The sequence below is a fragment of the Alnus glutinosa genome, chromosome 2 (assembly GCF_958979055.1).
Source record: "Alnus glutinosa chromosome 2, dhAlnGlut1.1, whole genome shotgun sequence".
NCBI lineage: Eukaryota > Viridiplantae > Streptophyta > Magnoliopsida > Fagales > Betulaceae > Alnus > Alnus glutinosa.
The window spans coordinates 18041953-18108315 of record NC_084887.1 but is presented as its reverse complement, the minus strand read 5'-3'; the positions used below and the strand labels follow the sequence as shown (position 1 = coordinate 18108315).

Here is a 66363-nt window from a genome sequence, read left to right as displayed (position 1 = left end):
GCGTCCGAATGGTGAACTGTGCATCAGCCTTTCCATAACGCACTTCACGCTTTCCTTATTAAGGTCTCATTTGGAAGGTGGTGCCCTAGAGTCCGGACGGTTGCAAATTGTCTACATGTAATTTTCTTATCAAGGACTGCGTTTGGACGGTGTTGCCTTATCGTCCAGACAGATGCAAGCTGTCTTCCCAATCCGTGTTCGCAAAGGAAAACTAGAATCTTCTTGAACTCTGAAGAGTGTCCGGACGTGTTGCCCTGACGTCCGGACGGATGCAACACTGAGGTTGTCAGAATCTTCTAGACACTGGAGGGCGCTTGGATGCATGATTGGGCCGTTCGGACAGAAACAAGGGATTTGACTTTTTTTGAGTTGTCAACTGCACAGAATCTTCCTCGAACTTTTGAAATTGCCTTCTTGATGCTTGTAACACTGAACTTGTCAAAATAAGGCTCTTTCCATCTTTAGATAAATAAACTCTAATAAACTGGAGATTCTGAATAATACGGTAACCCTGATTTCGACAGCAACATTACAAGATAGTGATTTTGTCAACAGAATGCAGCCAATCAAACTATCAATTTGTCCTTATTTGCCACCATTGTGGCAGAATTGGTCACAAAAGACCACATTGTTTCTTGTTAAAGACTATGGAGCTCATGGCAAAGAACGCCTACTCTAGAAATGATCAAGAAGGGTTTATTAACATGATGAGGATAGCATTGTCTAGATTAGACAAGTTGGAAGGTCATACAAGCATGCTCCTAGAGGTAGAATGACCAAGACTTAAAAAAAAGGGGGGGACATCACTCACCCATTGAGGGAGAGTGGTAAGAGACCTACCTAGATTAGGTGGTCATATAGCTTGCCTAGGTTTGTGTTTCATGCATGCTCATGCATCCTAGGACAAGCACCTTATTATTTTTGTTTGCATATCTTTTCTTTTCTTTTTTTTATCTTTTTTTTTTTTAAAATGAAAAAAATGGAGAGGTCTCTATTGTCCAAATGCACTTTTGAAATTGCTTCAATTATCATTTGTACTCATGGGCTTGAATCACTTCCTAAGTTCATGGTGTGTGGCTTATCCATGAGAATTGTTGCTTTGATGGATTTTGTGGTTAACTAAGTGTGCACAAGTAGAATGAACTGCTTGAACAATGACTTACCTATTTGAGCACTTTTTTGAGGTTCATGAGCTTGAGTTTGACCACTTGTGTGAGCTCTTGGTGGGCAACCATGTGTGATAATTATGCAGTCCTTTGAATCAAATTGACCAACTGCTAATTGAACATAGGACTTCAATCGTGTACACTACATGTGCATGATAGTTAAAAACTGGTATTCATAAGCAAGGGCAAAAGGTGAACACTACACCATTAGAAATTGAAACCAATGTTATATAGAAAAAGTCAATGTTTAATCATTGCAGAAAAAAGCAAACTACTAAATGGACAATGATGCAATTACTACTAAGTTTAAGGGAGAGTGTGTGTATTAGTGTTTCTAGGCTCTAAACATAAGGTTTGGCTATTGATTTGAGAGACCTATCTAATTCACATGAGAGGTTTCATATCAAAGCGTGAACCCCCTCACAATTTTTAGGTCTTAAGCTTGCTTGTGGAATTCATCACACATAACAGGCAGTTCATGGTTTAAATGGTACATGTTTTACGTGTATTTTGTGTGTTTTTAAATCCATCTAAATTGATGAACTAGTGCATAGGGGTATACATGCAAATGGATATTAATCGTTCATATCTGTTATCCACAATTATTCGCTATCTGTACCTACATATGCAGATGCAGTTAGCAAAAATTACTATTCACATATGCGAGTATAATAGCCGCATCCGCACACTCTTTATATATATATATATTATTTAATAATTTCACCAATATGATGTTGTTTTGGTGTTTAATACCAAAATGATGTCGTTTTGGATTAGGTATAGGTTATGTTACATTAGTTTGATTAGTTTTGTTGCTTTCTCAAGTAACACTTTGGCAAAAAAGCAAAAGTAATGTGAAATAAATATATTTTCAAAAGATTAGGGCTTAAATAAAAATTAAAACAAGCCCAAAACACTAAAAATTGGCCTAAATTATTTTCAAATTCGCTTAAAATAGGCTCTAATAAAGACCCAAAGAATGCCCAAAAGATTAAAATAGGCCCAAATGCCCATTATCTAATATGCGGATAGTGAAAAATAACCACATTTAATACCCGCAATAACAGCGTGAATGCGGTTAGTAATAACATTATGCGGATGCGAATGCAGACATCTAAAAGTGATATCCACATTTTGCAAATGCAGCTGCATCCATATGTACACTCCTACTTGTGCATTCTAATGAAGTCAAAAGTTGTTTTCTTTTTTTTTTTTCTTTTTTTTTTTTCTTTTTTTTTTAAGGTGTCATTTGGTTATGGGGAGAAAAAATTTGTGTTAATTTTATTTTTGGTTAAAAAAAAAAAAAAAAATTGGTGTCAGGACAGGTGTTGGGTCGCATCCTGACGGGTACCACTAGTTGTACCCTTTATACCAATTATTGTCAGGACGAATCAAATAACTTGTCTTGACGAGAACTAAAGAGAATCACCCTTTTGATTTTAAACGATCAAAATAACTGGGGGTTTCATATGTTGAACTCACTCTCTCTCTCCTACCCAAATCGTCCATTCTCCACCAAAAAGATTAGATTTTCTTGCAATTTTAATTCTTTTCGAGTTTCTTTTCTTCTTCTTTTTTTTTTTTTTTCTTTTTTTTTCTTATTGAATTTCTCATATAATTTCATATTCATTTTGTCTTTCTCTTACGTTTTTTTGACACCATTCATGTTTTTATAAATTTAGGTTTTACATATGGGGATTATTGTTGGGTCATTTAATTTCACAAATTTTATTGTGTTTTGGTTTGAGTTTGTACACTTAGGTATACCCATTGGGTTTTTAGATTCACATTGAGTATTCATTATTCCATTTCATAGGTACACCTATAATGCCCCACCTTTCAAAACAAGGTGTAAGTAAAAATATCTAATTTCACACGTGACATCACTACTAAAACAATGCAATAGAAATATAGTAATAAATTTTTGCTTCTAAAAGACTTCTAAAAGCTTTGAGTACACGTCAGCAAAGGGTAAAGTCTGATAAAGGCTATGTGCCCAGGAAATAAGGAGGAATTATAAGAAATGAAAATATCCCCTATACCGAGGCTATGTGCAGCCTCATGTTATGCTATGACAAGTATTAGGCCCAATATTTGTCATGTAGTTGGATTAGTAAATAGGTTTCAATACAATCTAGATAAAGAACATTGGTGGGCAATGAAGTGAGTACTGAGATATTTGCAAGACTCCAAGGGTATGAAATTGTGTTTTAGGCTAAGGGATCTTGACATGATTGGTTATAGTTATGCAGATTTTGCAAGTAATGTAGATGGTAAAAAATATACAAGTGGATATATATTCATATTTGGTGGAACAGTTGTTTCTTGGCTGAGTAAAAAACAAATTTGTGTTGCAAAGTTTACTATGGAAGTTGAGTACATTGCATGCAACATAATGGCAAGTATGTAGTTTGGATTATATGCTTTGTTGATAGTTTGAAATTAGGTATACCTAGCAGACAGGTTAATGTGTTTTGTAATAATAAGTTTGTTAGCTCGTTATAAAAACTGGAGCACAAATCTCAAAAGGCAAACACATTGATATATATATATATATATATAGTGGAGATGGGTGAAATTAAAGTTGACTTCCCTTGACCTAGCTAGTGTTCGATCCTATGATAAAGGGATTGTCTTTGGATAAATTCAGAGAGCATGTAGATGCAATGGGATTGAGGAACATATAGGTGAGATAGCTAAATGGTTGAAGGGCATGATTCAGAATTATCCAAGGATGCCTGAATGAACGAGATTATGCGATCATACTTGGGAGACATAATTGGTAAATTATTGGTAGGAGGCATTAACGAGATTCGAATATTACAGCTCATATGGATATAAAGTCAACATATATGCACCATAATGAAACTAGGCAATATATATGTATGCTTGTGTAGTGTAAAATCACTGACAAGGTGCATCAAGGAAAACCTCATGAACAAGGGCCTTAGAGTAAGTACTTGATCGAATATTCAGCACACGTCAACTAATGGGTTTTGTGTTTGGTTGAAGTCACCCCTACTTTGATGTCGGTGGGAGAGCATATAGGGGTGTTTCGCGAACTTGGTCTCCTATAGAGTAGGGATGGATCTCGCCTTCGTTTCTAACAGGATGTGTGGCGCAGAGAAGTGACTCTTGAGCCCCTATTACTATAACTTTATTCTATAGCTCGGGATAAAGAGGCCTTTGTTTTGAATTACAAGGACTCTTCCAGCACTTATGTCCATTAATTGGAACCCGACTTTTCTTAGGGTGGTCCAGGATTGGGAGCTTGAGTCCCTGTTGCATTCCTCAATTTATTATACTCTTCGAAAACACACCCAAGAGAGACAGATAAAATGTTGTGCTCCCCAGCTTGTAACCACTGATTTAAAGTGAAGAGCTATTACTATATTTTATAGTATGGAGAGTCTTCCCTTTTTCCTTGGAAGAGCATTTGGAAGGTGAAGGCTCCAGCTCATATTGCTTTCTTCACTTGAACGATGGCTTTGGGTAAAATTCTTACGATTGATAACCTTCAAAGGTGGAGTCTTACCCTTGTCAATTGGTGTTGTCTTTGCAAGAAGAGCGAATAGATTGTACCACCTTCTCATTCGTTGTGAGTTTACTAGCGAGATATGCATGGCACGTGGTTCTTATCTTATTTGGAGTCTCATGGATCATGCCTATCAACATTCTAGAGCAACTTCATTGTTGGAAGACGCAAGGGAGGAGTCAATCCAAAGAAGCCATATGGAAAGTTGTCCCTACTTTACTAATGTGGAGCATTTGGAGAGAAAGAAACCGTCTTCTTTTCGAAGACCGTGAGTCTAATGTGTTACAACTAAAATCCTCTTTCTTGAGTTTTCTTTTAGATTGAGCATTCTCTTTTGTTCCTAATTTCTCTTCCTTTTCTCTTGTAGATTTTGTCAACTTTTTAAATTTTCGATCCCATGAGGGTGGTTGCTTCTCTTGTATACTTTTCGTATATGCGAACTTTTTTTCTTCATCAACAAAATATTATTTCTTAAAAAAAAAATAAAGTGACAAAAGCGTGTGCACGTAGGGCCATGTCACGATCAGACGACACTATGTGAAAATTACAAACTAGAGTTGGCATGGGACAAAATTTTGGTAACAAGGGAAATTATGTCCAACTAAAAATCCTACCGACTACTATTATAGTGTGCTCAAATGAGAGATGGAGGTTTTTATTGAGTTTATCACACCATATTAGCGTGCGCCTCCACATATTCAATTGTCTCCTATGGCCTATGGGTGATAGGTTTTTTAAAGGAGATGTCCTGTTTTATAAGGGATAATGACAACCCTTCCAATGATGCATCAAAGGAGTTGCATCTCTTGGAAAAGGGCACCACTACATCTACAAAAGGAGGCAGCGGCCCTCAACAGATTCTCACGTGTGATCAATACGCTCATTATCACCCGTCTTTGTTTCAAATTTCTTCAATATATATATATATATATATATATATATATATATATATATATATATAATTTGCAGAGTGGATATAATTTGCACCAATCAAAGATTAGAAATATCGTTATAGTAGTTTAAGGTAATTTTATAATTATCAAAGTCATTTATGATGAATAGTTGGCTTCAAATAAAACTATAATATAAGTACTGCATATAGTTGAAGTGTGTGCTGTAATGCAACTTCCAATCCAAAAAAAAAAATCAGTTATTCTCTTCTAGTAGTTTGCATAAAAAAAATTGAATAATTGAATAATACACTTACCAAGAAATACAATTGAATAATGCACTTTATCAAAATCTTATCACACGCCATCCATGCTCAATTGGCTCCATCCCTCGACACTCTTGGACCACATTGTTAGATTGTACACCAAATAAATTTAACATAAATATTGGAGCAAATTCATTGTTCTAACAAAACTATTGCTCAATTGCCAATGACTACGACAACAATCTTGGGCAAAAATTTTCTACAAATCAATCTCTAAGAATGACGTGTCTTTAAATTATAGGTAGACCCCTCTCAAGCAGCCTTTACACGGAAGATAATCCCGCTATCATAGGAAAACAATCTCAAAATTTTCTCCACATGAAAACTGTACACCTACATGGCCATTAATAGTTAATAACATCCACATGGTAAATCACTCTACAAGGAAAATCACACCTTATTGGTATCAAGACTACCATATTAGACTGGAGCATCTCCCATAAAAAAAGGGATACAGCTCCAAGTAGTGATTATGTTCATTCTCTCCTCTCCCATGTCCACTATTCAATTTTCTCAAAGAGCCTTTACTAACTTAAGCAAAAGAGCGTCTTGGTCTTATGGGGACCGATGGACTTCTAGTAACTATTTTCTCCATTTTGCAGGTAACCCGTTGCCGGTCCGGCGGTCCAAAGATCTGCATCAACAATCAATTATATCTATCAATGCCCCTACCTCTGGAAAAGGGCTGGACGACATTTACTATCATGAAATTGTCGCCCAAGTTGCCATGTTGAAGAGCCTTCTGTAGACATCATGCTCAGGCCACAAGAGGAGATGCTTGGTCATAGTGATAAGTTTTTCTTTTTTCCAATTGAGATGCAAAGCATGCTCAAATAGGTATATACACTAACAAACAGAAATTTTTGGATGAATGCAGTAGGCAGAGCCAAAGAAGGCGCACTCAACTACATCTGCATTTGATTATGATATAAACAAGCCTTCAATAAGATCCAGTAGGGGCCAGACTGTATTGATTTTTTATTTTTTATTTTTGCGGGTCATCGTTAATCTTTTAAACAAATTTTAGTATTAAATAGTTAATATATCGAGCCTTTTATACTTGTAACATGAAAAAAATTACCACTTCGAAAAGCTGCAGACGAGATTATGAGGTTTATCAAAGAAATAAAAGCTGAATATTAAATATTGGTTAGAAATTACTCAGACTATCATCACGAAGTGACCTCTACTTAATTATATTATATTTAGGATACTAAAAAAAAAAAAGAAGAAAAAAAACTTATAGCTATAAGATGGTGTAGCTTAGTGACATTCCTTGTTTAGCTGATGAGAACATAACCTGCACCACCAGGGAGTGTACCTGCAGCAGTTGGAGGCATATTGGTTCGAGGAACAGTAATTCGAACTTGTGCATGGGATTCTGCTTCTTGCTGAAACATCCTAACCAGCTCTTGGAGCTCTAATTTTCTTACTTGAACATCCTCTTCCATAATAGGTTTTCTTAACCCAAGGTAGATCAACCCAACTGCAATTAACACGATTCCTAGCAAGACGAGGATTGCAGAAAACATAAGAAATGCTAATGGTGACCCTTCAGCTCCAGGAATGCCATCCACATTGATCCCAAAAAGTCCGGTGACAATGGAAAGAACAAGGCCACATCCGCCAAAAACTCCCAAGTTATGTGTTACTGTGAGGCTTTTGTCCTAGAATTAGAATTAGTGACATACTGTGAGGAAACAATAATAAAAAAAATTTGATATTGTTAAAACTAAGCCATAATTAAAGAATGCCACAGACTTTTAGGTGCTTGTGTGCATGGACATACTACGTACAAACACGTGGATGCGTTCATGCTTGAACATGGTTATCTCCTTCAGCTTTAATTGTTAAGGTCTACACATTATTCCATTGCCACCAGATGTTTCTCTCAAACTCTTCAAATAGTTAAGGAAAATAATAAATGTTTTAGGGAGATAATAAATGAAAATTCTCTGACAACAGGGATCTTAAATTTGTTTTTGTTGACAAGCAATGTGAATATTTTATTGGAAAAAGACTAGTCCAAACCCAAGTATACAGGAATTGTATACAGGGTTTAAAAATTTTATGAAACACAAATCTGCAGCTCCACCTGATTGGATTAAAAAAAATCAATGATGTAAGACTAATCTTGTCAACAAAACCAATAAGAATAATTTCTAGTTTAAATATTGTCCAAATTGCTCCCAATATCTTTCATTTTAAAATGTCTTAGTAGTCATATTTGTTTTCTCTCTCTTTTAAGTAAAGGCTTATACCAGTGAACTATCAAACTTCCCAAGTAATATATTGTTTACTAAACTCAATGCTACAGATAAAAGTCTAAAAGTACAAATTCACTGGTACTTTAGTACAGTGTTGTTGTAAAATGAAAAATACAGAAACTATTCATATATCCCCAAGGGAGGTTTATATGGCATATCCTTAAACAAGTATGAAGAAAGGTCATGGTAAGGACTTTTAAAGCAACCCAACATGGGCTATATACAAGATATAGCCAGACAATGTTGATCACTTGAACTTTGGAGTAAATGTGACACGGTCAAGAATATATTTCTTAACAAAAGCAACATAGAATCAGCATAACTGCCAGATTCATGTACAAACAACATTTTGCAACTACTAAGATAGGCAGACTGAAGAAGAATATATATCAAATGGATGTTAACAGAACTCAGACAATAGAATTTGTAAACCTGCAACCATGCGCGAACTGTGCTCTGCATGACATCTTGAATTGTGAATAATCGACCACGAACTGCTTCTTGCTCTTGAATCATATCCCTAGTACTCTTTCTTATTCCTTCTAGTAAGTCCCTTGTCGTATTCCCACTCAAATGTTGAAGAAGCTCAAATACAATTTCCTCTCTTGCATGGAGTGACCATTTCACTCTGATAACCTGCAGAGAAAAACCATAAGAAAGAAAGTAATTTCTATCACAAGTGACCTGAACAGTATACGTATCGTGCAACAATAGAAAGAGAATTTGTATACCGTTGCAAGACTAAAAAGTTATTGTGTAATCTTCTCAGTAGTATTTTCTAAACAAGAGCAGAAAAAGTTTGAGGAAGTAACAAAAAAAGCAGAAGGCACAGTACATATTGCAATTAACAGATATTCCTTAACCATAAATAAAGAAAGAAAGAAAGAAAGAAACAGAAGATAAACATAAAAGGCCCACAAGGTATTGAAACAACACTAGGATCGTGTTCAACCCCCAAATCAACTCCTCAATATCAATAATCAACACAAAACAAGATTATTGAAATATAAGCCACAACAACAACATCACAAATAGAATTATTGCACAATAAATTACATAAACAACGAACAAAAAAACTTTAACTACTACAAGAGATAAATCAAGCACACATCAACAACACAAGATTTTGTTAACGAAGTGAAAACCCTTTGAGCACCTTAAAGGTAAAACCACTCTGGAGTAGCCAAACCCAAGAAATCACTATCACAAGAAAATCCAAATTACAGACACAAGGAACACTTGCAACCCTTTGCAAGAACTAGAATTTGTAAAACCAACAAGCTCCCCGCTTACCTCCTAGATCGACAATCTTCTTGCAGTGCATTTCCTTACCAACGCACTGGTAGACTTCTTTCGGTTGAAAGATGTGTATGGATGTAGTTTGACCAATAACAAAAACACAACTTCAAGAGAGGGATAGCTCAAGGCTTTTACAAATCCTCTCTTGGAACAACAATGGTAAAGCAAGGAAGCCTTCAGAAACATCAAGAGGGCGAAAGCTTTGATGGCTCTCAACCAAAAGCCTCTTGGCTCACAAAGGAGAATCAAGAGCTCTTCTCTAGAATCTCTCAATGTAAATTTCGTGGTTGGCTTCTCTGAAAATCCAAATGAACATCGATCTCTACTTAAATAATGAGAAAAGGTAAAGCCGGAATTCTGTCAAAAGGAAACAAACCAGTCAGGTTATCTTGGCCATAACTTTTGATCTGAGCTCCGATTGATTCAAACTCAGTGGCGCTGGAAAGCTCATTCCCAAATCTACAACTTTGTAGTTCACAAAAGTTTTCCAATTTGGAGGTTTGCTATGTCAAAAGCCACTTGCAAGTTTCTGCAGATGTGCAGATTTTGTCATGACGAAAATCCAGCCGTCATCATGAAATTTCACATAAACTTTCTGCCTGATTTCGTCATGAACTCGTCATGACGCCTATCTGACATCTAGAAACAATAAAGTGACGTTAGAACTCCTTCATGACGTCCAGATGATGCCCAAAACTGTCCTAGATGATGTCATGACTTCCAAATGACCCTGAGGTGATGTCCAGATGCTGGATCTCTCTGGAACACAAAAAATATTCAAACAAGGGGCATCAGAATGTCCACATCCATCATGATGGCCTTCTAACAAAAGTATCTCGAGACATTTTAAACCAACATCATTATGACGGCCTCCTGACGTCTTCCTGGTGAAATTCTCCCGAGAAATTTCAAACCAACATTGTCACGACGGGCTCATGACAGCTTCCTGACGAAAGTAATCCAAGACATTTAAAAACCTTTCTAACCAACTTCATCATGACGGCTTCCTGACAAACCTCAAAGTGAGTACAAAAATCTTTCTCGAATCCCGTCATGCGAAAAATGAACAAATCCCTCAAAAACCCCTTTTCCCGCATCAAACCCTTGCGATATGAAAAGAAACCATAAGACTAGTTTTGTCACACCGAATAGGGCCAATTTCTCAGACCTAACAGGCATCATTTTTGCCAAAGAGATTAACCCAACCATCAACCAAACATGTATGTTTAAACTTGAACACAAGCATATTACTTGCAGCAATTGCAATTCATAAGGCATATGATATTCAAGCCTCAAGGCAATGTTCCAAGAACATTCCTATGCCATTGAACTAGGACACAAATCCTTCTAACAATTACTTTATGTTGTGTGAAAACATTTTTTTTTTTCAAATTGAAGACTCCTAGGGTTGATTCTCAAGATATATTTGACCAAATATACTTGTGTATCTCTACATATCCTTTTTTTATTATTATTGGTATACCTTCTGAAATCTAGGTTCAATGTGAACCACATTCTTTGCACATTTGTGTTGGTTGTCATTCGAACCAATATATAGCCATTACATAAACCTTCCAGGTTGAGGACTACACATTTAATACAGAATCATTTGACTTTAAATGCTGCATTAACAATTATGTTTCACTACTTGTATTTGTTAGAAGAGTTATTAGGGTTTGTGGGTATTTTGGTCATTGTCATATTTCTCTAACCCTATATATAATAAGATGTGTGGTAGGCTACAAAAGAACAACAACAAGAGTAACGTGTGTTCACTTTTTCTGTTTAAACCGTTCATGTAAACTACAACATAGTATTATAGCCAGAAGTGCTAAGTTCGAACCATGTTTTCTTCATTTATCTCCTATTTCAATTAGACATTTCACGTATTGAACCTCACTTATTAAAATGGGGTTTGAGTTCACACGTAAGAGAGAGTGTTAAAGTATTGATTAAATGATAAAATTTAATTCTTCTTGTTAGCTTAAGCTTTTTGGACAAGTGGTGATTCAACATGGTATCAAAGCCTTAGGGTTTAGATCAGCGGTCCCCTTGTTTGTGATTTTAGTTTTCCTATCTATTTTTGGTTTTCTATCTAATCCCTTCACCTCTTGGTGAGTCTTCTTTGTTGACAGCACCGCTCATGTGGGCTTAGTGCCCACACGGGCAGTGCCTTGATAAAGCTCTAAAAGGGCTCTACTTCATGACCGGGAAAATCTCCGGTATGAAAAAGAAAAAGAAAAAAATCGATTTGGTGTTCTTTTGGTGGTGAAGTTTGGTTTTTTGTGAAGTTCGGTGGTTTTTCTGGTGTTTCTTAGTAGTTTTCTTGGTCTCTGACATTCTTTGTGGTGTTTACTGGCGACATATAGCCATTAATGGTGATTTTTGTGGTTTCCGGTGGCTATTGTGGTATTTTCCGCCAAGTTTCCAGCGGATTTGTGGCTTTTAATGGTGTTTTTTGTATTCTTCGGCAACTTTTGATGTGTTCTGAGGTCTATCCTGCTAGTTGTGGGCGTTCCCGGCAAAGTCTGGTCGTCGCCGGCAAGTTCCTGACGCATTGGTGGATAAGAGGACCCCTATTTGGTTTTGGTTGCTTGGTTGTTCCCTATCCTGGATAAGGATAGCTGAAGTAGTGTTTGACTAATTTGCTGGTTCTTGGCCGGTTCAGATGGTCTTCGTCATGTTCAGTACATTATTTAGCCGGTTTGGTGGTTTCTCATCCAGTTCAATGCATTTCAGGTCCAGTTCATGGTATAATCTGACCAGTTCAGTGGTGTCTTATTTGGTTCAATGCATTTCAGGTCCGGTTCAGTGTGTTTTCTGACCAGTTCATTGGTTTTTGAACCGGTTCAATGTGTTTTCTGACCGGTTCAATGGTGTTTTGTTCAGTTCCGTGCATTTTCTTGCTGATTCAGTGGTGTTTTAGCTCGGTTTGTGTTGGTTTGGGCTACATGGAGCTACCATTGGGTTTGTTGCTCAAGGGGAGTAGTTCTCATTCAAGTTGTCGTTGTTGTTGCTTGATCACGGGAAACGTGATCATTGTTGGTTGTCGAGATCCGACTGGCCTTGGTGTTTTGCGGTGAGATCCGACCAACGTTGGTGTTTTGGTGGTTTTCAAATGGTTATTGGTGTTTTGCGGTGAGATCCGATCAACTCTTCATTGTCAGTTGTTGGTTGTCGAGATTCAACCAACCTTGCTGTTTTGCAGTGAGATCCGACCGGTCTTGGCGTTTTGCGGTGGGCTTCGACCAGTCCTTGGTGTTTTCTGGCGAGATCCTACCGGCCTTGGTGTTTTGAGGCAAGATTCAAGCGCTCGATGGAAGATTTCGACTGGCATTGAAGTTTTTAGCGAATGTTTTGGTTATTTTTTGATACGAGCAGAATCTTGGAGGGCTACGTGGCAGTACCGTAACACCCAAGACGGCAGTGAATAAGGAGTAATATCTGCATATTTCCTTTCCATAAATGTTATAGCTAATAAGGAATAGAATTCCACTAGTATTGTTCTTTCCTAGTTAGATTTCCTGCATGATGTAATGGCGGCTAGGCCTAATGGTTATGTTTTATGACTTAGCCATCCTTTATTTAAGTATAACCCTAATGAATAAAGACTCATGCTAAATATTATCAAAAACCCTAGAACAAATTTTGGTGTCTTGGAGGCCACGGCTCCCTCGAAGTAGCTCATATCCCTTTTCCTTTGTTCTTTTGCTATTAGATCCGACCAACGTTGGTGTTTTGGTGGTTTTCAAACGGTTATTGGTGTTTTGCAATGAGATTTTACTGGCCATGGTGTTTTGCGGTGAGATCCGACTGGCCTTGGTGTTTTGCAGTGAGCTCCGACCAGCCTTCGCGTTTTGCTGTGGGTTCTGACCGGTCCTTGGTGTTTCACGGCGAGATCCTACCGGCCTTGGTGTTTTGCGGCAAGATTCGACCTCCTGATGCAAGATTTCGACCGGCATTGAAGTTTTTAACAAATTTTCTGGTTATTTTTATCTTTATAAGTCTTTGTATTGCATGCTCCAAGCTGTTCCAACTTGAGGGGGAGTGTTAGAATATGTTTTTCTAGGTGTTTTTTGTTTGCTTGTTTCTTCCAAGCTAGGCTTATATGATATATATATGCTCCAACTTGAAGGGGAGTGTTAGAATAGTTATTAAGGTTTGAAAGTCATTAGCGTTTGTGGGTATTTTGGTCATTGTCATATTTCTCTAACCATATATATAATAAGATGTGTCGTAGGCTACAAAAGAACAACAAGAGTAATGTGCCTCCACTTTTTCTGTCTAAACCGTTCATAGTTGTAATTTGTTGTATTCCAAATTCTTTTCCTATTTTCTTGCACATATACCATATCACTTCCTGTATTGCAAGATACAGTCACATTTGTCAATGTGTATATAAACACGGCAAATATGAGGCGCCCTTAGAGCATCTCCAGTAGATGCTCTAAAAGGCTGATATTAGCTATATTTAGCTATTATCAGCCCTTTTAAGTCTCCAACCAATGTTTTAAAATAAAAACTTTGCTATAGTAAATATCTATATATGAAGTGTTACTATAACACATTGAAGCAATTTTTTATTCTTTTCTTTTTCCCTTCTCTCTCCCTCTTCCAGAACAATCCCCTTCCCCTACCCTTTTGTTGTTTTGTTACACTTGATATAGAGAAATCAAGAGAGAGAGAGGGAGTGAGTCTGAGAGAGAACTAGAGACAAAGAGAAAGAGGGTTTGCGAGAGAGATAGCCTGAGAGAGAAAGGGAGAGAATACGGGTGCTAAGAAAGAGAGTGGTGGTGTTGATCGAGGAAATGTAGAGGTGGTGAGCACGCGCCTCACCCCCTCTCACGGCGGAGCTCGAGCTGCCAGTTTTGCCATCTTCGGTGGTTCGTGGTAGCTGCTGGGACCACGGATTAGCTCCCCATGAGCAGCGTCGTCTTCGTTCGTTGGTGGTTATGCGTTAACTGGGTTTTGGGGGTTTAAATTCTTGGATTATTGTTGTTGGGATTCTGGTGGTTTGAGATTTGAATCGAAAGGGTATTTCCTGTTTTTGAGTTTGCTTGGGGGTTGGCCAAATTGATTGGGTTGTTCTGTAGGGTGAGTCCAGGATGGTTTTTATGGATGTCTTGGCTAATTGATTCTCGTTTGGTTGGGTTGGTGATTCTGATGGAATGGGTCTGGTCTGGTTTTGCTTGGGTTGTTGCCGGTTTACCGGTTTGCTTGGGTGGTGGCTGGTCTATTGCTCTGGTTTGGTCTCGTCAAGAGAGAGACAAGAGAGAGGGGAAGAAAAGGTAGGATTAAAAAACAACAAAAAAATATTTAAAGAAAGTAGATAGTTGAATAGATAATATGTAGGAGTTTGTATTGAAAAACTAGTACATAAACTAGAAAAGTGTGTATTCTGAGTGGCTAAAATAGCCACTACTACTGGAGATGCTCTTCTGGAGCTTTCCATTAGCTCTGCCAAGTATATAGATTTCTAAGTATGTCAATCATGCATGTCAGGCCAAAAAAGGAAAAAGTTAGAATATGTCAGATTAGCGTGTGGAATGTTATTAAATGGACCAGCTGCAAGTCAAATTCAAAACTCATTTAGATCAGTTGACATGCAAAGCTTAAAGTTGACAGAGTTCTGTTTTTCAAATATACTCACGAGATAGAAGAGGTTCATCTTTGACCACTAAGTTTTATTTGATTGCAACTTTCATGATTTTAATTTTTCAGGAAATTATATTCACAGAATCATCATAATATTTAATATTTAAAGATTAGGAATGTGCTTTCTAAATCAAAATGGAATTGGGAGATTTTACAAGAGCTCATGGCAAAGTGAGTGAAAAAGCCCATCATGAGTTTTTTCTACATATTATATGGAAAGGAGCAGAGAGAGAAAGAGGAATAAACATGAAAAATGCATCTATATGAAAATACTAAATATGTGATATATTCCAAGACTCCAGATTCAACATAATCTAAAATTCAGACTTTTTAGCATCTTACGCTATAGCAACACATGCTTAACATAGCCTACCTCACACACCTTATTATATAGGTTTTGAGAAATATTACTGTCGAAAGGGGTTTTGTTTTGAATGTCTCTCCTTGTGAGAGTTCCTTCCTTTATATAGAAACTGTAAGGCTAATTACAAGGCTGAAAATCAGCCAGTACATCTGACTATGCAAGGCAAGTAGCTGCCTAAAATAAACACCTATCAATTACAGGCCTATATACAATATACTCTTCTATACATAGCTAGACTAAATAAGGTAGAATATATGCTGCCTTAATAGACTTTGCTGAATATTTGGTCCACCGTAAATAAGGCTGATTTATATGTATTAATTTGATTATGATATTATTCCTTTCCATATTAAGCTCTAGGTTGTTTCCTATTTAAACCAATGTAGCTTAATGGCATAAGAACAAGTTCTCACGCAATAAGAACATCTATTTTTCTACATGGTATCAGAGCCGAATTAGGGCTCTTTGTTCTTTTTGGTTCTTCGGTTTTTTTTTTGCCCTGCCCATGTCTGTATGACTAGCTCTTTGTGAGTGTGCAACTCAATGTGGCTTACCATAATCTAGGTCGCCCGATTCACAGAAGGTACCATCGGCATTCTCTGGGCCGTTCCTCAGACGAATGGTGGCGATTTGATGAGCACTCGATCCATCACGAACACTAATCACTGTGTTTGATGGATTGATTGTAAACAAGGTGGTCTTCCCTGGATGGTTCAGCGGTTTCTGGTTTGATCTGGAGTTTTTGAGGCCTACCGGAGTACGTGAGCGGTGGCGCGTGGGCCTCTGACGACAGCGAGACAATTTTGTTCTGCATGACTAAACGACAAGACGTTCTGTGACTGTAGAGAACGACATGTCGTTCAGCAAGGCTCTACTGATCTGTTGCTCAATCCTACTGCCAACGACTTACAGTTCGGCACTAAAGCAAACTACAGGTATGACCTAAACAACCTACCGTTTAGTTAAAAAAAAAAAAAAAAGGGGGACAGATGATGCTGATTGCAGAATAATCAGTATTTTTTATGGTTCAATTTTAGTATTCGCTTTTACTTGTAATCTTTTTTTTTTTAGCCCACCGTTTGTGTTGGAGCACTTTATTTGGTTGGATGTCTGATTTAAAAATGTCGGAGACAGACGAAAGGGGTAGAGAGTCAGATGACCTCCCATAGTGAAAATCTAACTCTTCAAATCACAACTGTCAAATTGGATGGGCTCAATTATCTTGCTTGTTTACAAGATAATTCTTATCTCTAGTTCGGGTATAGCTAGATAGATAACACTAATTTGATACAAAACCTAGATAGGATTCTATTACAACTAGAACTCTTCATGATAAACTTATCTACTCATCCTTATCAACCGGATGGTCTATCAATAGATTCACTAGGACTCTTAAGTAGTTTAGGCACACTAGAAGTGTGATGTACGTTAATAAGGGGAAAAGCCAATAAAAGTCTTAGTTAGGGCCAACTTCTAACTAGGGTTTGAGTTGTTTAGACTTAGAAAAGTAGGGTTGACGTGTCGGAACACGTAATTCTTCTTAGAAGTCGGTCAGCCTACTAGCAGCTAAAAGGTAAGTAATATCCCTTACCCCTTCTTTGTTTATGTTTATGTTTATGATACACTTGTATGCTATGATTTACTCATGTTATAATGTTTAAGTTTATCACATGTAATGTTTCATCCCATGAAAAATTTATTAAAGATAAATGTTACGATGTCACTCATAACACGTGGTACTTACATGAATTTCAAGGAAGAGAACCCCTCTCATACTGCACTCAGATTTTAAGAAAAGAGATTAGCTTTGGGCATATGAAAAGGTGGTTTATTTTATAAGTATATTTTGGCCTAAGAAAAGATAGAAGCACGGTACCGGGCTAGGATGGAGTACAGCCGCCCAAGGGTAGTCCATCACCTAGTTTGCCAAGCTGAGTGCACCTAGAAGTTAATCAGTTGGTCACATCCGCGGCCATGAATGATGCCATAATGCAGAAGTGGATCACACAACCCTAGCATACAGAGTGTAACAATATGTATAGGCCATAGTAAGATATGAAAGAAAGTTCTTTCGTAAGTCCAGATTTACAAAGACGAAATTTCAGAAGTTCTTTTCAATGTGTTTTCAAGAAAATGTTAAATTGGTTGGGGAATATTGTTTACTGATTTTTTACTCATCTGTTTTGTTTTTATGTTTTCAGGTCAGGATGATACACAATAGGAGGCTGGAAAACAAGTTAGATGGGGGAATAGTATAAGTCATGCCCTGACAAGCTTTAGTTAACTTATTTTAAATAAGTGCCTTAGGGCATAAGAGAGAAGAATTATTTTCAGAACTCGTTATGAAGTTATGTTTTTTAGGCCTTTACGTTTCTGCATTTAATTTGAATAAAGGTTTTTCATTTTTAACTCATGCATTTAATGTCTAGTTAATGCTCTATGTCCTACTTATGACCTTTGTGCCCCTGAGGCTTCTTAATTAAGCCATAATTAGTATTTTTATTTTTTTTTGGCAAATTTACAATTAATTATATTCTAATCTGTCACTCTAAACAAAGTTTCCCCAGGAAACACTACATTCCATTAGCTTTACCGACCAGCTCGGTAACTACCATCACAATTGTCAATATAACAGCATTTATGAATTTTTTTTTATAAGTAGCATTTATGATATGTTAATATCATATCTTAGCATTTGATGAAGATGCGAGAATAGCATAAAATATTTTCTCAGGTATTTCTTGAAGATCTATCAACTATTAGCTAAAGACAGAGAGAGGGAGTTCATTGAGTTGATGACAATGATGAGGTGTGACAGAAATAAACCAGGTTTGATGACAAGTATCAGTACAAAGCACTGAAAGTTGATAAAAGAGCTTATTTTTCCATGGAGAAGTACCCAGCATGTTTATCTGCCTCCTATTTTGGATCCTTCTTTTCACTTCTCTTTTTTGCTTTGCTTGGGATGGCTTCTTTGGGCAGAGATCTCAATGGAAACAAAAATCAAGAGTAACTGGCATTGTATGTGCAAGTGTGGATGATTTCCTACCGCATTGTCCTGTTCTGGGCATCAACGGTGGTTGGAAGGTTCAAAATTTGGAGGACATAAAAATAGTGCAACTTGGAGAGCTTTTTGCTATATCTTATGTGGAGTACCTGATGTGAGAGGACTAACCAAACATTTGAGGATGTAGAGATTTATATGAATTACATCAAGCTCATTTTCCTGATTTCTCTTATCTGTAGGATATTGGTTTCATCAAAATCATTTACTCCATGTCATTACTTGATTCTGCAGACAACTTCTTCCTTCATTTTCAGTTCCTTTTTAGAGTCTCTTTAGTACACCTCCCACGTAACTTTTCTTCACAAAACATTCGCGTGGAGCAACAGATGAGCAAATAAGTCAACTAAACAAAACTACAAAGCAGATATTGTAGCCTATTGATCCTATCTGAAAGGTAATGTCTGCTTCATTAATTATAAATTATTTCTTCATACTCATTAATGCTAAATTCAACAGGCAAACTTCTATTGACTTCTTCCATGTAAAATTAATCTTTCTGCAAGCATAAAGCAAAGAGTACCTGGGTTGATAACCTTCTGATCTCCTGATTCAGAATTACACTGAATAGATGCATATCTTCATGGTTTCTCCTATTCATAAGTGAGAAATGTTAACATCATGCATACGCAAAAAATGGTCATGCGCAAGCAATAACAGACTTCAAGTGGAACTTAAAGTCATGAAGATGAAATTGTCCTATTTGCATTAAAGCACCTGTCCATAAACTTCAACTCAACTTCATCTGCAGCTCCAAATATATTTTTGCGAAATAACCTGTAATATAAAAGATAATAAAGAGGATAGCAAGTAGAAAACCAGATAAGATCATTTGACTGTCACACAGACAGAAAATTAGAAATTAATAACTTTGAACAGCATGACAATACCAAGGCTGTAACTCCAGGATCCAAGGAATCCAAAAAGACATGTATTTTGGGTATAACAGAATACTTAAAGGCTTAAATACATTTCATAACCCTATAATTTTGGGATAGGTTTCAAATAAGCAAGTCCCCAAATTTTATTCATTTACAGCAATTTGATGACTTCAGTCTCAACAAGGACTTTTTAACTCAGAATGGCTGCTATGAAAATGAATTTAACCCACTTTGAAGGTTAATTGCATTGTCAACGCTGAAAGCTACCATCAGTTAAAGTTACATGAAGTTCACATCAGTAGTAAAAGGCCAGGTGGGATCCACAACACTACCACAGTATCTATTAAAAGAGTTGCTTTGGAAAGTCATGGCATCAAATTTTTCAATTTCATTAACATCAATCTCTAATTGGATTTTTTATGCAGGACAAACAGTAATAAAAAGAAATCTCACAGGGTGAAAATAAAAGTAAGGAGAGAAAATAGAGGAAAGAGAAAGAAGCCAGAAAAAAACAGGGAAAGAAAGAGGAGAGAAGAAATTGGGGAAGGGAAGAGAAAATCACTTTCTCATAATTTTATTCCATTATCAAAGTCTACATCCATTGGAGTACAAAATATGCTAAAATAGACTCCAACTAAACCCTAGGGCAACGCCCATTTATTAAGTTACCTAACATAATTTTATTGACTTTCCAGACATAACCTAGGGCAATGGCAATGCCCATTTATGGAATTACAAAAACAACTGATTCATAAAAATTAAATAAAACATAAACTAATAATCTAATTCAAACTGAAAGAAAATTAAAAGACCCAATTAACTCAAACACAATTAAAACCTAAACAAAACTAAAGGACCCAAAAAAAGGCGATGAGGGATCCACAACGCTACCACAGTATCTATTATAAATAAAAGAGCTGTTTAGGAAAGGCATGGCATCAAATTTTTCAATTTCATTAACATCAATCTTTAATTGGATTTTTTACGCAAGACAAACAGTAATAAAAGAAATCACAGGGTGAAAGTAAGAGTAAATAGAGAAAATAGAGGAAAGAGAAGAGAAAGAAGCCCAAAGAAGAGAAGAAAAAGAGAGAAGAAGATAGAAAGAGAAAGAAGCCAGAGAAGAGAGAAGAAACTGGGGAAAGACTGACTGAAACCTACCATAGACTATGGAATGGTAAAATATATATAAGCCAGAATACAAACTGTCAGGAAACGTATTTCTAAAAACAGCAAAACTTGCAACTAATATGCCCTACAGAAAATCAGAAATTAGCAAATGTCCTGTTCAAAGGATAGGCATTAAAGTATAAGGAAAAATGCACCATCAGTCCTTGTGATTGGCCTAATTTACAAATCGCTCCATATAGTATCAAAGTAAATTCAAAGGTCTTCGTGGTCGACGTAATTCATAAATCGCTCTCTGGAGTCAAATTCCATTCAAAACTTTGACAAATTTTGTTATCAGCGCCAATAAGATGATGACACATGGCATCTTAATAAAAAAAAATATTAAAAACTAAACAATTATTTTTTAAAAAAAATTAATTAATTTTTTTTTAATTAAAAAAAAAAAAAAAAAAAAGAAGAAAACGGTTGACCGTCCGGTCCCAAAGGTGGCTGGGGGTGGCACGCGGCCACCCCCCAAAGGGATCTAGGTTGGCCTACGAGCGAGCAACCCCCAGCCCATGGGGGTGGCCGCACACCACCCCTAGATCCCTATGAGGGTGGTCAAATGGTGCCTACCCAATCGGTAGCACCCCTTTTCTTTTTTCTTTTTTTCTTTTTTTCTTTTTTTTAAAAAAATAATAATAATAATTCTTTAGTTTTTATATTTTTATTTTTAATATATTTATATGTTTTTATGAAGAATGCCACATGTCGTCATTTTATTGACGCTAACATGTCACCTAACGGAATCTGACAATTTTTTTAACAGAATTTGACTCTAGGGAGCGATTTGTAAATTAAACTGACCACAGGGACTAATGGTGGTGCATTTTTCTCTAAAGTATAAATGAATCACCCAAACCAACACATCACTTTAAAAAACAAATAATAATTGGATTCAAGTTTAGAACTTTATGCAGTTTATCCAAAAAATCAAAACAATTGCCAGACCTGAAAGCACTCCAGGAATTCCAATAAATCTTCATTTTACAAAATTTCCACTTAATGCAGCATATTAATCAGAAAAGAATTCTTCTAACTTGACATGTGCACAGTTATATCTTGATTTTGACCTGTCGAAAATTCTGGTTCGGAACAAGGCACAAGAAAGAAAAACTGGAATGTATAAATAATCTCTTAGAGATGCTCTGCTTTAGAGAAGCTATCTGAAATTTTTAATGGAATTGAAAACCAACCAGGGGAAGGGGAAAGTGTCTGGAAGGGGAGAAGAAGCTTTCCACCATGTGAGTATGAGTTTCTGATTTGACATCGTTAGTTATAATTGATGTGCACATGACATATAAAGATCTTATTGCAATAAGATGTAGAAGAATGTTATTTTTCATTGCATTTGCAAAATTCTGTGTGATTATAATTTCCTTGAGTTGTTTTCTTAAGTTTTCATTTCGTTGAGGATGTAATTCCTTACAATATATGATAGAATCCGTTTCGGGAGCGTAGAATCTATTGATTCATTGACCTATCTCCACCTAGTGGCTAAATATAAATTGAATGGGAAGTAATAATAATTTGGATGAGTTGGATCACAAATGGGGACAAAATCACCTATCATCCCATCGGGCAAGGCGGCAAGCTAGATGTGCTATGACTTCATGAGCAGTTCTGGGCATATTTGTACCTCCAGCAGCAAGCATTTCCTGAGCAAGGCACCACATCAAAATCACGAGGCATAACTCAATTACAAAGCATGGAAACATGAGACAGAACTCAATTATAGAGTACAGAAACTGAATTATAACCAACTGTTCTGACAAAAGGTATGTATCATGACCATCAACAAATTTTTGATTGAGCATGAACAAACCTGGACTTCTGCAATACCTAGCACATTAATATTTGATGCTGACCCTTTGACATGCAATGCCGTTACTAGAAAGTTTTGTGCCAACCATGATCGAAGAACAATGGGGATGTCATCTTCCTCAACAAATGGATCTCCAGCTGATTGGCCCAGGAGCTCAAATAATAGCCCCCCAGCAACTCTAACAGGAACCTGTCCAGGAATAAGAGAACAACCAATTGCATTAAAACCTGAGTAAAGTGTACATAGATGACAATCCTAGACAAAGATGAGACAAACCTGATTAAAGAGATCAAATTTTATCCACTAAATATAACTAAGAGTCATAAGGTGCATCACAACTACAATACAAGACACCACTCTCTCCATCGACAGTGTCCTCTGCACATTTAGAATATAGATAGTATTTTTATGGTTAAGAAACATCCAAAAAGGACTGCTTGCAAACAACAACCTTAGAGCCGGTAATGGGGGACTTTGAGATGGGGCCTATCCTTTCCTAGCCCATTTATAAAGGATCCATTCCTCCAAATTTCTCCTAAGCCCACGCTTGGTTGAGGCAAGCTTAGAAATGAAGAAAGGCAACTTGGTAGAACCAACCAGAGTGCAATCTAAACTTTCTTTCTTTTTTGTGTTTTATGTTTGAACATAGATTCCCTCACCACATCATTACCAGCAATCAGCTATAACCTTGGTATCGAAGGGCAAGTTCGATGGTTGTGTTTACCGGCGATGGTTGGCCATTAATGGTGGTTGTCAGCGGCTGTTGTGGTATTTTCCGGCAGATTTGTGGCGTTTAATGGTGTTTTTTTTTTAGTTCTGCGACGACTCTCTTTGCTTTCTCCAGAGATTTCTGTGGAGTGTTATTCTTTCTGGTGGCTGTCGGCGTTGATTCGGTGCGGTGTGCGATTCTTTCTGGTTGCACAAGATCGTGATTTGGTGTTCTGCAGTGAGAGTGGAGTTTTCGGCCATCTCTGGTTTGGAGGTTTGGTCTCTTGGTGAATCAGGTTTATCTTTTCTGGTGAAACAGGGTGCGATCCTATGGACTCGTGGAGTGCGTTCTGTGGGTGGTGTTCATCGCCTGTGGCGTGTGTTTTGGGTGGCGCGATTGTGTAGTGGGTGCTGTGGCTACGTGTGGTGCAGTGCTTTCTCCAGGAGTTGGATTAAAAAAAAAAAAAAAAAAAAAAGTTCTGAAGGAGTCTTTTGGGTGAATCGGAGAGTGGGTTTCCGGTGGGTGCCCCTCTCTTCTGTGTGGTCGGCCGATTCATGCAGTCCCTTTTGTTGTGGTGTCATTCCACGGTAGTGGAATCCTTTGGTGCGTTGGCATGGACAAGTTCAGAATGAGTTCCTTTGGTGTGGTCGATTCTGTGTGAGAGGCCAATTCTGGGTAGTAGCCGATTCCTATCGGTGATTTTGGGTATGATCCGGTTCTGATCGTTGATTCCAGGTTTTCAGGTTCTAGGTAGTAGCCGATTCCAATCGGTGATTCTGGGTATGATTCGGTTCTGATCGGTGATTCCAGGTTTTCAAGGGGAGTAGTTCCCGTTCAGAGAAAGAAGAATCAAACTCAATATTTCAGAATCTTCCATCTTGAGTTTGAGGGGAGATGTTAGAATATAGGAAAACATATTATATTTTCTGTATATTCCTTATTTGGATAATATTGTAATATTCTCTATTTACGGCTTAATTGTAATCAAATCATGGGGATTTGATTACCACATTAGTATTTACTCTAAACCTATAAATAGAGACCTTTGTATTGTAGACAAACAAGTTAATGAGCACAATGTAGCCCTTTGGGCTTTACCCTGTGAACGTAGGTCATAGACCGAACCACGTAAAATTCTGTCTCTTTTCTCTCTCTTGATTCATTATTATTCAATCCAATTTGACACTAGGGTTATAAATTATAGTCTCAGTCAAAGTTTCAGAGCATTCAATAGTTATACATGGGGAAAGAGACTCGTAAGCCTCATGTTTCTCTCTATTTATTAACTGTCGAAATAGGATGATTCAAGTATGTTGCATTGTTACAGCAATATCTTACCTAACAAATCATTATAATTTGTTATAGAACTAAAGAACTTCTGTATTTGCCAAGCTTTAAAAAGATCATTAGTCCAATTTCAACGAGGAAGAGGAAGCATTCTGACTCTTTCCAAAGAGGCTAAACGTTCTGACACTTTCCAAGAGAAACTGCACGCTTAGCCTGTTATAAATGGTCTCAAAGTCCTTGGAGGCTCTCCTTTTTTTTTCTTTTTTCTTTTTTGTTTTGCCAAAGTAGCCTCACCTTAAAATGTCCTTGATAAAAATAAAATAAAATAAAATAACATATTAGCCTAACATAAAACAACCTTAATAGAAGATTTGCAAACTGTATAATATCCTCTTACATAAAATCTGCAAACCTTGCAAATCATACCTTATGCAGCCCAAGATTTGGCTTTATATAGTCATTTGAAGGAAGATTTGATTTCTATTGGTAACTCAAAATGTTTTCTGACTCCTTGGAAAGCTAGTCATCAAATTAGAAAGGATCTTAAGGCAGCTCCTTCTATAAAAAATAGGTGACCAACTAGACCAATTACAGCAGCAGATAATTAGTGAAACAAGTAACTCTCAACCCACCATGGTAGCAAACGGTTTGGGCAGATTGTATTGCACTACTCAAACAAGGAGATCTGCCTCTCTCTAATGTCAAATTACATTCCAGATCAGATCCGGGGCTGTGTTGGGCAGGTTAACCCTGACCTAACTCAGGCTAGCCAGACTTCCCTAATTCTTTCACATTTGAGGCCAGGCTTGGCTAGAATACTGCAACCAAGAACTCCTTGTGTTAAGAGGTGGGACAAAAGAGCCAACTTAAACTCAGTATTTTTTATTTAACATGATGTATCATTTCCCTAGTATACATATTGTTCGGATTTAGCGTATTGGCAAATTCATGTGTCAAAACATGGGATCTGAGTTGGAATGTTTAGGTCTTGAGTTAGGCTTGAGTCGGTGTTAAATGCCAGTTCAAGAGAAGGCAGAAATTGAAGCCTTCAAGACTTCGTTTGATGTACGATCGAACGAGCATGACAAGTTCCCATAAAAATTCCAGAGAAGTTCAATTGATCCCACGATCAATACTTGATGAATCGAAGATGTGAATCAAGTGTCATACTAGTTCTCAAGAAGTTTGATTGCTCCAACGACCGATGTTTGATCAATCAAAGAATGTGTGCATCAAGTGTCATACTGAAACCCAGGAGTTCGATCAAACATATGCAATTCTAAAATCCTAGGATTCGATCGATCGAATGTGCGACAGACTATTTTAAATTTCAGCTAACTTACCTCTTAAAACTCAGGTTTTACCCTACCTTTATAAGCCTTTTGAGCCACGATTTCCCTTAGGTGTGGAGGCTATTATTCTTTGTCCATGGAGAGATACCAAACCTTCCTAAGCCTAAACTGAAACACAAGCCTCTCCTTTGTCAAGAATGAGTCGGATAAAAACCAATCCCAGCGCATGAGACCCATCAGCCTATCAAGCATGTGGAGTGTGGCGCATAGGCACAAGAGCATCTATAGAATGAGAGCATAAAGCGCGTAGCATATGGGCACATGCCTACACATAGTGCAAGGTAAGGCTTGCCACGCGTAAGACATACCTGCACATGGCTCATTAAGGGCTTACAGCACTTGAAGTGTGTTAATTAGACAATGGAGAAGAACAGGTGGTGCATGACAGCTTGTGCAAAGGATCTTGTCGCAGCAGGTTCCTTGGTTCAATAGTTTGGCAGTCTCTAGACCCATTTCTGGTGTTTTTTATAAAGAAAACAGCTTCTACAGCAGCATGCGGACCAAGAGTGGAAGGCATGTGGCAGTGCATATGGGCCCATTCATGGTTAAAGCGCCACGATATCACTGGAAAATGTTGTGGGCAAGGCGTGTAACTAGAACAGACACCAAATGCTAGGTAGATCATTGAAGGCACGTATGGAAATGAAGGTGGAGATGAGTAAAGATCACAAGAATATATGTCTGAAACCATGATAAGATATAAAATTAAATAAAAGGAGAATGTGGTGGAGAAAGAACATAGGAAAAGAACATAAGAAATTGAGGTAGTTCGGCCTTAGAGACCCAAGTCCACCATACACAAAGCCTAAAGGGATTACATCTTCATTTTATTGACTTGAATAACTTTGCATTAAAAGAGTAGGTACTTAAAGAGAGCACTGTACAACAATAGTACGAGCACAGTACAAGGTGGTAGGTATAGTAGATGAAGGGTATTTTAGTACTTTAACACAAACAAAATCTTAAAAATGCTTACTCGTCTACATAGTTGTAGGAAAAAACAGACAGTGGTTTCAATAGTTTTCAGGATCCATTTGTTCTTGTGTCATAAGAGTGGCATCAATGTTTCTAAATTATGCCTCAATGTGATTATTGTCATTACTTCAATTCAACAGTTCAAAAAAAGGTCGTGCTTTCACTAAGGCGTTTAGCACATCAAAATTTTATTTAGTAGATTTGGTTGGAATGTAATTTCATGTAGAGGTCACTAACATGTAAATTTGATTTTAATACTATCAAATTTAGATATGTTTCACATTATCATAGAACTATGAGCCCTTGAACTTATCAGATAGTGAAAAGATTAAAGCACTTGGTCCCACAAAAAAAAAAAACAGCAAATCAAGAAGTTTTAACACAAACTGATCCTAATGTGAGGTACCAGCAGAAAAATGTTAAATTCCACTAAATATAAACCGGATCAATCTTGAATCAGATATAACATGAAAAATAGTCTATAACCAGAATTCGAAACATATTGCCTATGGTGCATGTGTATCAGATACATCATTGAAAGTCTTAGTCAAAGGGTCAAATTAAATATGACATGCCATCACAGCCAACCATCTAAATATAGATGTTAATGACAGATTATATGCACAAAAAGTTCACATACAGCACATATATGGAGGCACAGAGGACGTACAGGGGGCAGGGGGTTCTTCCCCCCACCCCCAAAAGACTTAGGCCCAATGCTTAAAAGGAAAAAAAATAAGTGGCTGGGTGCTGCCCACAAACTTGCTCCCCACTCCCCTGCCCCAAGGCTAAAGATTCATATATATATATAAGATGGTGAAAAAAGAAAGCAACAACCGCCAAACCCAAAGCTTCAAAAACAAAATATAGCTATTGTCTCTCTTCTCTCTCAATTCTGATCTTTGCCTCAAACCAAAACATAGAAAAGTTTCAATCTTTTTCTTGAATGATATCTCTTCTTCCACTTTCATCTCAGTTCATATAAGTAATCTCTCTCTTAAGTTGTTATTTTTAGTTTTTTTAATCAGTACCAATTTTTTTTCATTTTTCTTCATATTTGCATAAATTTTTGGTAACATGTAACCCAAAATATGTTAATAGTTTTAGTAGTGATTTAGGTCGTTCATGATTTACTCAATGCAGGCATTCTTCCTCGGGTTATAATTCAATAACCATATGAATTTGTATCTGTCTTGCACTTGATGAAGGAATTATGGGAATCATTGCTATTCTAGGTTAATCCTTACAACAAAAATCTCAAGAAATTTTGAATGCTTGAATCTAGTTTCGAGTACAAGAGATCTTATTCAAAAGTTGAGAGAAAGTGGTTGGGATACATTATTTAAGAATGTGATATTATTTTGTGACTATAGAATGCCGAAGGGAGTAAGTCGCTTATGAAATGAGAAATTGCAGAGCAAAGAAAAGAATAAAAGATTGCATTGCATGAGTAAATATATGATTAAATTTATATGTTTTATTGCCTTATGGCTTTCTTGCTTTAGATATATATATATATGTGTATATCTGAGGTTATATGTAGTAAATAAAATGCCAAGGAAAAGATAATGGATTTCTATTATATTATTAAACAACTCTACAGTGCTTATCTTAATAGCTATAACTTTGTGGAAAACACTTCTTTTTGGAAAACCCTATATAGTTGTTATTATAAACACATGCTAGGGACATTTTCTAAATAGAAGGCTCATACTATCAAGGTTAGAGTTTACTATACTTACTGGGACTGTGGGCACACTTATCCGCCTGTGTAATCGTCATCATTACATAGATCTTCCAAGTGTGGAGATTGATATTGATATTGACCCATATGCGAGTCTAGATGTCTACTGTTGTGATGCGCTAACTTGAGCTAAGTCAGTCTTAGATTTTTATAAATGTCGCATGTGGCATATTTTAATGATTATGTATAAACAATAAAGTTTAAGTTGTAAAAACTTTATATTATGAAATAAAAGCTCTGGTATGTTTTATGAGTGAGTTATGATGTCGAAGAGAAAGCGAAAATTTCCGTTGCATTGTTATAAAGTAATAGTAGTCGCATCACGTGGAAAATTAGATATTTTCACTTATGGCTTTGCTTAAAAAAAGCAGGGGCGTTACAAAATCCAAGTGGTTATAACCATCCATCAATCGTTCGGGTCCCACATCAAACATTCATGGCTCAAGGTTTCATCGAACGCTCAATTACCCACATCGATCATTCGTTCTAGCCTAACTTCCTTAAAATCCAAAAAAAAAAAAATTCCAATACTTAAGCCGACTTCAACAGTCCCAAGGTTAATTAAAAACACACTAAAAATTTAATTGTTCAAATTTTTATTTCAGGGTGCTATAGGTTTTGAGTTATATTATTATTTGGGACATAAGTAATACTACATAAAAACATATTTTTGTATAAGAACTTGAATATTTATTTCTAAATCAATTGTTAAGAAATTTTAATCTTTTTTTTTTATAATTATATCCACCCCTTCCCCAAAAAAAAAGCTCGGTTCCATCCATGTATGGAGGATCACCATGACAATGGGTGATATCCATAAGAGTTTAAAAAAAATAAATAAATAAACAATGAAAAACATCTGCAATCATCACATTCACCCCATCATCCATCAAGTTGACTATCCACAAAACATCCCCTAGATACTCAAAGTGGCAATTGCGAGCCTTTATGTGCACCACATGCCATGATATGCTCTAACATTCACATAAATAACCGCGTCATGATTTTTTGTCAAACAATTTTCACATTAAATCCATACCAAGGTTTGGATTTAGAATGCATTTGAAGATTAATACACACAATGAAGCTGTTTTCCAACTCTTTTTTTTTGTAAGTAAGAAAGATTTATTAAAAAAAACGTAAGATGCCCCTAAGTACACAGGTAGTATACACAGGAACAACCAAAACTAACCCACAAAGAAGAAACAAGCAAAACCCACAAAGACCTAAACCCTAAACCCCGAGAAGAGAACCCAAAAAAAACACCACAAAAGGAACCCAACAAAGCCCACAAGAAACTAAACCCTAAAACCCGAACAAACCCTGGACCCTCAAGCCCCACGAAAGCACACAATCCTACGTCATGTGAGCTTTTCCTTTCCAACGCCTGGAGGAAGTCCTAGCATCGCCATAATTGATGGAGCTTTTCAAATTCAAGAGCTCCCTCTTGCCTTTTGTCTTCTGGCATGCAATCATCTTGTCCCGATGAATTTTCTTCTTCCAAGGCATCCTCATCATGAAAACCATCCATCGCCCAATCCAAGGGCAACCCATCGCAAAAATCGTCGTCCTTCTCCCAAACAACAATCTCCCCCATTTTTATCAAACCCAACAAGCCAATTCTGAGATTGAGAAAAGCCATTGCCCTCTACGGATGAAGGAATGATGTGACAACTCAGGGGGGAGGGAAGCCCTACCACTCCAGCATCCTTGACCTCCCGAGGTGGAGAGTTGAGGAACCCCTTCTTCGCCGAACCTGCAAACTTCTTCACTGGAGGCGCTGCAACTGTTCCCTTCATAGTAGTACAGACAGGCGTCTTCGAAGCTACCAGTGAATCAGCTAACAACACCTCGTTCCATTTAATAGAATGGCCTTCATTGAGTTCCCTAGCCTTCCTGTAGTATCTTTGAAAGGGCTTAGAAGGCTGCAGTATGGGAAGGCAACAACGGATCTTCTCCCCCAACTCAGCCACCCCTGGGGGAGAAGGAAGAGGGAGGATAAGGTGAGTCAATCCAGCACCAGCACCGGCTGAATTGTTTGGCAGAGAGGCATGGACAGAGCCAGAACCCACTTTACACCTAACCGGGGCCGGAGAGACGTCCATAGTTGCCGGGGGCAGCAAATCCAGACTTATATGGGTTTAAATAGAGCTTATTTCATTTTTTATCGAGCATAACTAGGAATGTGATGCGGAATAAATTGGACCTTTAGTTAATTTAAAGTATTAGTTTTATTTTTATTTTTAATTCGGTGTATTAATTTATGTCTTATTTTGTGATTTATTTATTTTGGTAATTCAATAAATGGGCTAGGCTATGTTAGGCAAGAAAATAAGACTATGTTAGGTAAGTAATAAATGGGCATTGCCCTAGGGTTTTTAGTCGAGGTCTATTTAAACATGTTTTGTAGTCCAAAGAAGGACAGTTGATGATGAATGAAAAATTGAGCGTGCGCCGCTATTGTCTTCTCCCTATTTTCTCTCTCTCTCGGCTTTCTTCTTCCTTTCTTCCTCTATTTCTATCTTTTTCGTCTTAAATTCTTGTTTTAATTATTCTATTAATCTGTCCTACATCAGAATGACTAAATTTTCACTTGAGTCAAGTTCAAATTAACTTGTGATTTAACAAATTATATTTCACTCACCAAAGGACTAATTATATTTCCTTTTGGCTCATGAGTTTAATCTCTTCAAATTTTAATAGGTCTCTATTTTGTTTTCTAGGTTTTTGTCCGGGGCACGCGTTTGACATCTGAATTTATGTTTTGGACTGAAAAAGATAAAAGATGCGACTTCATAAGGGTAAAGTGTACATTTTTTAACCATAGGTTAACAAATCCAACTCAACCAAATCCACATACGGGTAAAGTGCAATCACCCTTTATTTTCTGCGTATGAGCTGATTTCTTATGACTGGTATTATCTTTTAGTTTTTTTCTATTTAACCAATTTTCTTGGTATCAATTTTAGCAACGACTACCTTTTTGGACAATCGTTCCATTTATAAGGATAGGTCTATGATTCAATTTATAAGATAGGCCAGTCCTTTTAGATTATTCTTAAAACAAAATGAGATGATTTCTTTCCCCTCGAAAGCTTAAATACCCCTAAAACAAATGCTAATATCAAATTGAAAGTTTTCTTTTTCTTCCCTAGTTTTACTAAGCAGCATCATTGAGTATAAAAACAAGTGATTTACCTCATAGAGAATGTACTTCATTCGCTCGCTTATCAGCCTACTTTCGTCTCGCAAAGCAATACTGATAGCAGGATGCAACCACTGAGCATTACTCAACCATTCATTGATGTTTGGATGACCTGCTGCTACATGACACCACCAAGTGGGCCCCGCCGCCCGTTCCCAGTAAGGAGTTGCCACGTCTGCAACAGTGACATCATCTTCATCATCTAAGAAGCCGACCGACTGTGAGGCCCAGTCAGCACAAGCTTGTACTTTCTGGATAAGTTCAGTAATTCTAGCCCAGCCTATTGGTATCCAGTAACTTCTTGGAAAGTCTTTCTTCTCACGGAAATGGCCTGAGTGATTGTCCCGGCTATAACTATGATCATCAAGCATATCTGTATCGCCAGTTCCATATTTTAATTGGGGTGAAGATTTACAAACTTTCTCCTCCTTTAGGGGTAGACAATTATTTAGTTCATTTGATGACACCTGCCTCTTTGCCGCCTCTCTAATAGCATCTTCACCTTGTGCTAGCTGGATCTTCCCATGGCCTCGAACAAACTCAAAAGCACAAATAAGTCCATCAGTCCAAAGATCACCTCCCAAGCGTGACATCTCTACTAAAGTGGTTTCTGTGATTCTCTTGCTTCTTCATTACATTGCTCAGGAAAGCTGAGTCATTATTATTACCCACACTAATCACATCACCTTTCATCTAATGAGCAAGTAAAAGCATGTTAATGAACCCCAACATTCAGTTAAAAGAAACAGAAATACATACAGTGAAAAATATAAAATTTATTAAATCAAGAACAACAATCATGTGCCAATTTCCATCTTAATTTGTCACCTAGCCCAAAATTAATTATCACAACCAAGCTTTTTAGTGCTGATACAATAATAATAATAATGAAAAAGAAAATAACAGTATAATATAATAATAACAACAACAAGAACCACAATGATTTTACTCAAAAACAAAGGTATTTATTCCTTGCCAAATGAGAAATATAACCAATGAGGCTTAATGCCCACTATTTAAGTTGCTTGCAGTTAGCATATTCTAAGCCAAAGGTAACAATTCACAACTAAAAGAAAGACACCCAAATTGTTGGAAACAATTGCAGTTAGCATATTCTAAGCCAAAGGTAACAATTCACAACTAAAATAGTAAGACACCCAAATTGTTGGAAACAACATAAAAAATATACAAATAATAGAATTTCACAATCTAAAAATGAGGAAGCCACAGGTATTTCATTTCAAACAAGCAGACCAACAAATAATGGAATTTTTCAATTGCATCCAGAATGTTCTTTATCTAATGTGACACTGTTACACTTTAACTGCTTCAGTCCAGCTACTACTAATTATTTAATCAATTTCGAGCAAAGATCCTTCAGAATGCAAAGCATACAAACATAAAAACAACAAAATCAATTTCAGCAGAAAAGACACAATCAAAAAGAAATGTTAGTCTAATACAATAAATTACAAAACGAGAACTTTATTTAGTCTACTACAAGACACTCATTTCCTTGAAACCAAAAAATTCCTCCTCACAAATCAGAATCACCCAAAGAGAGGATTAAGCATTGAAAAAAATAAAAATGGCATGTTAATCAAAGAAAGCTCACCAGAGAGAGAGAGAGAGAGAGGGTAACAAGTAATCTGACGAGTTTTGCAACTTGAAAGAGGAAACCCAGGAAGCGCTTGGGTAGTAGCAACTTTTGCTCGCACGTGGTGCGGTTGCATGTGTCGTGGGGAGCTGAGCTTCGTGGTGTTGCCACTTAATTAACTCGATCTCATGCAGAGTTTACCCAATCACATTTGCCTAATTGCCTTGCCGAGTTTCAAAGTGGAATATTTAACAAACTGTTTGCAAACGGGATTAATTGCCTGGGTGTGTTTTACGCTGATAAATTTAGGAGTAATTCCACCGATCAGTTGTCCGTTAATTTAGCATGCAATATGGATTGCTATGATTGAATAAACATATGTGTATATAGCATGATTTTCGTACATTAAAATATCAGTTATTGTTACCGGAACTAGGCCTCACCACTTCTTTAAAACAAACTACATTTTTAATGACATAATAATAGAGAAAATACACATTATATTTTTGAAAACTCACGTCTAATATTTCAAAACTATAAATTGTCACCTAAGGCTTAGTGCATAATTAGTTTTGTAATAATTTACTTACTTAGTCGTGAACTTATGCATTTATTTCTTTTTCACTGTAAAATACTTCGGTGTTTTGCAGATTAGCAAACTGTCAAGCGGTTGAATGAGAAATTTGCTGAGATATAAATGTCAAGCGAATGGCTCATATTATCAGGTTAGGTAATTGGTAGTTAACTATTATAATAATGTTTGATTGGAATCTGTGAGTCTATGATTGATGATACATGATTCTATCTAAAAAGTTTATTGCTAGAAATCTCAAATCAATTTATTCTGTCTTCCGCTATAGTATACTATGATTATTAGTATAGCGTAATAAACTCAACTAATTATCAGTTAATTGGTTGATGATACTGAGAGTAACACTCCAAATTAAATAAATATAATTATTTAGAGGGGGGGGCCGGGGGGGGGGGGGGGGCGTTACAATACTCCATGCAATCTAATGACCATTTACATATACATGATAAATCATAATCATAAAGTAAAAGCATGTAAATAAATTATATGTTCGATGCTTATTAAATATATTAGTAAATAAACAACTTTATTCTATTTAAAACTGTAGAATTGAAATGACACCACTATTGGGCAGTTATTCAACATGCAGCAACCACAACCATTTTTCTATATGTGTGTAATGTAGTGCTTCCCAACAGGTGTGTTGTTTAGCCTAAGAGAGAAATAAACGGTTACATGCAAAATGGTTTTATATAAACATGATAATGCATCAGTTGCTTTATCAAGTAAAAAAAAAAACTGAGAATCTGAGACTTAAAATGTCTATGCGAAAAATCTGTGGCAGCATGTGTGTTTGCTTATATATCAATATGTTTTTTGAGTCTGTTGAAGGCACTTAGACCGTGAATAGTATGGGTATTGCTATAGTAGTATACTCTACCACTGAAAAAAGAATTCAAGAACAAAGCACGTGGAACAACTACGTAAGATTAAATTCTTTTTGATACAGCAAAAGTATCGAATTATTTATTCCGAAATGTATGATTTTATTTCTAACAGTGGTATCAGAGCCCGTGTTAGTTTTTTCTGTGTATTTTTTTCTTGTGTTTGAAAAATATATGCAAACTGTCAGTACAGTTTTGTACAGGCGGCAGCACCACCGCCAGGGAAGTGGTAGTGCTGCCACACATAGTGGCAAAGCCGCTAGTGCTCAGCCGCAGAGGGGGACAGAACCGCCCACGCGTGATGGCTGCAAGGCCGCACTAGCAGGGCAGCGGCGCTGCAATCCACGCGCCGCTGGGTGGCGGCCACAGCGCGAGGTCACGGCCAGATTTGGATCTGACCGCTGCACACGGCCAGATCAAGCCGCTGCGCGCAGCCACACCAAGCCATCACGTGGCCAGACCCGGCCAGCGCGCGGCTAGATCAGCCCTGGCGCACGGCCAATCGGGGGGCCAGCCCACTCTGCAGTGCACGGCCAGGCATGACCAGGCCGTAGCACGCGGCGTGCGGCCAGACCGCTGCGCCTGCAGCGCGGCCGAGCAAGGCACGGCCAGGCCGCAGTGCGCAGCCAGGCCAAGTCCAGCCGCAATGCGCAGCCAAGCCAGATCCGGCCGCAGCACACAGCCAGGCCAGATCTGGCGGCCGTAGCGCACTGCCAGATATGGCCAGCGATGTTGGTTGGCGAAGGTGCCGGCCACAGTGGTGTCTGGCGGTGTGGCCACCGCACGTGTACAGTAGCAGGGCGACGGCGGCAGTTCCTACAGAAAAGAAATATATATATATATATATATATATATATATATATATATATATATATATATATTTGGGTCAGAATATAAGATGAATCGGGTAGGGTTTATCCGGTTCGGGTCAACCCAGACCCGCGGGCTGAACAACCCAGATCAAGAATAAATTAAAAAAAAAAAAAAAAAAAAGGAGGGTTGATGGGTGAGGCGCCTGTATGGTGACTCGATCCATACTCCTTTAGGTCAAAATGTCACCCATTGACCACTGAGCTGCTGCACCTGGTATGCTAGATTTTGTTACTAGTGTAATTTATTATGAATAAATTACTATTGTGGGCAACGTAAATTTTGAATAGAATTTTCTGCATGATTATTCTGATAAAATTTTCTGTGTTTTTTTTTCACATGATTTTATAAATGAAATTTTTTATTCCATTTATAACATGCATAAATGGATGGCATATTTAAAATTATTGGATTTTTATTTGTTAAATCCAATTTGTTTTTTAAAAAAAAAATATTTTTCGAGAAATATCGAAATATGCCGTTATTTGTATTTTTGGAATGCATGTTATAATCTATGTAATTCCATATGAGATATGTGCCATGACTTCTGTGAGATTATTCATAATTTATTCAAGGATATTAGGGAATAAATTAGTATGCCTAGAATTACATATTGATTGTTGAACTTAGTGGGAGTATGGTTGAGTAGAGTTTATATTTTAAACTTCTCCCATACATAATTTGCGCATTAAAGGAATTAGAGATGGTAACGTACTACCTACAGCGCGAGAGATGATTATGAGCCTAGCGAAATTTTCGATCTCGCGACTTGTAGGAAATTATCATCATCAAATTTAGGTTAATGCTGCAAATTAAAAGTGTGTGCTAAATATTTTATTGCTCATAGTTATTGCAGTGACATTGAGATAACATAAATGAACTAGAAACCCTAGAGATTTTTTATGCGACTTAAATGACGCATTAATCTCCTCCTTGAGCCATTGTTGGAAACATAGGATAATGGTATTTGTTAGAGTAAGACTGCCTTAGATTATCGTTATTCTGAAAACCTCTAGAATTTTCTAAGTGAAATTATAAAGTGTGCCAAAGTCATATGCACTACAATTTTCATAGAAACTAAGAGGAATAATTGACATGTGAAACTAAATCATTATTTTTTGCCTTTAAAAATTTTATGGATAGTAAGTTAAGTTGCGAGTTTTTCGTAACGCAAATATTAATTGCTCCCATAATTTTGGGTTGAGCATATTATTTTTGAAGCAACTTAGACAAGATTTATCCATAGATAGTTGCATACTCTCTAAAAGTTGCTAGTGAATCTAGTTCGACTAGCCAGTATGATTGGCAAGTAGGAGTTTTAAATCAAAATGTGCACGAAGAGTATTTTAATATTCTAAGGCAACACATAGATTTAAAATATTAGTAGTGCCATTTTGAGACTAAATTTAATAACACTACTAATATTGCTCAAATTTGTATTTTTTGGCAAGACATTTGGGTCCAAGCAAAAATGCGATAATTTGAGCGCTCCATAAGATATGAGTTGAGAGTATTGTAATGCCAAACGCCTTAGAGGCGTGGATGGAAGTTATGGCAAAGTCTAAGACAACTAGGTACGACTTAGTCAGTCTAAACTTATTGCTCGTGGTTGCACTGATGCAATAAAAGGTTAAGATTGAGATAATGTTTTCGCTATGATTTTTTCCTTAATCTCTCCTAAGTGGATTGTAAAAAGGAAAATAATTGGTTGAGCGAGAAATATCGCTAGTTATTAGATAACAGTTGAAAAGTAACAAGGGAGTGTATATGTTGCACACAATAGAGATGTTACATTTTCAAAACGCTTTATATATAGCGATATTAATGAAGTCAGTACCCAAGTTGATTAAAGACTTATTGAAAGTAATGGTGTCAGTAAGTTTCTCAATAGGTTTAGAATTTGGATGGTCATTGATACCCAAGTTGCTAATTATGCCACGAGGCATATGATGATGTGTTAGAAAGCTTGAGAAATTAAAAGTGTTCTCGCTCATAAGAACTCTCTCTTTTATTTAGCAAAGTCAGAAGGCAGCAAGAGCATTTTCTACAATTAATCTATACCTATGTTTGCACCTTAATAAAGCTAAGGACATGATATTAGAAATTGTCTCATCATCTTAATGCGAGAAGGTTAAAATTAATTTTCTCACAGATTCTCAATATTTTTTTTGGAATATGTTGGAGAAAATCAGAAGAAAAATATTTTTTTTTTTGAAAAAAATATATTTTAAATTACTTTATTTTTTGAATCGCATTAGTGAAAATGTATAAGTTTTCTAACAACTTATACGACGAGAACAATGAACTCCCAGTATTGTGACTTGCTGAGAACATGATGTTAGATTAACAATGGCGCAAAATATCAGTTACATCACATTTGGGTAGATGAAATATGAGTTTGCTGCCTCAGTCCTAACAAGTTGTCCTTAGAATGTTTTTTATTCACCTATTTATTAAGGATGAGTGCACATGAATTAGTTGGCGCAATGTAAATTCAATATCAGTGATTTCCAAAACTGGATAAAATTAAGGATCAAATTATTCTGTTTTTTGGTTGAGTCAAGATTATTATTCCTATTCTCGGCGAGGGTGGGGATTGTGGGTTTTTACATTTTTTAATGTGAAATGTTTATATTAAATTGTGTTAAAAACGTTTTGTCTCACCCTAATACTATTTTTTTAAAAAAAAAAATATTATTACTAATCTGACATGACGCCGAGAATAGTGGGAGTAAACCACTAGATGAATGTTTTGCCTAGTGGGAGTGTACCATTGAGTGGCAGTATGCTACTAGTGGAATGACTCATAATTTTTTGCTAAAATAGAAGATCCTTAATGAGTAGTGTGGTACCAATATAAAATTTGTTTTCTCGTCACTTAGTGATAGGAAGAGATTTTTTATATGTGCTCCGCTAGCTGTATTGAATTCACAAGATAGGAATATTTAGTATAGAATATAAGATTTATTTTACTTAAGTGATCCGACCTAGAGTTGTTGATCTAACGCTGGAAAAGTGAAATTGAAAAAGTGTATAGATCCATCTCACGGCACTGAATGAGTTGCCTTGGTATAACTATCGGTCATGCATCTTGAAACTTTTATGTAAGGAGTTGATTTTCAAAGGAGAATTAGATGGTCGGTATTTGTAATGTTTGAGGCGCGAAGTACAAAGAGCGCAGAGATTGCAATTCGTAAATTTTCACGTGGCCTATAACAACCATCTATCTTTAAGTGCAATCAACCACACTTGAAAAGTATCCTTTGAAGTGAGTGAATGTTGTAGACGATCTAGTTATCTTGGATTGATAATTGTCGCCTAGGAATAGTTGTCCTTATTATAAGATAATGGCCCATGGGTGTATGAAATATAGCTCAGACTATGAGTTTTATGAAATTGTTTTTTTTTTAGAGAAATGGTTTCTAGTACGTAGCTTATATTCAAAACCCACAGACAATTAATGAGATGGAGAATACCAAAGTATCTATGTTCTATACTTGATAGTTGAGATAGCTCATACCATTTTGTGTTACATGTTTCCACTGTGTTTTTTTTTGCTCATGGGAGTCAATAGTTCGAGTTTCATTGGAGGGTAAATTTTTTTCTTTTGCTTTAGTGGAGCGAATTTGTAATGCAATCTGGACAAACCTTCAAAGGTAATGGTTTGACTATTGTGATTGTTCTTAGGGAACACAATCCTGATCGCTTACCCTAAATGAATTGGAAAGTTGGTTATCTCAGATGCTGCTACTATATACAAGTGATTCCTTTAATGCCTTGAAGTCGCAATAGGGAATGCTGAATGGAATTTAAAGTCACATTGAGAATGTTTTAAAGTCGCAATAGGATTTGCTGATTGAAACCTAAGGTCATCTTATGAGTTTGACCAGAAATGATAAGTCGCGATAGAGTTGTTGACTTAATGGTGATTTGTTGAGATATAAAAGGCATTTTATGAATAAAAGTAAAATCTCTTGAATTTTAGTAGCACATATTTTTTTTAAAATCACTACATGTGTAAGTTGCGCATCGAAATAAATGGTCCTAAAACACTTGGCTGTTTTGTTGTTTGTAGTTGACCATATGAGATGATTTCTCTCCTAAATGATGATATTGTTTGTCGTGCACATGATAATGGTGTGTTCTATAATCATTGTGGCATGAATATGAGCATTCGGAGAGCACACACTTATTCACAATGTGTGACGACCCGTTTTTTTTTTTTTTTTTTTTTGAAAACATACAAACAGATCTTCACAGTGGCACGACTATTTGTCGCTCAGCCAACATACAGCACATGCCCCATAACATGTACCTGATAATCAGAGTTATATCTAACAGCGAAAAACATAACGACACTATCATAATTTCAGCGGAATAGCACATCTAAAACTTAACCTGTTACTTATACAAAAGAGCCATACACATGTCTATCTGTTTAAGGCTTAACATCATTACATCATATAACAAAAGAATGGCTTATACAAAAGAATACGTGACACCCACGTCACAAGCCATATACAAAATATACCAAAAGAGAGGACACCATAGTCCATCCCATTACAACTGTCGCTGCGGGCCTCAGTCGTAATATCCCAAATAATACGCTATGGGATCGTCATCTAACTCTGGAGTACCTGCAGCCAAATGAGCAGCATCTATACGGTTGTGGGGGTTTGCCACATCCGTATAGGTGGAATTATGAGTCCACCGTCTTAGCATAAATAATTACACTAAGACCTCAGAGGTATACTATTCACTGAGTTTTTGCAAAGAACCAACTTTTCTTTTCTAGTCATGTGTACACTATAACAGCCATCAATTTTATAAACTTTTGTTTGAAAACCCTCATAGCTGATGTAGCGGACACCGACTACTAGAAAATATTAAAACATACTAGGCAGCTAAGATTATACGTATAAGTTCTGTTATAGAAGACAATGACATTTAATTCATGCAACCATCCGATAGAAATATACATAAGTTCTTTTCCATTGAGACTCTTATGCATACTAATACGTCTAGTAAAACTATTCATAATATAAAAACATCACTCATAAAAACAATGTTATACATGCTCATGCTAATGGTTTTATGCCTTGGGAATCGAACCCAAGTATAGTGCTTCAAGGGAATCGAACCCAAGTAAGCACTAGTACCTCAGGAAATCTAACCCAAGTAGGCACCTCATGGGAATCTAACCCATGGTCGAGGACCTCAAGGGAATCTAACCCAAGTAAGCACCTCGTAAGTACTTCAAGGGAATCGAACCCAAGTAAGTACTAGTACCTCAAGGGAATCTAACCCAAGTAGGCACCTCATGGGAATCTAACCCATGGTCGAGGACCTCAAGGGAATCTAACCCAAGTAAGTACCTCGTGAATACCTCAAGGGAATCTAACCCAAGTAGGCACCTCATGGGAATCTAACCCATGTATAATTTCCCGTGGACTGTGAACCTCACTTCGATGCACGTTTAGCGTTCATATGCTTATGCTTCATGCCTTCAATCAATAAATTTCATGAACAAACAATTTGCATAACTCAAATCTCCCATTTTATACTCACTCTAAAATCATATTAATATTCCATTGCAATCACAGTTTTCAAAACTCCCAACCATAACATACAGTGACTCCATTCATTTACTCCACATATCATATTCATACTTCAGAACATCATCATAATTTCAATATACTCAAAAGTACTCAAATCATCCAAAACAGTTCATAATCAACATATAGTTGGTTCAGGTTTGTAAAATAATATACATTTTGCAATTCATCATATATGAAAATAATACATCTCAGTGAGTAGAATACTCACATTGGATTGCTTGTACTCCTGATTCCAACAATCCTAGGTTTGACCCGCAAAGTACCTCTATAATTACAACACAATACACCATTTAGCTATTTAACCAACAACTATAACAATTAGCACTTTGAATCGCTCAAAGGCTACGACACGAATTTCCGCTAATTAACTAAACATATACATGAAAATATTTCTAAATTTGCAATTAAGATTTTTCAATTTATACAAATTATTATTTTTAGGACCTAATCCCATAAATGCCTATTTTTCATGGAACCCATACATGATTTTAAATTATTTAACACTTCAAAACCCTCAAATTAATTTTTACCCATCAAGTTAAGATTTCCCAAGCTTAACCCATAATTATAAAACACTACCTTAATCATAATGTCATTAACCCATAGCATTTATCAAGGGTTAATCCCCCTAAAATACAACTAAAATCAAATAACTAAAAGTTAGGGTTTGGGGAAAACTCACCACAAAATCACCAAACCAAAGCCCAAGGTTTGGATAGCTTCAAACAATTTTCAACAAGCTCAAACACCTAAAGAACATAGAGGATTAAACTAATTTATAGGATTTTACCGAAAAATCACAAAACTATGAGTTTAATGTTTTACCTCAAAGTGAACGGTAGAAACGTAGATCCAAGTGCAAGGATCACGTTACCGGAGACGGATTGAAGATTGGACCTTTGGATCTTTGTGGATCGTGATTTTTCTATACAGGAAAACTCCCCCCCCCCCCCCCCCCCCCCTTTTACTTCATGTCTCTCGGGTCTGGTGGTCTGATGGAAAAGGAGACTGCCTCCTTTTCCCTTTTTCTTTTAACTATGCCACATGCCGACTATTGTTTTCTTTTTGTTTTATTATATATATATATATATATATATTTTGTCTTCTTTTCTTTTAGAAGGGCCACATGGCCCTTCTTGTTTAGTGGTGGGGCGCAGGTCTTGCGCCCTGCGCCTCACCACTTCATTATATATATATATATATATATATATATATAAAAGATTTAATTAATTAATTATTTTTATTTTATTTTCTTTTATATATATTATATTCAATTATTTATTTTCCTTTATATTTTCTTTTGTTTTATTTTTTATTTCCTTAATTAAATTCTTTAATTCTTTTTTTTTTTTTTTTTTTTTGGTAGTTTCTTTTCTTTGGGCCTAAAAATATTTTCTTGCATTTTAAAGACGCTAAATTAACTTAAACTAATTATTTACCCAAATTTCGTGTTATAGTTATTACAAAATGTCCTGGACATTACACAATGTGTTTAGTGTCATGGTGAAAAGGTATGTCAATAGGCTTAAGGTTGGCTCACTCACACGAGCAATCGCCTCTAACACTGTGGTAGTGGGTATAGATGAGACATTGTGTCCTTTGGCGATTTAATAGCGAGCAAAGTTTATATTTGAAACCTTCAGAACTTTACTTAAAAGCGAAGGTGTGACACATTTAAAGATATGTCGCCTTAGTTGGTACTAAGATGAGGTCCATAATAAGTTAGGACCGCGCATGGATATCCCACAATCCATGTAGCCTGAGAATAGCTAGATGCGAAACCTTAATTTGGTGCTTAAGGTGGCGAGCAAATGGAGGAGTCGAGTTAGGCGCTTGGATAGTGACTAGACTAAAATCTGTTCGATGTATTTGAGTTTAGACATACGCTATTTTTTTGGAAAGATAACTCCATCGTAGCATGTATTTCATACTACATGTGATTATCCGACCGATGGTTGAGGTGAGTGAATCGATCCCTGTTTCCTCACCGTGTGAGTCACATAGGTCATTATTAATTACCTTATTTATGCCCTATGAGACCTTTTGACTATGTCAAAATGTTGAAGTTTTAGTGTTTGCTACTTTGGTATGTTGCCTATGACCATGAATGATGCGGTCTAAAGGGGCATTGATGGGAAAGCGGCTGGACTGAAATTGATTGACATGAGGGCAAAGGAAAGACTATTTGGTAACACATTGGTTTTATATTTGTATTCACTGCTAGCAAGTTATGTTGCTTCTTGGAGGTTGTGACATAACTGTGGGTACATAATATTTTGTGGAGGTTAAGCATTGCTTTGAGGTATTGGCCTTGAGAGGGATTAGAAATACTTAATCTGATGTGATCAATTGAGTCGGGGTATAATGAGACACTAATAGGGATGTTCTATGCTGGTCTTTACGAGATTTGGTATAGTGCTCCCAACCTTTCTTGCAGGTGTGCTCGGTGGTCGCACAGTCTATTTGCCAGTATGAACACGATTGAAAACAGATAGAGAGATGTATGCATGGTTGTATTGTTGTGCCCACTGTGTGCGAGTGGGAGATGTAGAATTGAAATGACGCCACTATTGGGCAGTTATTCAACATGCAGCAACCACAACCGTTTCTCTATATGTGTGTAATGTAGTGCTTCCCAACAGGTGTGTTGTTTAGCCTAAGAGAGAAATAAACGGTTACATGCAAAATGGTTTTATATAAACATGATAATGCATCAATTGCTTTATCAAGTAAAAAAAAAAAACTGAGAATCTGAGACTTAAAATGTCTATGCTTAAAAATCTGTGGCAGCATGTATGTTTGCTTATATATCAATCTGTTTTCTGAGTCTGTTGAAGGCACTTAGACCGTGAATAGTATGGGTATTGCTCTAGTAGTATACTCTACCACCGAAAAAAGAATTCAAGAACAAAGCACGTGGAACAACTACGTAAGATTAAATTCTTTTTGATACAGCAAAGGTATCGAATTATTTATTCCGAAATGTATGATTTTATTTCTAACAGAAACAAAATATCTTATAAACTAAAATTGGAGTTTAGGGCTCTATCCCTGACATTTTAGGGTATCATTCCTCCACGGTGCACTGAGCATGGGGAGAAGTATGCTTCCTCTAATATCAGCTTTCTTATCTCCTCGTTATTGGGTACACAAACTCTATTTTGATACATGAGCAGTCCATCTGATTTGATATAAAAACCCAAACCTTTACTGGCCTTCTCCTTTCATACGAATAGTTTTGTTATCTTTTTCTTAAGCCATGAGAATTTTCTCCAATAAAGTAGGCGGAATTTCCAATTTCGCCATTAATGCTTGCACTTCGCCTTGCACAATCTCCAACTCGAAAGAATTTAGGGTCTGCTGAGATGCCTTCTTTAGAGATTACTTGCCCGAGGAAAGAAATTCTTTCGAGCCAAAACTCACACTTGGATAATTTAGCATAAAGTCACTCTTCTCTAAGCTTTTGTAAAACAATTCTCAAGTGGTCTTCATGTTCTTTTGTGCTTTTGGAGAAAATTAAGATATCGTCAATAAACGCCACCATAAACTGATCCATAAATTCCCAGAACACCTGATTCATTAAGTCCATAAAAGCTGCTGGTGCATTTGCTAACCCAAACAGCATTAGTAGGTATTCGTAGTCGCCATATCGAGTGTGAAAAGTTGTTTTAGGAATGTCCTCTCTTCTTATCTTCATTTGGTGTTATCGTGAGCGAAGGTCGATCTTCAAGAAAATTTGCACACCCTGCAACTAGTCAAACAAATCATTGATACGAGGTTATGGATATTTATTCTTGATGGTCAATACACTTTCATTTGGTACCATCCTTCTTTTTCACAAATAGCACTGGTGCTTCCCATGGCGATACGCTTAGGCAAATAAAGCCTTTATCCAACAACTCTTGTAGTTGATCCTTCAATTCTGTTGGCGCCATCATGTACTGTGCTTTGGTTATTAAGGCAGCTTCAGGAGTTAAATCAATGCAAAATTCTATCTCCCGGTCGGGAAGGAGCCCAGAAAATCTTCAGGAAAAACATTAGAAAACTCTCGAACTACGAGTATCTCCTCAATACTCCTTTCTTCCAGTGGTGATTACACTAGATAGATCAGGTAGGTTGACATCCCTCCAATAATATTCTCTTGGATTGAATTGCCGAAATTACTTCTAGGGCAACACTCACCTTAGTCCCCACAAATTTGAATTCGATTCGTGATGGTAGTCTAATTTTTTTTTTCTTTATTGTGGAAGTCAACGATTGCATGATTAGTTGACAGCCAATCCATACCTAGGATGATATAAAAAACCATGTATATCAAATACTATCAAATTAGCTAACAAAGTCCTCCCTTCAATGTGAATCGGGCATTTATTGACCATTTTACTACACATATTTACCTACTAGCAAGGGCAGAACCAGGATTTTGGGTAAGGGGGGACGAACTTATATAAATACATAACTACGTACATAACTACGTACATAAGTACATAGATACATGTAATTTTTCTTTGTGTGTGTTTGTACGTGTTTATGTAAAATAAAAAAATATAAAAGCCTTAAATTTAATTCCATATTATATTGTAAGTCATTAATGTATGCAAAAGTTACATGTCTATCAAAATCATCTTAGAAGACATCAAGATAATTTTCCTTTGAAATACACAAGTTTCCTATTTCTCTATAGACATGTACAAAAAAAAGATCCCAAAAAAGAACATAGCTTCTCCTTCAAATTATGCTTGACGACGATCGCTGATGGAATAAAATTCATCCATTATCATCTCTGAAGTGAAATTCTTGGCAATTTCTTTCTCAATATAAACTACAATATGGTCTGCAAGAAATTCATCTTCCATTCTACTACGCAATCTAGTTTTTCTAAGTTTCATCACAGCAAAAGTTTGTTCTATAGTCGCAGTAGAAACAAGGAGAGTTAACACTAGGTGAATCAACCTGTCAATCAAAGGGTAGATCTTTGACTCTCTCGAATCTGTCAATCCTATGCATAACTCAGCTAATGTATGGCACATCAAACTTATAATGCTCCAATTGAAATTTCAAACAGAATCTTTCTTGCACATTGATATCTTTAGAATAAAACTTCTCAGCTAATTTGCATATTTAAATGATTTGTATGCATATTAAGGGCTTAAAGCAACGCTAAGAGTAAGGAATTCTACAGCTTGCTCATCAAATCTACTTTTCAATTCTTGTAATTGAAAGTCTATTGCAGTAGTAAATATATCAACTCTAAAATAATGCTCAACTATTGTCAGAGACCCTTCATCTTGATGACGAGATCAACCTCGAGCTCTACTGTAATGAGCATTTATCAGGAATATCAATGTTATTTTCTTCACAAAATGATTTAACATTAGCAAACAAAGGCTCTCACCCATCTTCTCTCCTCCCTTGAATGAGTGATTGTGTAGTTGAAACTTGACTTGTGGCATTTAAAATGTCTAGACTTTTGTTGCAAAGTTTGACACAGCATATTAGTGAGTCCCATAAGATCTTTCATCAAATGCAATATCAAAATAAATTCAAATGACGTTAATACCATGTAAGCCGCTTTAGCATCATCACATTGAGAATAATTAGCTCCCTCTTGGAGATATTGTTTAGAACTGAACAAGTTGCACCAAACATTTTTATCAAGCTGCAAATAGATTGATAATGAAATGACCATCGAGTATCTCCAGGTCGTTGCAAAGTACCAATTTGGTTTGCCCCCTTTTCTGTCTCAATTTTATTAGAAACAATCAAACTTTCAATTTCAACAACTTGAGCAGATTGTAATTCATCATGATGTTTAGAAGAACTACCAACAATATTGATAATAGAAGCCAACTAAATAAAAAACTGATGAATATGCTTGGCTTCTCTAGATGCTGCAACTAAAGCTTATTGTAGTTTATGAGCCATCCAATGCACATAACATGCATATGGACAATACCTTAGAAATAAAGCTTGTAACCCATTCTATTCACCACGCATATTACTACCTCCATCATATCCCTGACCTCGAATGTTCTCAATTCGAAGGTTGTAACGAGAAAGAATAGTACATATATTCTTTTTTCAAAGTTGTTGCAGTAGTGTTATTGACATGCACGACATGAAAGAATCGCTCTCTTATAAAACCATCTTTATCAACAAACCTCGGATTAATAGTCATTTGCTCCATTTTTTACTCATCCCGAGCTTCATCAACAGGATTGCAAAATTTGGCATCGCAATTTCTTTTTGAATCACATCCCGCACTTTATTTGCAATGATATGCAGAATTTCCTTTTGAATTTTGGGTGATGTATATTTCGCATTTTTTGGAGCATTTTCCAAGACAAGTCTAGAAATATCATCATTATAAGTTGCTAGGAGCTTTATCAATTTAATGAAGTTACCTTGATTTTTTGAGTCAGAAATTTCATCATGACCTCTAAAGGCACATGCTTGGAATGCTAACCATTGAACACTATCTACTGAGGCTTTGAGCTGCAACCGATTATTCCCTATTTCTTGTGATGTTTGTTTTTCAACTAACTTGTCAATATGCCGTGACTGATTCATTAGATCCTCATAACATTTCACAACACTTTTATGTGATGAATTTGGATCCTTCTCCACTTGTCCCATTAAAGAACTATTCATTTTGTCGCTAGCCTTTTTCCAATTGTTAAAGCCTTTCACAAAAAGTGCATTTGATCCTGGACGGCCTGTTGATTTCTTAGGAAAAACATAGCATTAAAGACAAAATACGACATCCTTTGATTCTGAGTACTCCAACCAAGTTGAGTATGTGTTGAACCAAGACTCTTGAAATCGGCAACGATTATTACCGTCTCCTGAAATGGATATTCTGAAAGCTTGGGTTGACATGGACCTGCATTAATATAAGCACGTCGCATTTCATCTTGTAAGTTTACGGAAAATTTCCATATTTGCGAATGTAATCCTGGATCACGTTGGAAAATGGTAGCATCCGTTTCTTTAGGCTAAATTAATCTTGGACATTTGGAAGGACGCTCATCAGTCACTAAAGCTTCAATTTCCGTTGCTAAAGGTGTATCAGTATTGACTTCTGAGTGACTCTCATATTTTTTCTTAAAGAACAGATCAAGTATTTTTGGCTTGCCCATATTTTTCTTAACTTTAAGAAAAATTTGCAGATTAAGAATTAACCTGAAAAATTTCTAGAAGTATAAGATTTTTGTTAGAATTTCATTATAGTTTTTATTACTACTAACAAGTGATATTTATTATAGTTTTTATTACCACTAACAATAAAAAACTTGTATAATTTTTTTACATCAAAGTACCCATTCGATTGAAAAATTATAATTTCAAATTTTCACGATATCACAGACACACAATAGTATAAACTACTAGTAAAATAAACTAAGCAGAATTTATAAGGTCCAAGAAAAAATGTACCTTTGAGTGTAGACTCTCTTAACAATCAATGCATATATCTAAGAGAAAAAAAGAAACAGAGGACAGATAAATTTTTAATACATTCAATGCATCAAGTGGTGAATGCTGCTTTACCTTAGTGCAAAGAGGGAGATGATTAAAAAATGGGACATTCTTCTAAAGAATATACGTGGGTGAGCTAATGAATTTGAAATCGAAATTAAAAAAAGAAAAAAAGAAGAAGGAGGATTCCTAAATCAATTTGCCTCAATTCTCAATATTAAATTTCTGTCAAACAAAATAAAAAGAGAGTAAAAAGGTTCCCCATTTATTTTTTGGCAGATCTAAAAAAGAACACAACAAGATGTTTAAAGCATCTGAAAGATGGATCTAATTTACCTTTTACCATGCTAGTTCTTGTGCTTCTGGCAGCGCTACTGCTTCTTTGGAGGGCGATGAGTTTTGTTGTTTCATTAAAATACACAATAGACGAAGGGAGAGCGCGCGCGCGAGAGAGAGAGAGAGAGAGAGAGAGAGAGAGAGAGAAGAAGAAGAAGAAGTATCGAAATGAAAATCTTGAATTTTGTATTATGGAGAGTGATGTTTCCAAACACGATGGGAATGAAAATTGAAAACAGAGTGCGATGAGTGAGCATTAATTGTAGACGTGCAGGTGTAGGCAGCATGCATGCTTGACTGGCTTGTGATATGACGTGGGCTCAAGTCTCAAGGAAAAAAAGAAACCAAGTTTGGGTATTTGGTTAGAAATAAATGGTAAAACAAGGATATTTTTGGTTTTCTATAATGAAAGAGCGGTCAAAATATAAAGAAAATTTTTTAAGGGAGACAAATAATTTATAATATTTACATATTTTTAAGGTAAATTTTAAAAATTGAGTGTCCCCCACCCATACACGTCGTTCCGCCCCTGCTTATTGGGGTAGATACTACTACATCTACCTTCAATGTTTCTACACTTATGTTATATCTCTTAGTATAAAAGGCTAATAGAAAAGAGTGAGTAGCACCTGAGTCGATCAAAACAATGGCTTTGCCAGTACAGAGGGATATAGTACATGTCACTAGTTCATTCTATGTCCTTGCCTCGCCTGGTGTGAGGGCATACACTCTAGCTTGGGCGAGCGGCTTTTGGTCATTTTCCTTCAGTTTAGGTCTGGCACCTACCGTTGCTTTGTGAAAATCTCATATGTAATGGTCGGTCTGTCCACACCAAAAAAACATTCATTAGTCCTTATGTGACATTGTTTGTGATTAGGGCGATGACATTTAGAGCAGGGCATGTCGTTGGATGGGGTTGATCTTTTTCCTACGGGTTTAACTCCTTGGTTACTGTTGTGAGTTTTAAAGTACTCGCAAGCACACGAATCATTTGCAATATAGTGTGTGTGCAAGTGCAAAGTTGAATCCACAGGGAATTACGTTGCGAAAATTAATCTTTATTTAAACTAATCCTATTTTAACCTAGTTTCAAATTTTTGAGGTTTTAACATACAAAATAATAAACTGAATTAAAACTGATTAAAAATAATGGATAAAAATCACTAAGGTTTTAGAATCCACCTCACCAAATCAAACAACATACTCTTGTATTTTATTTATATACCCGATAAACATTTAAACTACGTTCATTATTCAAGTGCCGTAACAATGTATATTAAAACATTTAATGAATCTAACTCAAAGATAAATCACAACGAATATCCTTTTAAAATCAAATCATCTATTATATCCGTTTGAAAAACAAATCACAATGGATATTTTCTTTCAATCAAATAAATCGATGTATTAATTGGTTGAAACACATTAAATATCTAATTTTTTTAATAAATAAACATTCAATTTAAAGACATAAATCAATAAAATGAGTGGGACTTGAATAATATGTCAATAAATATTGGATTGCACAAATAGCATAACAAGAATGTATGTTATTAATGGTGAGTTTTCATTCTCAACTTTAGTTGAGGATTTTAGCCTCCCATGACTAGCAACAACACACTAACTTGAGTTAAAAACATAAACATTAAAAGAAACTATGCGTTCAAAAAAAAAAAAAAAAAAAAAAAACCTATGAATGAATACTTAATAAAGAAAAGCTCACAAGTAGTTAACGTGTGAAGAAATCATTAGACAAAAAGAAACACTTAAGAATTTTTGCACTAAAAGGAGAACAAGCGTGAACAGGAGCTAGCTGAGCCGCCAGTCACGTACGTCCGGTTCTCTTTTCAAACAAAAACGAAAAAAAACTGGTTATGCTGTTAAGACAAGGAACAAAAAAATTAAAAAAAAAACCCACCGAACTGCTCCATGTACGAAGGAGAAGTTCTACCCAATGCAGATCATGTCTTCCTCTTTTATAGTCAACTGCAAGGGTTAGAAAAAGCCTTGATAAGACCACAAAAACTTCGCTTTCACGTTCACAAGAGAATAGGATCGTGTATATATCTGCTGGGTCTTGAGACCTGTGTGTCGGTCTTTTGTTCGAGGTTTGACTTGTTATGGAAACAGCAAATTATCACGCACGGCCTCTGTAATGCCTCCCTCGTATCTCGACTTTTCAATAGAAACGGAAAGAGAAGAAAAAAAAATCTGCATACTAACAGGCGTTCGGCGCATAAGACGTGTAAAGAGACCACATCTCGGTCAAGATTTTCCCTTGTTGCACATTGGCTACAGCTCTGATTTCGGTGTCCTCCAATCCTCTTGCACTGCCAAGTGTTTCACGGTTCGGTGCCCTTTCTTGGAAAAAATTGTTATTTCAGTGCTGCAGACTCCTAAAGGAAAAGTTGTGCTCCTTCTTCTATTTCTTTGCCTTTTGTGCTGCCCTTTCCTCAAGAAAACCGAGCCTTGGTATGGAAAAAGGATCACGTGATGCCTATCAAACTGAGCAAAGAGCCCTTGCATTTATTGCTACCAAATTAACCTGCTGTGAAATTCTCGGTTTCTGCCTATTATAAAATGAACGTAAGGCTCCACAACACGTCACATGGCTATGAAAACATGTAAACATCCTTTGACTTGTTGGAGAATCAAGTGTATTTTCGGTGCTGACCAGCAGCAACATCGTCTCTCTCTCTCTTGTGCTGTGTTTTGGTGCTGTTCCTTTGGGAAGCCACGTCCGTGTGAGAATGTTTCTCTCCTATTCGTTTTGCACCTCTTCTTCACGTGATTCCAGTGCTGCAGGTCATGGAAAGAAGAGATAACCTAGAGCTTCGAGAACTGGAGAGAGACGTATTCAATCCTGGCCGCATGACATGTCTTCATGCAAAGAGCTGCTGGTCTCTGCTTCTTTTCTCAAGAAAAATCCGGTCCCTGCTATCCCTTAAAACTGGACAGAGACGTATATGCTTTTGATGCGCCATTCTCCCAAGAGAATGGTGCCTGCATGGGCTCAATTCAAGTATTCAACACTCTATAATTTTTCTTGTTTTTCCTTTTCCGTTTCTTTGCAATTCCATCTAAAATACCATTTTTTTAACTCAATATCCTGCAAAACATTAAAACATTAAAACTAGCCAAAACATTAGAAAATTATAACAAAGCTAAAAGTTTAGCAAATGTAAATTAAGGGGTCCAAATATATAATATTTGGCACTAATCAAATACAACGCCAAAAACTTGTTGTGAGTTTAAAATAGTACTCGCAAGCTCACGAATTGTTTGCAATATAGTGTATGTGCATGTGCGAAGTCAAATCCACAAGCAATTACGTTACGAAAATTAATCTCTATTTAAACTGATTTTATTTTAACCTAGTTCGGAATTTTTGAGACTTTAATAAACAAAATAAAACAAAATAAAACAAAAGAAAATAGTACTAAGGTTTTGGAATCCACACCACTAAATTATAGCAACATATTCTCATGTTCATCAATACATATTCATAGTTCTCACTATACAAATCTTATGTATACTCTATTATGCTTCAAAAATTAATTAGATCATTCAATGAATCCGTTGCTTGCACAAATCACAAAAGATATCCAGTTTAAACCAAATCATCAAATGCATCCGTAGAACGAAACACAATAAGTATCTAACATTTTGATAAATAAAAACCAAGCAAACAATTAAATGAAACTATCTCAAATCATCACATGTATCCGTAAATCACAATAGATAACCAAGAATCATCTCAATAATTGACTTGAAGTAGAACAATTAGAAATCAAAATTCATAAAATCAGATAGTATAAACTCACAAGAAAATATTGTTGTTTTTCAATGGTGAGGCTTCATCATCAATCTTAGTTGAGAGTTTAACTACACATGATACCAAAAATAAAAATCTAAACCTAAAAAAAATAAACTAAAAGCTAGGGGGAGGAGGAGACATGCGTGGAGGGCACAACCTCCACTCATGGCCCCCTCACACCTTCTGGAAAACAACACACATATATATATAAACTCAAAAATGGTGCTCCCTTCACGTTCACAAGAGAAAAATAATTCAAACTGCTGGGTCTTGAGACGTGTGTGTGGGTCTTTGGTTTGACTTGTTATGGAAATAGCAAATTCAACCACTTCTTTTATGTTCCGGAGTAATCGTCTGCAGCATATCTTGGTTCGGCTTGACGTCCACGTGATTTTAGGAGAGAAAATAGTAACTCATGCTTAGACTTTCATAAAGGAGACCTGTGCCTTGCATTTATTGAGCAAGTCGTGATTTCACATTATGTGATTTTAAGATCTCTAAAGAAACCCTCCACCTTCTGTCTTTTCTATATAAATCTCACTTAAAGTTAAGAGCCTCCGTTCTCAAAATGCATGGCGTGCTGTGCCTCCACTTTCATGTGATCTTTGTTGCTTTCCAATTGGTTTCTCTTGTTTTCCATTTACTTGCAATTTCATAAAAAGATCATCATTTTTTATCAATGATCTACAAAAATCCTAGAACACCAAAACTAACAAAAAATATTAGAAAATAACAAAACTAAAGGCTTAACAAATGCAAATTAAGGGGTTCAAATATACAATATTTGGCACTCATCAGTTACTTCCATTTTGCCTTCGCTTCCATGAAGGTTGATTTCTGTTCATTGGAGTTGCTACCATTTTTCGTGAGTCCACCATTAGCATCACACTTTCTTAATACTCTCCACAGCTAGGGAGGTCTTGCTGACCAATTCCACAAAATCTTTAATTTCAAAACATACAATTCGATTAAGAATTCGCAGGTTGAGGCCTTGCTCAAATAAGAATTTGCTGTTTAGGGCCTTGCTCAAATTTTCTTACTCAATTTACAATCAAATAAGGAGCAAAGTGAGCTAACTCATTGAAGCGAACAACATACTGACCAGCCGTCATATTCCTTTGAGTGCAGTCCATGAATTCCCGCACTTTTGCATTTCTGAGAATTTTGGAAAAATATTGTTGAAGAAATTCTTTTTGGAATCGTGCCCAGGAGATTGTCATCTTAATTCCCGGTTCTTGGATTAGAAGCACCTTCTTGGAATTCCACCATCGGTTGTTTTCATCGGATAGTCGTTAGGCTGTATATCGCACCTTTTGTTCATCTATACATCCTGCAAGCTGCAATATCTCCTTAACATCTATTAGCCAATTCTCAGATTCTATAGGACCTTGTTTTCCGTCAAACATGGGGATGTTGAGCCATTCAAACCTTTTAAATGAGCAACCTCGTTCTCTATTGTGAGGTGTCTCATTCTTGAAATCAGTTATAGTTGCAATGAATTGTGTAGCCATTTTCTAGAATATTTGAGCCATATCTAAGGTAGTCTCAGCCCTTATGCCTTGGCATGATCCTTCTCCACCTTTAGCTATGAAAGTTCTATCACCGGGTTGTGTGGTCATAATCCTGCATTGTATCACCAGTTAAAACTTCTTCTACATGTGTCATCATACAATCGTATCCTAAGCCTAATCCGTTTTTAGTCTTTTAATTTATTTCCTATGATTCTTTAGCAAGTCGAACATATAGTTGTCTTAGCTCTGGTACCACCATTGTCACGCCCCCGTTTTAAGAAGTAAGGGAAATGTGAACTAAGCTATGAATTAAAACAAAGTAAAGATAAAACATCCACACATATTTTTTACGATATTATATCCTTATTGTAGTTTAATTAGTACAACAAAAGGCTAGGGGTTAACAACAAAAAGACAACAATGTACAATGCTATGCCAAAAGTATGTCTGGGTCTATGAAAAACTGATGTGTTGGGGAGGTCATTGCCATCCTACTCTATGACACGACTGCACAGTGTTTACCAAAAGCTATACATAATCAAAAGGGCCTCTGGCTATAAAGCACTAATAGTCAAAAACAAACATAGGCCCACTTATCCTCATCGCAAGGCCAGTACTCTAGGTTGTCAAAAGTGGCGACCCCCAAGGGAATCCTGCCAATAAGATGATGATGTAAAGTGCCATATGAAAAAGTTTGTAGAGGAAAGAGGTGAGTTTGATAACCCAGTAAGTAAACACAAAACAACAGTAGTAGTATGAAATAAATTATTTAAATTGAATGAGATTTTTAAGTCATCTGTAGTGTAGAACTTATATCGTAAATACCTTTGAGTGCAACATTAAACACTGCAGATTAAAAGAGGTCATATAAACAAAATTTATTTTTATTTTTTAAAAATAATTTAAGACTTCCTTCTATTAATTATTATTTTATAAACTATCATGTATGTTTTTACCCCTTGACCCAACTCCGCTTATCATAAACCATGAGCGGCACACGTTGATTTGTCCCAAAAGACCCATATTGTAATGTCCGAGACATTACTTGAGTATTTAAAATGTAAATTAAAATAAGTAATTGATTAGAGTTAATTAATTAGCAAGAAAACACTTAGAAAACGCATAAAAATTGAGTTTCGAGAAATTAGGTCCGAACGGGAAAAGAACGTGAGAAGCTGAATGTCCAAATGGACATTCTGGTTGGTGTGTCCGGAGACTCCATATCTGTGTCCGGACACACTTGGCAAAAAGCCCATGTCCGCACCATGTCCGGACATGATGCACTTGGCAGAAACTCGACTTCTGTCGCGTGTCCAGACATGCATTTATCGTGTTCGAACACTACGCGATATAAGTCGGAAATGAGCCTTTTTAGCTCATTTCTTCCGGAAGTTTGCCTCGATGTTTAAACATAAAGCTTAGCGTAAAAAACTTATAGGTAATCATCTTTTAAAACTCATGACTCAAAATGATAAATATATGGATATAAAAGGTGATAGATCTAATATTTGGAAAGATAACTAATAAATGTGTTGTCTTCTTTATATATATGTATTTATTATAGAAGATGAGCTAAGAAACTACACTAAAGAGTGTAAGTATGAAAGTACTTATTGAGAGACGATTCTATGTTCCATTACTAAATGATTCATGTTATATCTGTTTATTAATTGGATAAATGTTCATGAAATGCATACTATGTCCAAATAATAAAATAACTAACAACAAAAGCTGGTTAGTAGTAGCAAGAAATGGCTACTTGGTGGACAAAAAGGTGTCCAAAGTCTTTAATATATAACTAAAGTGAGGACCAATAGGATTCCAGTAAAAACAGGTAAACTTCAAAGTGGGAGTTTTAAAGGATGTGAACAGGTTGAGCTGCAACTTAAGAGCGAGAGGATGAATTGTTTCTAATCTAATGGTATCTTATGCTCTGAAAATGGATGACTCGTTTGTTTGTGTCTATATAAATATGATGACGTCATATTTGCATAGTTATTGATGCAGATCAGGAAGGTGGAGGCATGGACCCCTTTGCTAATTTTGATGGTTTTTAATACCATTTACGAATTGTTTTGTGCTAGCCTTTAAATAGTTAGTTGTATCTATTTATGTTTACTTTCCTTGTTGTATGTAAAATGTTTAGAATGCTGTTTATATTTGGTATGCTTTATTATGTATGCTCATGTATCGTATGCGGCACAAATTTTGATGCACCTAGTGTGCATATAACATGTAATAAAAAACTAAGTAACTTCTAATTTATGTATCTCAATATTTCAGTCAGCTCTGATGTGTTATGCTGTCAATTTCTAAGACTTTAGAAGGAAAAAAAAAAAAAAAAAATCCGTTATGAGAGTTCTATCTCTGATGTAGTAATGTCAAGTGGAAACCTGAGGTTTCTGCTTACGAATTTACTGGTTCAAATTTGGGGCATTACAAAAAGGATATAAGAAGAGTAACAAAGACTTTTGTCATACTTAAAAGAGTTTTATTCATTCTTTCCATCACACACCAACAAGCTGTGAGGCCCTAGTGCAGTTAATTTGGGATACAATCCCAAACTTTGATAAGTAAGTATCTGTCACTTCCATTAAATTGAACGACTTTTATGTATTTACCTAATTGTTTGAAGACTCCTTAAACTCTTCAAAGAATTTAGAATTTCACATATTAGTTATGCATAACCATTACTTAGAGTATTAATCAAATGAATTACTCTACACCCTTTCATTATAAGACTACCAAAAGATTGCATATACAAGAATATTCTACACAAGCATATTTATTGGCTTTGTTCACTTTTCTCGAAAAATAGTTATATTTGTCATATTACCATCCAATAAGGATTCTCATACTAGGATCTCATCAAGATCCAATGGGCCCTATAAGCTCATCCTTAACTAGTATTTGCATTGTACTTGGATTAATATGCCCAATACATACATGATATACATATGCTTTGTTAGAAGAAGGAAATTACTTCAAACATTGCAACTTTTAATAATTCGATGTCAACATTGCAAAACTTGTAATACATCGAAGGGGTAAATAAAGTTTTATAAAAAAGTAGTTACCCACGTATTACAAAAGTACGATTGGAAATTAACCAAGATTTAAAAAATAAAAATAAAAAAAAAAATAAAAGAAGAAGAAGAAGAAGAAGAATGAATGAATGATTCTCTCCATTTCATTTGAAATGGAGAGGAGCCAGTTAGTGCAAATATAAGGGGCAAAATTATCCCAATTTTAAAGTTGAGACAATTTTGCCTATCATTTAACACTAACCAGCTCCTCTCCATTTCATTTTAAATGGAGTGGACCTATTCCAATAAAAAATAAGGAAATATTAAATTTAGTCTCTAGTTTTTATGCAATCTTAATTTAGTCATTAGGTTTTCAATTTCAACAAATTAGGTTCTTATTGGGAAAATATAGTTTAATCCCTTGAACTATCACCACATTTTCATTTATGCATTCAAACTTTAAAAAGTTACATCGAGGCCTCCAAACTATCAAATTATCAATGTGTGTCAAATTAGACACTTTTGTATTTTACTCCCAAAAATACCCTTAAATTTATCAAAAAATAACCATTTGGAAAAAAAAAAAAAAAAAAAAAGCGCCATTTTCATATTACACCCCTTAATTTTTTTTATTTTTTATTTTTCAAATAGTTTTTTTTTAATAACTTCAAGGGTATTTTGGAGAAAAAAATGTAAAAGTGTCTAATTTGACACGCGATGGTAGCATGAGGGGTCCCGATATCACTTTTTAAAGTTTAGAGGCGTAAATGAAAATGTGGTAGTAGTTCAGGGGGTTAAAAGTATACTTCCCCATTGTCTTTTAGTTTCAAATAAGTCATTCCACCAATCCACTCTCCAATTAACTAACAGTATGCTACATCAGACCAATCAATTACTATCATATGATTCTCGCTTAACACATCGTGCCAACTATATGTGTCACATCACACGTTTTATTTTAAATTAACAATATAATATAAATAAAAACAATTAAAAATATTTTTTTTTAAATAGGCATGGCCGAACACCACTAACTAGCCTCACCAATTGTTAAACGAGAGCCATGTTGTATTAATTAATTAGTCAGATGTGACAAATCATTAATTAATTAGGTAAGAAGGGATCTATTTAAAATCAGTGAAAAAACTTAAATCTCTAGTTGTCAAAATTAAAACCTAAGCGCTAAATTAAAATCACATTAAAATGGACTAATGTTAATTTATTCCTAAAAATATACAATAATAGTACACATCCAAAAGATATTTTTCAAATAAAACGTGGTACCAATCTAAGGAATTTTTTTTTTTTTTAGAGAAATGCTACATTATACCTGCTATCCAACCCGTCTGACGTGGACTCTAAACAAGCGTTTTGGCTCACTGTAAAATGAACCCACGCAGATATTTGTTATTTGTCCCAAAATCTGAAAGCCACCAAAATCTCTCTCTCTCTCTCTCTCTCTCCTTGTCGTCAGATTTCTCTCTTCGCCAAAAACTCTCTCTCTTATCAGATATGGTTTTAACAATAAATTTTTTTAATTGACATGCATGGCATCTTTCATGAATTTTCTTAGAATTGTTTTGGATTATGTTCATTGATTATAAGGCCCAAGATAGAGCTGACAGGTGGAAACATAACTTTTTCATTAATATTGCACATGATTCTTGATAGTTCGAATTATGCCTTGTTCAATTAATTTAGGCATTGCCCATGGGGTCCTAGCGTAGTGACTAAAGACTTAAGGCATCTATAAGGGAGTGGTGGGTCTTTGGGCTCAATTCGTACTTTTGGAAACATAATTGGGTGTGAATTTTTTTTTTTGTGAACCCTTGATGTTGATGATGTTGCTGATGTGTGTCAAGAGTCAAGATCACAACTTATTAGTAGCATTGTGATGGGTCAAAGTTTAAATTCATGCCACACTTGTAGTTTGGGTTTATAGTATGGTTACATTCCACTATAGGAAATTTTAAAAGCACCTCAGTCTTTACTATTTGATATAACCCCCAAGGACCATCCAGTGTAGAAAATTTCCTAGTTCTTGATCATTAAAGTCCATTGTGGTCATGAAGGTGCATCCATCTTTTAATGAAACCCCTTGAAACGTTTGATCATAATATCAGTTTAATGCTTTTTCGTAGCTCATATGGGTGTAATATATCGATATTAAGAGCATTTACCATTGCTAGCTAGCAATAGTTTTCACCTGTTTCTCTCATGTGGATTATTTAATTACTTGAATATAAATGATGAACTTTAATGAATTTTCTCAATTACCTCTATTGTTTAAAATTATTCATTCAGTTTCCAATGGCATTGTGTTGTTACGAGGAAAATGTTGTAAGAAAAGTAGGGATGGTTTCTTTGAATAAATTATCCTCTTGTGGAATCACATGTTGTCATTCATTTATAAAGATAGTTATTTGGGATACTTATGATTGTTGTTGCCCGTTTCCCAAAGATAATGTATTTTCTTGATACAGTTGCTAATGTCACTTGAATGACTATAGTTAGGGGTCTCTATTACTAGCATTTTCTAATTAGACCCAAGAAGATGGTTGTTCAATCGCATGGCACTTGCTCGGCAGAAATTGGTGCCAACAATGGAGCTCCAATTTGCAAATATATGGCTCCATCTGTTATAAGAATTTCATCCACCACACCCAACTTTGGTAAAAGGTTTTATGGTTGCGTCAATTATGTTGTAAGTAACTTATGATTTCGAGTATATAAGTTTCAGTTGATGTTCATCTAGCAATTATTACTAATTTTTTACTTTGTTTCTAGAATGATTGGGGACATGTACGTGATTTTTTTAAGTGGGTTAAAGATCCTCTAATGTGCCAGTACGGTGAATAGGTTTTGAATTTGTTGCAAGAAAGATATGAATGGCTACAAGTTGAATATGACAGCTTAAAGGCTGCAACTACAAAGAGTAAAATGACGGTGAAATAAGAGAATAGCAACTACAAGGCAAGCATGGGAATGAAATTTGCTCAAGATTGAGTACAATTAACGATTGAAAAAGAAAAACATTGACGAACAGAAAACCATTATCAGATTGCATTACTGTTTTCATGGTTATTTTTTTATTTTTTTATTTTGTTTCTAGCAATTTTATTCTACTAGGATATAGAAGACTTTGATATCTTTATGTTGTAATGTTGTACTATTATGGAGAGACATTGTTGTTGTTGGGACCATTGTTGTTATTGCAAGTTTTGTTACAGCAACTGATTTAAGTATGTAAAAGCATACTTTCTATCTTCATATGCCAAAATGTTACATGTTGGTGAGTGTTTGGATGACAATAAGAAGAAAAAAAAAGAATATAGTTAATTAGATGTGCATACTCATCTTTTATGCAAAGATTTAACCAGCAAAATAGTGAATGAAATGTGATATGAAGCTTAGAAATGATTTTTTTTTTTTTTTCCTTGGTGATTCTCATTCTTTGTTGGCACTACAAAGCATTATTACAAGTTGACACTAGTTGTAGTTTAGTTCCAAAAACATTGTTTTCCTTTGCTCTCAAATCCAAATATATCCATAGTAGAATCTTACAAAACATTCGTTCTAGTGGTTCTACTCTAATATGTATTAGAAATATAGACAATCTTACAAAACATTCAATCTTCTAGAGAATAACTTAAGAACTATTTTACAATCACAAAAATTATATGACCATGATAGTAAGAATATTTCACAATCGCAAAAATTGACCATAATAGAAGTACAAATATAATGATTTTAGAACTATTTAAAGGTCATGATCATGGAATTGATGACATTGATCAGAAAATGAATATTTGAAAACTTAACACCAGGTTCTGTGTGCAAGGTACATTGATGGTTTAGAATGTTATAGACTCGAAATAAGATAGGTTGCACATGCACTGCGACCCCTGGCCATTGGCCACAATTGTCATCCAATCAAGTTTTTTGAGTAGGTTGCTGATATCATAAGCTAATTGCCACAGAAGGTTGAGCAGTACTTCTTGGCTCAAAGGGAGAGGAACTATAGACAATATCCACCATAGATCAACCTGAAAAGACAAATTATATTGTTATAACATATTGTTGAGTTTGTGCACATTGTTAGTGAGCCAAATTTACCTGTGAGTAAGACACAATGAACACATCACATATTGAAAGGGCTATGTGGAAAGGCCTGTTCAAAATTGTGCTCATATACCAATCTTGATAACTCCATTGTTGGATCAACAAGCACCCCAACCTAATACACACATGAGACAACCCAAAGTTCCAAAAGATTTAAAAAGTAATCTTCTTTCTCAAAAATGTATAATGGTCCAAATTTTAAGACATAAAATATAATATTTTAAAATAGAATTTAAGACCTAGAAATAAAGATAAAATAAGTATTAATATTTATTATATAAATATTCATTAGTTTAGAAATAAATATTTATAATATTAAATATTTAGTAGAGGTAAAATAATAGGTCAAAATTATTAAGAGGTTTAAATAAAAGAAAAACATGGTTGAACAGTGGACACGCTCAGTCGATCGATCCACCTGTCGATCGATCGACACAATTAGTCGATCGATCGACCTTCTTCAGTAGACAGTAACAACATCACCCAAACACCTGTTCTTTGATATTTTTATCAAAATATCCTATCTTAAACCACCCCAGTCGTTAGATGCGATCAAAATAGGATGATCTGGGCCATCCAAATTCCTATAAAACAAACCCACTCCTCATGTTAATTCTCACGCATCTCTCTCTCTCTCTCTCTCAATTTTCTCTTAATTCTCTCTCGGTTCCCTCTCTTCTTCACTTGGTTTCTCTCCTCTCCTCTCTACTTCCTAGTTGCATCAAAGGTTGAGCAGCAATCCTCTCCTTCCTGCTCTCATCTTCCGGTCTAGCAACTTTTCCTTTGGCTTGTTTCTCTGGGCCAGGTGCATAATAGGCTTAGAGGAAAAGATCCTCTCTTTGGTACTTTCTCAAACTCTCTTCTCTTTACTCTCTCGGGTTCCAACAGCAGGAGGAGAAAGAAAAATAAAAATAAAAGAAAAGAAAGAAGAAAGAAAGAGATAAGAAAAAGAAAAGAATCTCACTGTTTCCCTCACTCTCTCAGTTGAGCCTCTCTCAAACCAGTCCATGTGGTGTTGTAAAATATCTAGCCTTAGATATTTTGGGTAAGTTTTAAATAAGCTTTGTTTTAATATTTTAAGGTTATTTGTTAACAAGTTATTAATGTTTTAAGTTGTGTTTTAAACAAGGCTATTGTGATGCCCGAGTAAAATATAGATATTTTACAAAAGCGTTGTTGCGCTGCCCAAAAATTTTATAGTATTTTAGGGATTAATAATACTAATGTCGTTACTTTGCTTAATTTTATAAAAGTATAAAATTGGAATTATTTTATAACTAAGACAATTAGTTATATTAAGGGATAATTACCTTTTCCCCCCATGAACTACCGGCATGTGTCATTTTGCCCCCACGAACTACCACTTCGACTAAAAAAAAGCATCAAACTACCATCTTTACATACTTTGCCCCCTTCCGTCAGTCTAATTTATGCAAAGACTTAAATGTCCTAACTCAATTTCAAAAATTACCTAAATATCCTCATCTTAAACAAAAAAAAAAAAAAAAAAAACCTAAAGGAAAAGGGGGTGGCGGCAGCCACCCCCTGAGGTGGCCGGGTGGCCGCACAGCCTCCCCAGAACCTGGGTTGGCCGCACGGCCACCGTAGGTCTTTTCTAGGGTGGCTGCGCGGCCACCCCAGAGGCCGTGGGTGGCTCGCGAGCCACTCCTAAAGGTGGCTCCGGCCACCTCTGGGGTGGCTGCCACCACCCCTTTTCCTTCAGGTTTTTTTTTTTAAAAAAAAAATTTTAATATTTTTTTATTAATTATTGTAGAGAGCATTTTGATCTTTAAATCGAACTTAACTGTAAAAAATAGCATATTCCATCCAAGTTAACGGGATTCTCTGACGGAATGGGGCAAAGTATGTAAAGATGATAGTTGATGCTCTTTTTTGGTCGAAGTGGTAGTTCGTGGGGGCAAAATGACACAGGCCGGTAGTTCATGGGGAGAAAAGGTAATTACTCCTTATATTAACTTTTATGTTTATAAATGGATATTATGCTATTTACGAAATTTAATAATATATAACTATTATATAAATATATAACTGTTATGATTAAAAGTGTTTTTAAACAATCCATATGTAAATGACTACTTTTAATGAAAAATGGTATTTTGGTCATTATTTGTAAATGCTATTATAATGTCCGCATGAAATATGTAGCATTGTGATTAATCTATTTTATATGCTGTTATAATGTCCAAACGACATTATATTATTTAAAGATTAAAAGTGATAAAAAAAATATTATGTTATTATGATAATTGTTTTAATAACAAAAAGATGTTTACAGGCTTCAATAAATGTCGTAATAAGGTCCGCACAAAATATTAGTAATAAAATGTAATTGGACTAATTTTATATGCCGTGATAATATTTAAGTAAAAATAGGAGATTGAGTTATGGTTTTAGAAGTCAGAAATGAGAATAGAGTTAAAATGCATTTTTAGTAAATTATACTGATTCACTATTATTTGTACTAAATTATATTGTAGTGAACAATTGTCTTTGGATACTTTCTGAAGCAGGAAATAACTGTGAATATTCCACTCACTGAGAATGATATTGAGTTCTTTAATGTAGTGATATATAAGTTTATTTAATGATATGCAATTATCTAGGTTTAGGTATATGTGCAAGTGAGCATTACTAGAATACTTAACTGAAAGTGATGATTGTTTGATTTTATAGTGTTATTGGTTTGGTTAATTATACAATGATATTGACTTATATGATGATGTGATCTCTGTTACATTTAATGATATGTGATATGCTTGGGAATCTGCATATTTTAATGATATGAGCTTGCTTATGAAATAGTATTGCATATTATATTGTTATGAGATATGAACATGTTAATAAGAAAGACCAAAGGTTAAAGTCCTAAGGCAAGATTGCGGGTTAAAGTCCTACGACATTAATGAAAGAAAAAGAGATGGTTAGAATCCTCAAGCAACTATCTATGGTAAGACCAGAGAAGGTAAAAGACCCACGGCAATGATAAGACCGTATCATGAGTTTAAGTCTCACGGCATCTATCTATCCATCTACACTAATAAACGAGACTGTGCATATAGAAGTGTTAATAATACTATGCATATGATTCGTCATACATTATGTTATAGTATTGTGTAATGTTAGATGAATCATTATGTCATTATATTATGGGATGCAGTTGACTCATTGTTTTTACAGTATGAGATTGTAGTGATAACCACAATCACATGCAAGTTTATGTAGGTCAGGACGAAGGATGAAACTACTAGGATTATTATGTTTAAGGATGAGGCCTTTTGTTATGTGGTGGTATGTATAAGGATAAAACAATGGTTATATATTATTAAGTGCCGCATGTAGCACATATGTTATTGTTTGATTGTATTTATTATATTAGAACACATAGTTCGTATATTTATACAAAGAGGTTATTCAGTCAACTCTGAAGTGATAGTTTCCCATTTGTTAAGAAATAGATATATTTCCATTGCCAATTCTTAACTCTGATGATATCGTAATGTCACGTGGAAATCAAAATTTTCACTTACATTTTTCTTATAAAAAGCGAGGCGTTACAAATGGCATAATGTAAATCATCATATTTGTGTCCACATATTTATGTATATACCTGAGTAGGGATTAAATAACCGTATTAATCATCAATTACTGAAGGCAATGAAGTTTGACTTTTGTTCGCTTGCTCTTGCTTTGCTTTTGAGGTCTACAATGTATTTCAAACAAAACAGAAGAAAAGTCTAGGTGAGGCATGCATTTGTTTTTATATTATGGAAAAAAAAAATTAATCAACCTGTTTTTTTCTTCTACTCATTTTGGCATTATTGTAGCTTGATGACTCATTTGTTACTTGTGGCTTCTTCTTCGTTGCTTTTTAAAATGTTGCCACCTTTCTTCTAATTGGTAGTCTCCCTTTACGTTTAACCTTAACAGGACTAAGCAAATTATTACTTTGCAACGCCGAAGCTTCATTATTTTGAACAACTTCACAGCTAGAAGATGTGGTTGTAGAAGAAATTTGATGGGAACGGATAATGGGCTCAAGTCTTGATTCACGGCATTCCTCTAAAATATCAACTCCTTTCATCACCTTTGTGTTGCTGTACTTGCCTTTTGATGCAACCGATGCTAATTCATATAACAAGTTATCAAATCTTTCGTCATCAGAGTTACTGATGGCAATTTTTATTGCTTTCGTTGATCAAGCATGATTACGTCTTACTATGGTTTGCATATCATTGGTTTGTTTAACATGTTGAACATTGCATATCATTAAAAATCTGATATCTTTTGATTCATTTGATGGATTAGAGAGACTTCATGTGTTTGAATTGTTTACCACAAGCACATTAGCATAGGGTCTGTGAGGCTTGAAATTTGATTTGAGAATGTGTCTTGAGATTTGTGGGATGACTTGTTGATGAAACCTTGGCTTAATAAAAAGAAATATATATATATATATATATATAGAATAATATCATCAATTTGAGTTTTCATTGAGTAACCGAACCTCTTACCTCACTAAGCATTGAGTGTTCGAGTAAAAAGATGAGAATTTCAAGTTGGTTGATTGTATAGCTAGTTTGACTTCGCAGCCTTTTTGACTTGAGTAATTAAGCCCTTAGGGATGTTTTTACATCTAGTACCTAAAAGACTAAAAACCATCTGGTTTGAGAGTCACTGGCCCAACACTTGTTACATAGGTCAATTAGAAAACTTAAAAGAGTCAAGCATTGCACAACCTACATAATATAAAAATAATAATAATAATAATAATAATATTGC

The 66363-nt window shown here is 35.7% G+C and overlaps 1 protein-coding gene and 1 long non-coding RNA gene across 2 annotated transcripts; both read right to left on the bottom strand.

Moving 5' to 3' along the window:
• Positions 1 to 5956: 5956 nt before the first annotated feature.
• On the bottom strand, positions 5957 to 33892 carry LOC133859960 (uncharacterized). Its single transcript, XM_062295547.1, has 9 exons — positions 33330 to 33892; positions 31708 to 32407; positions 22443 to 22631; positions 22184 to 22275; positions 19284 to 19343; positions 19090 to 19159; positions 8617 to 8820; positions 7239 to 7584; positions 5957 to 6551 (listed from the first exon to the last, which is right to left on the bottom strand). The coding sequence occupies exons 2-9, from the start codon at positions 32305 to 32307 to the stop codon at positions 6493 to 6495; spliced, it is 1620 nt and encodes a 539-aa protein (XP_062151531.1). The 5' UTR covers positions 32308 to 32407; positions 33330 to 33892; the 3' UTR covers positions 5957 to 6492.
• Positions 33893 to 39950: 6058 nt separating this feature from the next.
• LOC133861946 (uncharacterized) lies at positions 39951 to 42221 on the bottom strand. Its single transcript, XR_009899095.1, has 4 exons — positions 42101 to 42221; positions 41958 to 42024; positions 41484 to 41540; positions 39951 to 40315 (listed from the first exon to the last, which is right to left on the bottom strand). It is a non-coding gene; the product is annotated as an uncharacterized LOC133861946 (long non-coding RNA).
• Between the last annotated feature and the right edge of the window lie 24142 nt (positions 42222 to 66363).

Coding starts and splice junctions, on each gene's coding strand:
- LOC133859960 (XM_062295547.1), bottom strand. CDS start 32,307: ATGTCACGCTTGGGAGGTGATCTTTGGACTGATGGACTTATTTGTGCT. Junction 22,632..31,707: donor TGAAGTACATTCTCTATGAG/GTAAATCACTTG, acceptor ATTCCTGGACAG/GTTCCTGTTAGAGTTGCTGG. Junction 19,344..22,183: donor CTTGCCCGATGGGATGATAG/GTGATTTTGTCC, acceptor TTTATATTACAG/GTTATTTCGCAAAAATATAT.